Source organism: Equus asinus, chromosome 30 (assembly GCF_041296235.1).
Source record: "Equus asinus isolate D_3611 breed Donkey chromosome 30, EquAss-T2T_v2, whole genome shotgun sequence".
In the NCBI taxonomy this organism is placed as follows: Eukaryota; Metazoa; Chordata; class Mammalia; order Perissodactyla; family Equidae; genus Equus; species Equus asinus.
The window spans coordinates 22,667,249-22,738,736 of record NC_091819.1 but is presented as its reverse complement, the minus strand read 5'-3'; the positions used below and the strand labels follow the sequence as shown (position 1 = coordinate 22,738,736).

Here is a 71,488-nt window from a genome sequence, read left to right as displayed (position 1 = left end):
CCTGACACCAGGTAGGGTCTTCAGCGGGGCACTCCCAGCCCTCCTGTCTGTGGGCCCATCTCACTTGATGCGGGTCCTTGTAACTGTCTGCCTTCCCTGAGAGACTGTCAGAAGCTGGGTCTGACTTGTTCTCGGCTCCCCAACACCAGCTCAATGAGCACTTCATGAGGATAAACAGGTACTACAGGAGGTCGCGTGTCCCCTCTCTGGATCAAGCCTCCAGCATCAGGAAGGGTGCAGACTCTTGCATTTGTCTTCACTGAGTCCCTTATCAGTTGTGGGACCTTGGGCAAACCTCTTCACCAGTCTGAGCTTTGGTCTTCTCATCTGCAAATCGCACCTTCCAGGAGCAGAGGAGCTCACCCGCGAACGGCCTTCCCAGGCTGGATCGCCCAGGCCAGTGGAAGCCGCGGCTAAGGGGTGTGGTGCGCACCCTGCGTGGTGACGAACACGCGACAGGACACGGCCACCGAAGCACCTGGATCTCCCCGCATTGTTGGCGGCGCTGCGGGCTGTGAGGCGCAGGGACCATGGCGCTCCCTTCGGCGCTGCCCACGCGCCCTCCTGCTTGGCGGCGCCCGCACGGCCCGCCTGGCACGTCTCAGGCCCTGCTTTGCAAAGCGGTGTTTTCTCAGGTGTGCTCATCTGGGCTCCCACCTGGCCTGTGAGCTCCTGGTGGGCAGGGCCCAGGAGGATGCCGAGCTCCGGGCCAGCTCGGATGAGGGCTGCGCGGGCCGCGGTGGTACAGGAAGCCCCGTGCGCTCCTCAGGGCGCAGGGAGGGAGCACAGAGCCCACGCAAGGCGCGGGGACACGAGTCCATGCCGGAACAACTGTCTGGTTCGCCATCTCTTTCTGGAAGACTTGGGTTTTTTTTTTTTTTTTTTTTTTTGAGCCCCTTCAGGTTTCCGTCAGCTGATTTATCTCCAGAGGAACTGGAGGGCTGAGCAGAGGGCGGGGGCGGGGCGGGGCGGGGCGGGTGGGGGCCACTGACAGCTTCTCCCAGAGCCTCAGTTTTGCCAGCAGGGAAATGGGGGAAGTGGTACCTGCCCCTACCTTCTTCCTGGGGGTTCTTTGATAGTTGACACTTTTCACGGCACTTTAAAAGGCTCAGATGAAAGGCCTTGATGGCATGAAAGGGTCTGGGGGCCATATTAAGTTTCTCCGCAGTTTTTGAAGCCTTCGGAGGAGCTGCTGGAGGAAGTGGTCAGCTGACAGGTACTTGTGAAGCCGCCCAGAGGGTGGTGCTGGTGGAGAATTAGCATGCCCACCAGTCACACGTCCGGCGTGAGGGCGGCAGGGGAGCTGGGGGCCTCCTCAGGGATGAAAATCTGTCATTTCCCTGAGGAGGGGGGCTTGGGGAAACTGAGCCCAAGGGATGGAGGCCAGAGAGGCAATGCTTGGGGCAAAGCCTTCTCCTCTGGGCCTGTTTCCTGATGCCTAGAAGTGGAGGAGCGGCTGGAATCTCCCTGGGAGATTTTCAAAACCCTCACTCCAGGCTGCACCTCAAATGGAGTCAACCTGAGCCCCTGGGGATGGGACCCTGGCATCAGAAGTTTTTAAAGGTCCCTGGTGATTCTAATGTGCAGCCTAGTTTGAGGACCGGAAGAGAGCACTTCTAGAATTCTGTGATTCGCTAATCATCACCCGATTTCCCACCTCATGAGGAGTCCCTGGGGGCTTAGATAGGAAATTCGGAAATTTAACCCATGTATCGGAGTCTTTTGGAGCACCCTCTGTGTGCAGAACTGAGTTATTCATTTATTTCCAAGCATTTCTCAATTGTACACTAGCAGGCGGAATATGGCAGGACTGAAATCCATATAAAATCTTTTTAGTACTCTTTTCAGTAGGTTTTATTCTCCTCCTTGACCTTTTTTTTTTTTTAACACAGTTGCAAGTAGATATTCCCATCAGACTATTTTGAGTTTGCGATCTGCGTTTCTCCTGACCGTCTGGTGGAAACCTCAATGAGCAGTGAGATTTGATCTGAAAGCCAGCAGCCAGGAGAGAGGAGGCGCTAGGAGCATCCACAGGCTCTCGAATCATTGGAAGGAGCAGGGAAAGCCTGATGTCGGGCTCCTCTCCCCGTCTCTGCCCCGGAGACGCCACATCAGCACTCTTCATCCCTGCCCAGGAGAGACTTGGAGGGGCGCTGGTTTCAGAATCTCACCAAGTCCCCTGATGGGGCCCTGGACCTGTAGTGCCTGAGGGTGACAAGGATTCTTTGCTTGACCAAACTTTCCTCAGCCTCCTGAATCTTCTCCTAGACGTCTGTGCACTTCCCTGCAAAGTCTAGTTTCAGCAAGAACGCCGCTAAGTCAGTTTAACAAGACGCCTCCATCCTCCATATCTGACCCTTCTCAGTATCTGATCAGGTTCCTCCTCCTCCAACCCCCCTCCCCACCAGGTGATGTCTGGTCTGCCTGGCCTGTCTTCAGCAAGAATCCTGTTAGGTTGGTTTAGCCAGAATATCCCTGACTCCGGAGGTAATTTTAATGTAATTTTAGTATTTACCTCTTAATTTTCCACCCACTGGCCCCCACCCTACTCCTTGGCTAGAAATCCCAACTTCCCCATCCTGTATTTGGAATTGAGACCAAGCTTGGTCCCTCCCTTCAAAATCCTGTCATGCTGGTCCCTCTGTCTGTCGAGGTGGCCCTGAATACAGTCTGCCTTAGCATCTTTAACAAGCGTCAGGAATAATTTTCTTTAACACAGAGGCCACTTCAGAGAGGAGATGACCTCGGGGTTCCGACACTTCCCACACCGTGTGGGAGCCTCCTGTCAGAGAGCGGCGCTCAGGCCGCCTGCCCAAGACAGGTAAGGGGGACGGAGAAAGAGCGAGCGCCGTGCTTGGAGGGGCAGGCACGGAGGTGGCCAGATGCCTAGTGGGTTTTTCATTTGTGCCAGTCCTCTGGCATCTGGCCCCTCACTGTTCCTCCCACCGCCAGTGGTGGGCCCTCAGTGATGCCCTTGTTGTCCAGCACATCATACAGGGACGCCTGGCAGACAGGAAGGGCCCTCAGCTGCCCAGGCAGCAACCCTCGCTTCCACCTCTCTGTTGGGAGGTGCAGCCATGTTTTCATCTGACTGCTAATAAAAACCCTTGGGACTCAATACATGGGGCTTTTACTGCAAAATCTTTTCATGGACTCTAACCAATAGTGTAGGCCCATGTTACAAACCTTCTTGGGAGACTTAGCTCTCACAGGCATCTACTTAGAAACCCACGGTGACACGGTCCAGTCCAGTCGAGCCGTCTTCAGCCCTGTTGACAGGAGGAGGGAGCGTCTGTGCTGGGCCAGACACTGATCTGGATGCTCTGCTCGTATTACCCAATTAATTCTCCAATTATCCACTCTTCACGTGCCTTTCCTCCCATTTTACAGCTGGGGAAACTGAGGCTCTGAGAACATAGCCGACCAGCCCAAGATCCCACAGCTTGTGTGTGGTGGGGATGGGTGTGCCCGCACCTCCACAGCCCACGCAGTTCCTGCGCTGCGGGCTCCTGGCTCTCCACGGGACAGGGAAAGCGCATGGCACCTCCGAAGTGTTTCCCTGCCCCCTTTCCACCATCTAGAGGCTTCCGGGAATCAAGCTGTTCCCTCCACACGAGCCCCAAGGGCACTGGGTCTTGAGATGACAACCCTGTCCTCAGACAATTAATTTGGGGACAAAACAGACATCCCCTGGCTCTGCTGGAGCCTGGCGTCTGGTCACTGTGCCCTTTCGCAGTGCCCTTGCCCCAGAGGTTTAGGATTTCTGAGCCCCCGAGGTCCCTCAGTGAGCCTTAGACACTCTCTCTGGCCCCAGCCTCCTCCGTGACACCGATCTCATGGCGGACATCCTGGCCGCCCGAGCTGACTCATTCACAGGTGTTCCTGGAGAACCTACCACCAGTCCAGCACTGGCCTGGGTACGGGGAACACTGCACTGAACCAAACAGCCAAAATCCTGGCCACCGTGGGGCTCACATTCTGATTGAGAGGAGACAGACAATAAACAAAATAAGTGATTGATTAGACAGGAATTTAGTGTGGTATAGTTAGGGAGTTTGTTAAGAGAGGTATAAAGAAAAAGTAGAAAAGGAGGATATAGGATGGGGTGGAGATGACACTCTTAAATAGGATGGTCAGGGAGGCCTCTGGGAGAAGGTGGTGTTGAAACAAATACTGGAAGGTAATGGCTGTGGGTACCTAGGAGGCAAAAGCTCATGCAAAAGTCCTGGGGTTGGTTGGGGTGTGCCTGGCAGGTTGCAGGAACAGCAAGTCCAGTGGGTGAGGTGGGGAAAAGAAGTAGGAAAACAGGTCAGGGAGGTAATGGGCCCAGATTGGGTAGGACCTTGTGGACCCTGTAATGACTGGCTTTTACTGCGAGATGGGAGCCCCAGATGGCTTTGCCTGGAGAAGGGACTCTGTAACGACAGCTGACACTAACTGAGTTCTTCCTCTGTGCTGAGTTCTGCATTCAATGCTTTCTGTCCTTCATCTCAATTAACCCTCCCCGAGGCCCTATGGGTAAGTACAATTATTGTCACCATTTATCGTGTTTATTTTAGGGAGGTGAAATTCACATAACATAAAATTAGCCATTTCGAAGTGTATAATACAGTGGCATTTGGTACATTCGCAGTGTTGTGTAACCATCTCCTCTATCTAGTTCCAAACAATGTCGTCACCCCCAAAGGACACCCCCTGCCCTTGAAGCAGTTACTCTCCTCTCCCCTCCGCCAGCTTCTAGCAACCACGAATCTACTTTCTTTCTCAAGGCGTTTGCCTATTCTGGGAATTTCATAAAAAGGGAATCATCCAATATGGGGCCTTTTGTGCCTGGCTTCCTTCACTTGGTGCAGAACTTTCGAGGTTGCTCTAATGTTGCGGCACGTATCAGTACTTCATTCCTTTTTTATGGCTGGATAATATCCCATTGCATGGATGTCACCGCTTCTTTTACAGATGAGGAAACTGAGGCTTTGACCATGGGACCAAATAACTTGCTCAAGAGCCCCTTACCCAAGCTGCTTAGTGTCGGAGGCTGGACTCGAACCCAGGTCCGCCTGGCACAGCCTAACCTCGTCACCATGACAACACTCCATGACTCCCTTCTCTCAACTCTGGCGCATTTGAAATCGCCCAGCATAGCAACACATGGTCTCCTGTCATTCTTGGTCTGTGTTTGCAGACGTTCGGCTTCCTGAGGATGGGACCACACGTCCACCCTCCGCTCAGTACATGCTGGACACAGAGAGGTGTTCGGGAACCGCGTGCTGGTTGGCAACTTGGCGCCTCTGCAGTGGATTTGGTTATAACCCAGCACCAGCAGAGGACCGGTTGGGTGAAGTTTGGTACCTTCATAAGATAGGATATTGTGCAACCATTGAACATTGTGTTGTGAAATAATCTTTATTGTCACGAGAAAATGACGTATTGCAGAGGGGGAAAAGCAAGCTACACAACAAGACGATTTGGAAAATATACCGTTTTCTACAAATAAAAATCTATACACACATATATATTCACAGAAAAGCTTCTGGAGGGGCATCTTTCAAAATATTAACTCTGCTTATTTTTAGATAATGAGATTATAGGTTGTACTCACTTATTAAATTGGAGTGGAAATACTCCAACAAACATTATTTTAAAAATCTGTCAGTCAGATGGGTTCACTCCCCAAAGAAGGTACCTCAAAGGCTACTTGTTGCCCGAACGCCCAATTCTCAGCAAGGCACAGGAGGAGACCCCCCCCACCCCCGGCCCACAGTTTTCCAGGCTCTTCCCAAAGCGGGAATCTGTCTTTCTCTGACAGAAAGCCCGGATGCTGGGGCGTGATGGGGGGAGGGCCTGATCCCCGAGGGAGGGCTGGCGGGTCTGCTGAGCTGGGGGACTTGGGTCAAAGATGGGTTCTTCCACCAGCTGACGGGGACTTGGGCCAACCCTTACCGCTTCAGCTTCCTCACCGCTATGGTGTGGGCACTGGACTCCTGGGTGCCTTTCAGTTCCGTGACTCAAGCCCTTCTCCAGCCGGCACAGGAGAAGGGACCATCGCTCAGCAGGGCAGCCTGCTGGAACGTGGCGCTGCCTGCTCCATGGGCCGAGAGTGTGTGTGTCCCGCCGCCCCACACCCCACCGCCAAGGTTCCAGAGGGCCCCTGCTCCCCGGTTAAATAAACGGGGGGACATTGGTTCAAAGGAAATCTAGACCCAACAAAAAGCATGTGTAGCTCTAAATGTGCTATCGTGGAAAGAAGTCCCCCAAGGTATTGTGAAATGAGAAAAGCTAATTGCCAAACAAGATGTATACTGTGAGCACATTTGTATGTTTTTAAAAAGGCTCCAGGGACTGGCCGTGGCTGAGTGGTTAAGTTTGAGCTCCGCTTCGGCGGGCCAGGGTTTCGCTGGTTCGGATCCTGGGCGCGGACATGGCACCGCTCGTCAGGCCACGCTGAGGCGGCATCCCACATGCCACAACTAGAAGGAGCCACAACTAAAATATACAACTATGTACTGGGGGCATTTGGGAAGAAAAAAAAGAAAAAGAAAAAGAAGATTGGCAACAGTTCTTAGGCCAGGTGCCAATCTTTAAAAAAAAAAAAAGGCTCTATACGGTAGGTACATGTATATATTTGGGTATGCAGAGAACAAATTCAGGGAAAGACACAAGAGAAACTCACACCTCTGGTCAGTGGGAGCTTCAGGATGAAGGAGGGGAATTTTACTTTTCACCTTATAACCTTCAGTGCTGTGTGAATATTTCTTAACAGCAGATATGTTATTTTGTGATTAATTAAAAACTAAATATATTAGAAAGAAGTTAATAAAGAATATACCATATATTGAAATCTATTACTTATAATTAATATTAGTAAGGCTTAATAAATAAAATTCACAAGGAATAACAATAATAAGAAGAAAATATTGGGGGCTGGCCTGGTGGTGTAGTGGTTAAGTTCACATGCTCCAACTTGGTGGCCTGGGGTTCACGGGTTCAGATCCCAGACACAGACTGACACACCACTCATCAAGCCATGCTGTGGCAGCGTCCCACATACAAAATAGAGGAAGATGGGCACAGATGTTAGCTCAGGGCCAATCTTCCCCACCAAAAATATATATATATATTGTCTGGTCCCCTTGTCTGGCTTTTGACTATCAGTATGTTCTCTGGGGCTCTTACCCTCTCCCACACTCTGACACAAGAGCTGCGGTGGCCCTGCTGCCCAGGCAGCTTTAAAAATGTCGTTGTTGTTTGTAGATAAATAGATGCAGCCTGGCACCCAGCCCTGTGGTGGGGGGGAGGCAGAGCTGGCGCACCCTTCGTGCTTGTTTTAAGGTTCTCCATAAAGGAGGTTTTGTTTGATTGTCACCTTCATGTCTGCCTCAGCCAGAATCCCGCTGTCTGACACCTGGAAAGTCAACACCCTGGTCCCGCTCTGGGGCTTGCACACCACATTTTTCCCAGGTGTCAGGCCCTCCTGCTGTTTGCAGATATGCGGTGTGACTGGGCTGCTTCTGGAACTTCAGAGTTACTGCCTCTGAAGCCTCACCTGGGAGTCTCTGCATCCCTGGCCAAGAGACTGGATTCAAATTTTGTCCTTGCCAGGCCAACCCCAGGCAGAGGGAGGGGAAGGAGGTGGAGAGTTTGCCACTCAAATAGCAACCTCTGCTGGGCCAGGAGAGCGAGCCATTATGAAACAATGCTAATACCGTTAGTAGAACCTGTGTTCATAGTGGCTCTCTGGGTGGCAGAATCCTGCATGATTCTTTTTCTTTATGTTATTCTATGTCGATGAAATTTTCTACAACAAACATACTTTTATAGGAAAAAAAAAAAGCAACCTAGAGATGATCTTAACTAGTTTTACAGCACGGTCTAGGAAGGTTGTGTTGCATGAATGTGTGCGTGCTGGAGCTGGAAGGAACCATGGCTGGTTGCAGGACCAGTGGGTGACCGAGTCATCCCAGAGGTCAGGTCTCTCCACTTCAGTTCTATGTTCCTTTGAGAGCAGCCCTCAAATATACCCAAGCAGGGGAGCATCGAGACTTTGTGGGACCCGAAGCTGATTCAGTTATGGGGGAGAAAGGGCATTCTTTAAAATAGAAAATTAGGTACAAAAATGAATGTTTATTTAGAATGAGAAAAGAAACCACAATGAATCACAAATGTTAATGCTAACTAGCATGACAAAATTCAAATAGCTTAGTAATAATAACAATGATTATTATTATTATTTGACTTCCTGACACATCTCTATACTTATTTTTCTTCCTACAATTTTTTGGCTGCATATTTCCTGGTCTCCATATGATAATAGCTTCATCATTTAATTTTTTACTGAAAGAATGGAAAGATAATTCAGTCTCTCCTTAGCGTGGCTGATTAAACTTCGGTTTTTGTATCATCATTTAGAAAAGTTTCATCATCCGCGCTGTTTTGGTTCGGGCAGCCATGCCCAGAGCTCCAGTCTTTGCCCTGGCTCTGCATGTCCCAAGCGAGGCCACAGCGGCTGCCCCTCTCCGCCCCTCAGTCGCTCTTTCTGTGGCCGCCAAGCCGAATCTGGCAGCTCCGGCAGCTCCGGGTGTAGAGAAATAAGCCTATCTGGGGCAGCACTACCGCCTCCGGCCAGCAGGTGGGGCTGAGGGGCCCTGAAGCTTAAGGGTCAGTCGCTGAGCATCTTTTCCACAGATCCTTGCAATCAGGGAGCTCCTTTCCTAAACTTTTCACTTCTTACTGTAGGTTGAGGACATTATTGGACAATAATTATCAGTATTATTATTATATCAATATTAGTATTTGCAAGACGAGTGGAAGACTGTGCCCCACATTGCTAATGTTGGTTAGATCTCAGTAATAGGATCATGGGAGACTTGTTTTTTCAAATACAAATTTCTATGTCTTTGATTTCTTTTGTTAGAATAATTTTAACTCTTTTTCTTTTTGAGGAAGATTAGCCCAGAGCTAACTGCTGCCAATCCTCCTCTTTTTGCTGAGGAAGACTGGTCCTGAGCTAACATCCATGCCCATCTTCCTCTACTTTATATGTGGGACACCTACCACAGCATGGCATGCCAAACGGTGCCATGTTCGCACCCGGGATGCAAACCGGCGGACCCTGGGCCGCCAAAGTGGAACGTGCCCGCTTAACCACTGTGACATCGGGCCAGCCCCTAACTTTTGAATCTGAAAAAATACACATAATTTCATAGTGGCTGTTAAAGAGTGTTTGGACACGAAGGCCAGAGAGGAATGGTGACAGCAGCTGTATGAATCGTACCTTAGCTGTTCACGGTATTTGATGGTTTCTAAAGCACTTTCTCAGATATAACTTAATTTAGGCCTATCAACATCTTGTGAAGGAACCAGGGCAGAAACAATTTCTACTTTTACACATAAAGAGACAACGGTCCAGAAAGTGGGCCTAAGGTCACGGCAGTTTCACAGTCCCTTCCCTCACCCACACCTGCTGGCTATTGGCTCTGTCGCACATCTCTTTGGAATCCGTCTCTTCCTTGTCATCGCTCTGTGCTGCTCCTCTTCAGGGTCTCATCATCTTCGCCTGGGCTGTAACAGCAGCTTCCATTCTGAGTTCCCTACTGCCAGCCTCCCCTCCAGATTCTCCTTCCACCCTGCCCGAGTTACTCATGACCTTCCCTTGTGTAAAATCCTCCAGTGGCTCCCACTACCTTCAGGACAATCTCTGGTCTAGGCTTCTAGGCCCTGCACTTCCGTGCCCTGCCTGCCTCTTCGGGCTCATCTCCCATCACTCCTCCCCTTCCAGTTCCTGCTAGACCAAGGCTAACTAAACATGCCGGGTTCTCTTAACCCTCAGGGCTTTTGCAAATGGTATTCTCTCTGCCTAGAATGTCGTTTCCATGTTATTTAAACCTAAAGATGCACAGTGATCAATCAGGATGATCTCCTCTCTGAAGTCATCCCCAAGCCTTCCAGGCAGTATGCTGTTCTCTTTCTTCTATATCAGGGGGTCACGAACACAGATGCCTACTGTGGCCAGGCAGGTAGCAATATAAATAGATGGAGTTGGTGTAAAAGGAGAAATAGCACCAAATACAGGCCTGTGATAAATAGCAACAACAGTGTCTGTCACAGTGGGCCGGGGGTAGGGGGATTGTCGCCAACCTGAGAGCCCACGTCCCTCCTCAAGCAGGCAGCCTCTACACAGCTCCAGCTCGTTGCTGTCTAGCACCAAGGCCAGGCCAAGTGTCACCAAATTTCTTAATTTTTTAAGGTAAGCCAGAAATCTGGATTTTTACATTAAAATTCCAGATTTTAAGATGCTAGCAACCAATTCAAATTTCCAGCACTGTAAGGGGCCAACTCTTACAAGCCAAGTCAGAGACATCAGTGGGCAGGCTTTATCCAGTGAGCCGCAGTGCGCAATCTCCCTTCTACATTTTGATGGAACGTGGTGCATAATGGTGGCCCAAATTTATTAAAAGCTCACTATGCACCAGGCAGATCCTTTTCTAAGTGCTTTACGTGTATTCACATATCCAGTCTTTTCAGCAGCCTAAGAGGTGGATGCTATTATTATCTCCTTTTTACAAAGGAGGAGACAGAAGTTAAGCAAGCTGCTCAAGGTCACAGAGTCGGTAAGTGCATTCCAGGACTGGTGGCCCGGCCCTAACGTAGTGCTCCTTGCATGGTCTTACCTATGGGACCACAAGTCCTTCGTTTAGACACCACAGCCACTCACCTTGGTATTTCCTGCAGTGTCTGGCGTACGAGGCACTTCTTACATGCACAGTGAGCTGCCTTGATATTGCATGTAATAGATGTCATTACACTTTCATTCATTCACTCAGTGAAACATTCTGAGTGTCCACCACAGTTCCCGTCGGGTGTTAGGGACTCTGGGAGTCCAGGGACACGGCCTTCGCCCTCCAGGTGCTCGCAGTTAAGGTGCAGAAAATAACTATCGCTACTAAAGTGTACTGCATTGCTACATATGACCAACGGCAAAACATTGAGTACGGATTATTCATTCACCAGATAAAGCAGGAAACGGACAACTGAACGAAATCTCTGTCTGGTGATCTAACAATATTTCACAGAGAAGATGAAGATATGTGGAGAGAACAAAGGGGAAGGTTGATATTAGGGAAAGCGTTTGGGAAATGGTAATACTCATCTGGCCAATGACTGAACAGAATGGAGCATGCCTGAGTGCACACAGAAAGTTGGTTCGTTGAAAAGTACCCTCTTTTGTCTAAGAACAGACGGGGAGAATATTTGAAAGGTTTCAGAAAACACACCATTTTGCTAACTCTGTGTGTGCACTCACACATAAAAGACAGGAGTATGGAAATGCAGGTCGTTTCTCTGACCTGTTTACAGAAGTCAGATTCTATTGTGACGAGCATGTTCTAACAAATGTCTATCAAAGTCTCGGGGCGGGAGGGATTACAGAAGGGGTGATGGATATGTTTGTAATCCTGATTGTGGTGATGGTTTTACAAGTATATGAGAATGTCAAAACTCATCAAATTGTAAATATTGAATATTTTCAGTTTATTGGACATCAGTTATATCTCAATAGAGCTGTGAAAAAAGCTTCTTGGTTTTCAAAATGTGGTCTGCAGACAGCAGCAGCGGCCAGAAGCTTATTAGAAATGCAGGCTCTCAGGCCTCTCGTGAGTCAGAATCTGCAGTTTAACGAGACCCTCAGGTGACGCTCATGCCCGTTACAGTTTGACCTCTTATTACGGTGAACGTCTGGAACTCATTTCCCACAACAAGTTGTTAAAGGGAAGTTACATTCCCCAATCTTCTTTAGGTCACTAAAAGCAGCTCCCTGTAGGACATTCCTTGATGGCTCTATTAGAAAGAGGTTTAGGGGCCCGCCCTGTGGCCGAGGGCTTAAGTTCGTGCGCTCTGCTTCAGCGGCCCAGGATTTTGCCGGTTCGGATCTTGGGCACAGACATGGCACTACTCATCAGGCCATGCTGAGGCAGCATCCCACACAGAAGAACTAGAATGACCTACAACTAGGATATACAACAATGTGCTGGGGCTTTGAAGAGAAAAAATAAGAAAGAAATAGGTTTAAATGTTTGATCTAGAGGATGGGCAGGTTTTTCAAGAATATTCAATATGTTAAATTCCAAAACGATAAAAAAAGTCAGTAATGATTAGTTTATCATATTTACCTACCCATCTTCTTAAGTGTATTCTATAGGTTTTAATATTTATACTGTTTGATGAATAAGTAAAAAAGTAAAAGGATATATTGGAGTATAGGAGGAAGCCATTTGGTTTAAAACTAATTTGGCCTGGCCTTGTTTTTCTAGAAAGGGCTGATGTGGCCTACTGAGCATGCCTTGTACATCCGCTTTGAACAATTACGACGTCGCAAAGTCAAGAAAGATGCCCTTAAAGATAGGGATGTTGCCTCCCCCATATCAGCGTTTCTTTAAGGATAAGCGTTTCTTCCCAGAAACTCAGGATTAGTTACTGACCTGCTGACCACTGACCTGCTGTGCTAGGAAAACATCCTGAGACTGTAGTAAAAGAGATATTCCCGTCACATGTGATGCATGCTCTTTGTTCTAAGACGGCACATAACCGCTCTGTACACCCTACTTCTTCAGAGAGCTTCCTTCCTTGGTGGGAAGGTTCTTGTGGGCTACAGTCCTCACTCTGGCTCATATAATAAACTCACCCCAGTTTTGATTTATAGGTTGATTATGGATTATTTGTGTTGACACTGTTTAAAAATTTTTTTTCTGATTACAAAAGAAATGCTGTTTGTAGAAAACTTGGAAAACAGAATTTATAATTCCATGAAATAGAGTTATATTTACGCATCTCATTACCACCCTCAAAGGTTATTGAATACCAAAGGCACACTGAGCTAGACCCAATAACGTAATATATATATCATGTCTGGGAGGTTAGGTCTTGTAATACGCATATTTCTTAAGTAATTAAAGCTAAATCTAAAGATCCAGGCTAAGTGGAAAAACCACTGCACCTGGACTAGTAGAATTAGTTGTGAATCCCCTACAACTAGAAGCGGGTTTGCCATAAGTGAATGAAGCTTAAGCTTCAGGCCCCTCGCTTACACAGGCCCCTTCCAAGACGCTTGGAGGAGTCCTAGCAGTACATTCACCGGGTCAAATGTTTCTGTAAACGTTTCTAAAGTAAGATATTTAAGACCACCGTCTCTCTGCATTCTGACTTCCTTCCATCGCTCCTCCTTCATGCTAGGAGGTATAGGTATGGACGTGGGTCTTCCTGGGATCTGGCTAATGGGACAACGATTGAATAAGGAATACATTTAGTTTGGCTTTAGTGACATGCATTTATAGGGTTTGCAGTCACTTCCGCATATTGTTAAATGAATGCTCACTGTGGGTGTAGGAACGGCTTTCTGGAACACACCTACGGCCCATTATGCCAACTCAGCCAGCACCATGTCCCAAAGGTGTAGGGCCACAGGGCAAAGGAGCTCTGTGATGCCTGGCACAGGAAATACATGGGTAGTGGAGGAGAAAAAAGATTGGAAAGAAAAGGAGAAACTAGGGTGTAGAAAATCCTTCCAACCATCAGAAGTAAAATACTGTAAGTGGAGGGATCCATTCTTTCAATGCCTAATCCAAAATGCCTGACCTAGGATGGAGGTTGTCGCTCGTCAGGAATCTACTAAGTAATGTCATACACAATTATAAATGCATCATACTTATTTTTGTGTTTATGTGAATCATGCAAAAGGGGATATATTAGAATTCCTGTGTTTATGGGACACAAACTTTTAGTTGTACTACAGTGAGTCTGTGTGTATGTGAAGTCACATGTTTTGTTCATCTTAATGGATTAGATTGTGCCTTAATGTAGCCAGCAAATCTCGTCCTGAAGAACGCTGGGGATCCAGTAAAAACCAGACACAAAATTGCCATTCCAGTAGCCAAACAGCCCTGAAATAGTATAGCTCATATGAGAAAAACTTTATACAGGTTTTCCCAAACTTGACAATAATCTTAAAAAAGTACACACCAATATTAGTAATAAGTTGTGAAGCCGAAACTCATAAACACACATAAAAAATTTTTGATCATCATGCCAAAAAAAGGCTGATCTATTTTCTTTATAGAAAATATTACAAAAATTATCATAGGAAAAGGCGATCAAAAGTATGCAGCCAAAAAATGTGGGGAAAATGATCATAAATGGTGCCCATACAGTCTGGAAACACAGGTGAATATATACAATGTCATTAAGGGCATTTTCAATCTTAAAGAAAATAAAATAATTATGTTTCTGGACTTTGGACATCCTGGAGAAGTGTGTCAGGCAGTTAACAAAAATTTTATGGTTATGTGTGTGATATTTGTGGGTTAACTTTTCCAAATGTCATTTGTGACTTCTTTCTCATTCTAGATATTCACTCTCCTACCTTGCTGCTCATAATGTTTCGTACTTTTTTCTTAATGAGGGCCCCACAAACTGTACGAGCTTCATTCAGTTCCCGCAAAACGAGGATCTGCCCGTTGATCTCAGAGAAGCCACTGAATTTCTCTGCAGCCTCAGTTCCCTCTTAAGAAAAAAAAAGGCATTTGCCCTGTATTTGCTGAGTTACTGTGAAAACCAAACAACTGTGATGGGCAATAGAGTCCTGCCAACTACACGACTCTACGAAAGGGAGGGTCTCCGACTGGGGGTGGGGGAACCTGTCCTGTCACCCTCCCTGCAGACCACCCGCGGTGCTCGCCCGACCCCGCCCCGCCGGACAGAGCGGAGCGGCGACGACTGCGGGGACGGCGGGGGCGCGGACCCGCCCACCCGAAAGAACTCGGGCTGGAGGGGAATGGAGTGGGGGTGGGGCAGGGCGCTGGGGACCCTGGGGGAGGGGGAGGCGGGGCGGGTGGTCCCGGAGGGGCGGGGCCCCCGGCCTCAGCAGCTCTCCAGGAGCCTTAGACCCTCCTCCGCGGCGGAAGTTCCGGTGTCGGGACGCGGAGGTCAGAGGTCAGCAGGAAGTCGATACGTGGCCGCCGCCAGTCCCCGCCGAGGAGGCGCAGCAGGGGGAGATGGCGGCGGTGCTGAACGCAGAGCGCCTGGAGGTCTCCGTCGACGGCCTCACGCTCAGCCCGGACCCGGAGGAGCGGCCCGGCGCGGAGGGCGCCCCGCTGCTGCCGCCGCCGCTGCCGCCGCCTTCGCCTCCCGGGGCGGGCCGGGGCCCGGGCGCCGCCGGGGAGCAGCCGGAGCTCGGGGAGGCGGCGGCCGGGGGCGCGGCGGAGGAGGCGCGGCGGCTGGAGCAGCGCTGGGGCTTCGGCCTGGAGGAGCTGTACGGCCTGGCGCTGCGCTTCTTCAAAGGTGAGCCGCGCCGCCCGCCCCGCCGCCTCGGGCCGGGGCCTCGGGGGGACCGGACCCGCCTCGCCCGCACCCACCCGTGTAGGGACGCGGCGACCGGAGCACAGCGCCGTCCTTGGGGGCACCCGAAGTTGTCACTACCCGCTTGGCCTGGGTCACACCCCTGCAGGGCCTGGAGCCTCCGAGTCCCGCCTCCCCGAGGTGACCAGGGCGTTGTACCTGATTCAGCTTCTCTGTTTCCAGGAGCCGGGGTGGGAGAAGGAGCCCTCTCCCTCCCGGAGTGTCACGTTTTGGGATTGGGTTCCCCCCCCCCCCCCGTCATATTCCTTTTCCTGTTTCCTGTGCCTTGGCACATCAGACCCCAACGATTTTAACCGTCTTCCATCGTGGAAGAAATCTTTCCATCGCTTGCCTACAAACCCTTTCCGGTCATTCTGGGGAGCCATAAACTCGAATAGGACCTCATCCACCGGGCAGTATTGATTGGCAGAGACGAGGACATAAAGTCTTAAGCTAATACATTCCCTCTGACTTGTCAAACAGGAAGGAGAAGGGATGTCCACTATGTTCTAGCAACTTCTAGATGGTTATATTCTTACCCTATGAGCAACGTGCAAGACTGAATTCTCAGAGTAAGGCCTAAAAGAACCCTCTGTGCTTCTGGCAGAATTAATCGTAAAATGTCTCTTCGAGCAAGATTGTGGCGTGTGGGTTTTATATTGAGTGATTCATTTAGTCAGATGGTGGTGATACCGGTCACATGATCTTGTCAGTGGGAAAGACTGATAAGCCCGTTGGTTTGATTCTTAGAGCTATTTAGATCTCGTGGGGTGGTTGGGCAAGGAGAGAGACTTCGGAAAAGGAAAGTTTAAAAGTGGTTGCTAGGTTCCGTGTACATTCCAGAACAGCATATTTATGACACTTCTCCCAGAGGGAGTACCTTTTGGAGTACATATTTTACTAGCTGAAGTTGAGCAGTGCACTGTAGTGACACATGCAAAAGCTACTTGTTTTCTTTCAAAATAACTTTAATTATGCAAACTAATGAAAGTCTTGACTTTTAAAAATTTCCAGAACATTGGATTATTCCACGTTCATTGCATTTTTTATGAAAAAGTTAACCCTTGAGATATTCATCATCATTGTACAGTGAGTTCAGCACTCTGTGCACTAGCTAGCTTGGGGAGTTGGTCATGGCTAATGGGTTTTGGATCAGTTGACCCTTAGGTCACTGGCTTGAATTTAGAGTTTCCTTGGTGACAATATAGGACGACTGATGTAAAAATCTGGTGGTTTCTGTACAAGTCATGTAACTACGTTGTACCTTAAGTTTTTATTCTGGGAACTTAATTTTCCAGTGTTCAATAAGATTAAAGTATATCATAGCAGAAGAACGTATTAGAATAGAAAAGAACCAACTTCTAATCCTAGCTTTTGCCACATGACTAACAAAAAAAAATGGGTAGTTTCATCTTCTGAGCCTGTCTTATTTGAAAATAGTAGTAATATCTTCTTTGAAAGAGTAAAACACTGTGTAATATTCAGTATACTTAGCATTGCTTTGGGAGTCAGAAAGCCCTGGATTCTGTTTACTGTGTAAACTCTTAGACAATTAACTTTTCTCTCCCAAATTCAGTTTCCATATAGACACATATGGAGCCAGATCAGGTGAAACTTGTCTCTTATTTAAGATTTAGTGGTCTAAATCTAACATTATTTTGACATGTAGTAGGACTCTTAGGGGAACCTGTCATTTGGGGGGCTAGTTATCAGTCACCTTAGAGAAAAAAGCTACATTGATAGGCATGGTTCGCTCACTTTCTAAGTTCTGCTCTCAAAGCGCTATCCACATACTTAAAATGAGAAATAGCATGTAGCAATTAAAGGCTGCCTTTCTGCATGGATCGTTTCATAGTTAGCAATGAAGAGGCTGCCGGCATATGAGATGCCTAATTGGGCAGAACGAAAAAAGGAAGGGTCTAAAAGCAGTCAGAAGAATTACGGAAAGTGGGATGAGTCAAGTGTTGCTGCCTTTGTTTTTGTTTTTTTTTTCCTGCTTTATCTCCCCAACCCCCCCCCCCCCCCCCATACACAGTTGTATATCTTAGTTGCAGGTCCTTCTAGTTGTGGGATGTGGGACGCCGCTTCAACGTGGCCTGACGAGCGGTGCTATGTCCGCGCCCAGGATCCGAACCCTGGGCTGCCGCAGCGGAGCGCGCAAACTTAACCACTCGGCCATGGAGCCGGCCCCCGCTGCCTTTGTTTTAATGTGAGTTTTTTCAGGGTAATACTTGACATTTTTGTCAGTCCTGCATGGACTTCTAATAGATCAGTGTTTTGTGGTTTTTGCACTAACTAGTATCTCACAAGAATTAGAAATAATACTACATTTTATCTTCTGCTGTAGAATAAATAAGAATCTTGAAAACGTGGATATCTTTTCCATTGAAAATAACTTGGATTGGCAGTCAGGAACCTTGTTTCTCATTGCGTCCCTGGGACGTGGTCATGGGCCAGTGACTGAACCCATTATGTCAACTACCTACCCTCTTAAATTTATGAAGGTAAAAGTAAAATAATCGATGAAGATATGGGTAAATGTAAGTTAGCGTTTGACCATCTAAACCCAGACGTTGAATCCTTGTTATGGATCAAGTTTTATATCAGGTTACCACTGCAAGTGAGTAGTACATTCCCTTTTGCTAGTAAGGAACTTGGAGTCCAAAAGAGGAGTTAAAGACCCATGACAAATGCAGTACAATGTGGAGGATCCAGGGAGCAGATGCCGTTCCAGAGAGGCAGGAGTGCCAAGAACCATAAAGGGCAAGGCCCGTGTGTCTGGGAAATGGCAAATGGGGAGTGAGTAGTTTGATGGAGGGAGCTAGAAAGGTAAGTTGGTGTGAGATCAGTGGAAGGACTTGAATGCCATTGTAAACAGCCTTTTTGTCAGTAGACAGTGAGGGACCATTGAAGGTTTTTAAAGGGAGGGTCGAAGTTACCCAATTCTAGATTAGCAAGATTAAGCTGGTCTTCTTACCTCTTTGGGTAAGGACTAAACTGGTTGGCTTTATTGTGGCCTTTATACCTCTTGGATAGAGTTAACCTGGGGAATTGTATTTTGGTTTTTAGAGTTCTTGAGGGTGACTTTTTCCGTCTCCTATACCTGATTACCTCATTACATTAAGGTGGTGGATGGTTGCTTTCACTTAAAATTCCAGAGTAATAATCGCCACCAGTTATTGAACAGATGTTCACTAAATGTCAGGACTATTTTGAGAGCTGTACATTCACACTATTTTGTTTAATCCTCCACAAGCCCTCCAGAGAGGGTGCTATCCTGGTTTCTTGGTTGAAGGACTTGCCTAAGGCCGCTCAGTTATTATTAGTAAGAGGTAGGGTTGGTTCTCTGTCTGATTCCAAAGACAGTTCTTCCCACTACAGGAGATGAAAAGCAAATCAGAACCCTGCTGATAGCATTCTGAGGAAAATACTCAAAACTACCTACCGTGTTGCCTTATCACAATTTGGAACTTCTTTAATATATTTGCTTGAAAATATTAAGGGATAATAGAAAGACTCATATTATTTTTCTACATTTGATTACTTTATTAAGAGTCTCTTCAGATATCTGGAAAAGTGAGAGAGAACCATCTACTCTGAGTTCCTGCATAACATTGCTGTCAGGTTTGAAATTTTGGATGTAATGGGGGAAAAGTTGCCTTCAAAGGAATTAATAAGTATGCCCATCAAAAATACGGATATGCTAAATCCCATTGCTACTGCTGCAATATTAGACCTTTTGGGAGGCCTGTGTTTAGCTAATAATTTTTTTTTACTCTTGTAAATTGAAAATGGACATATTAATTCATTAAGTATTGAAAAATGGTGATAATCTAATTGTCTTTCCTTCACTGGAACAGTTGTCTTCTTATACTATTTGGTTTGGGGTACAAGTTCACATAGGGAAAAAAAGATCAATGTGTCTTGCCCTTTATGTATTAGTTTTCAAAATAATGAATTGTTTCCCTAGCAGCCTCAAAAGGTGATAATTTTTTTAAATGTCATTATGTACTCATATTTTTAAACATACTTGATTAAAAAATTTTTTTTTTTTTTTTAGCTATTACTATTATTGATGTACCATCTCATCACATTGGCTCCTAACTTTCTTTGACATGACTTCCATAGCTTCCTTGCTGCCTGGTGTGATGAGATATTCCAGGTTCACCTTATACAGTTTCTGCCTCGGCCAGAATCATCATTTCTCTGAGACATGGTTCCTTTTGGTGGGAAATGGCATTTGAAGAGCCATAATCTAGGTGGTAGAAGTAGGTGCTCATTGCTGCTGGATTGGTCATTATTTCTAGGTCTTTGCGGTAGACAGATCTAGGGTGTGTACGTGTGAGGGGGTTATTTTTGAGGGAGTGATATGTAAAAGGAAGCTGTGGTTGAATTTGGGGGAACTTAAATCTTGGACTCAGTTTCTTTATGGAATTGTTAATCATTTCCACTAGTGTTGATGTTGATTACACTCAATTATATTACTGATAACAGAGACGTATGTATGGACATGCTGAAATGGTTCCATCTCCTTTTGTTTTGTTTCTTTTTTTTTGAGGAAGATTAATCCTGAGCTAACTGCTGTCAATCCTCCTCTTTTTGCTGAGGAAGCCTGGCCCTGAGCTAGCATCCGTGCCCATCTTCCTCTACTTTATATATGGGACACCTCCCACAGCATGGTGTGCCAAGCGGTGCCATGTCTGCACCCGGGATCCGAACCGGCAAACCCTGGGCCACCTCTCGGGCCGCCGAGAATCAGAACGTGAGAACTTAACCACTGCGCCACCGGGCCAGCCCCCTCCTTTTGTTCTCTTTAAACATATGCATCTGCAAGAACTTTTATAAATAGCCCTATTAATGTTTTAAAATACTGTACAGCTGTAATTTATTCTTTGGTAACATACATAATTAGTGTGTGCCTTGTGGACTTAAGTGGTCTAGCCTCAGATAATTTCAAGTTTAATTGTTACTATTAAACATCTGTTACATTTTGAGTTTATTTTTCCTTTATTGTCTTTACCTTTAGACATAAGTGTCTAATAATATAGAAGGACGGGGGGCCCGCCCCGTGGCACAGCAGTTAAGTTTGTATGTTCCGCTTCTCGGCGGCCCGGGTTTCACCAATTCGGATCCCAGGTGCAGACAAGGCACCACTTGGCATGCCATGCTGTGGTAGCCATCCCACATATAAAACAGGAAAATGGGCACCGATGTTAGCTCAGGGCCAGTCTTCCTCAGCAAAAAGAGGAGGATTGGCAGCAGTTAGCTCAGAGCTAATCTTCCTCACAAAAAAAATAAGTAATATAGGAGGACATATAGACCTAAGAGACCGTTGTAAGAAAGAAAATTATAGCCACTAAGAATAGGAATACCTCTCAAACATTTGATTTTTTTATTTGCTGGTTCATAGTTTTGAGCTGAACTAAAATTTTCCTTTGAAGATTGGATTCAAGGATATGTATATATATTATAAATATATGTATACACATATGTAAATAATGTGTGATGTGTATATGTATATATCTATATGTATATGTTTTAATGTAAGTGAAGTTGGGTACCTGAGGGTTTCTGTAAGTATTCAGTAAGATTACCTTTTGGCCTTGTTCCCAACACACATGAAAAAAAAGTTAACCTTGTCAATTTGCTATTTTCTTGTTTAACCTGAGGGGTGACTAAAGGGTCACAAGGATTTATGAGCTTGTTTTAGAGAAGAAAGAGAATGCCTTCAAGGAAGTTATGCTCACCAGATAACCAGCCCCCAGCTGCCTAGATGCTCAGAAGTCAAATTGCCCAAGGGCTTCTCTGGATTACCCCTTGTTTCTCTGAAACTCCTTCTGCGAGCCCCTTAGCTCTACAAGACCAGCTGCTGTGACCCCTGACACCCCCCGCCCCCCCCCCCCCCACTGTTTTCTTCTCTTGTTAAGGCTATTTGAGAGAACCTGTCCTCATTTGGGCCAGTGATAGACTTGCTGCCCATCAGGCACATGAAACTTGAGATAAAGAGGTTCAGTATCAATTTTGGCTTGCCAGCCAGGAGTCTTATGCCCGTGGCTGGATGGGCCTGGTGGGGGTTCCAGCAGTTGGCAGTCTCCAGCAGCTGCCCAGGGGTCTTTGCCTAGGGGACTCCCTCTGCCGCTCCCTGCTTCCCACCAGTGTCAGCCCTCCAGGTGCAGTGCTCACTTGGAGTGGAGGAGTGCGTTGGACCTCCCACTAATTTCTGTTTTGCATTTGCTGGGAGTTGGGTTTTGTCCTTGCGTGGATGCGTTTGTCTTGCATGTGAGTATTTTCCCTTTTGCACTTGCTGAGTGAGTCGCCATGACATGCGCAGTCATGAATTCTCTGTGTCTCCATTTGCACTTTGTGTGATTGGAAAGGAGGGCCCCTTGTTTGAGATCTAGGGGATTGTTGGACTTCACCTTTCGTTTTTGTCCTGCAGGGAGTCAGATTCTGTCTTTGGATGCATTTGTCTTGTGTGTGAGTCAGCTGTGGGGAACACTAATTTGATCCCCACCTGTAGCCCCCTGGGCTACATTCTCCAGAATTGGGCAACTTTTAGCTATAAGCCCATGAAAAGGGGAAAAAATGATATTCTTTTTTCTTTTTTTTAATATCTTGTTTTTTTAAGTTTTTATTTTATTGAAGTCATAATAGTTTATAACATTGTGAAATTTCACTTGTACATTATTATTTGTCAGTCACCATATATATGTGCCCCTTCACCCCTTATACCCACCCTACAACCCCCTTCCCCTCTGGTAAGCACTAATCTGTTCTCTTTGTCCATGTGTTTGTTTAGGGGAAAAAGATGATATTCTTTTGTAACACCACATGGCCACAGTATTCTTTAGACTCTGTATAGAAAATGGCCAGACAGTGGATCCTTAAATTGGAAGAACTTCTAAATTGGAAAAGTTTTTAGAGAGCTCTATCATAATTGTTTTATTGATACATATGAAATGACCAACTATAGGTTTCTTCACCCTTGTCTTCTTATTACAGAGAAACCAAAACATATTTGGGTCTATTAGTAAACATGTCTTGTGTTTTATTAAAAAGATTGTACTATGAAGTAGCATGTTTCTAGAAATTATAAAAAGTACTTATCAATTTGCCAAGCCACAGAATGCTTATATAAAAGTTTGTAACTGTTTACTTCTTAGTTTTCACCAGAAATTAAGGTTTCTAAGGGTTAAGAATTCTAATTAATATATGTGATTGAAGCCGCTAAAATTAATAGGAGAAACATCTTTGTATTCAAGGAAAGTGAGGTGTATGTTTTCAGTAAAGAAGGTATAAGAAATAAAGATATTTTTGTTTGTTAAAGTTAAGAAGGTTTTTGGGAGAAAGAGTGAGCAAAGGATTTTGTACATGGTCCAGTTGGCTAAGATTAAAATGAATTCAATTAAGTGAATTAATTTTAATATCAAAAGTAAGCTGGTGCAAAATCAGAATTTGTTTCTCTCTCTCTCTCTCTTTTTTTCTCTATCTCTCTCGTTTTTTTGGTGAGGAACATTGGCCCTGAGCTAACATCTCTCACCAGTCTTTCTCTATTTTGTATATGGGATACCACCACAGTATGGCTTGATGAGTGGTGTGTAGGTCTGCTTCTGGCATCCAAACCCGTGAACCCCGGGCTGCTGAAGTGGTGTGCAGGAACTTAACCACTAAGGCACCAGGCTGGCCCTTTTCCCCCCCCCTTAAAAGGATAGTTTTCATAAACTTTGTCTGCTCTTGATAAAGAGATTATGAAAGATTTTTGTGATTATAATTTTTATGACTTTTTGTTTGAAATGTTGCTGGTTTTTTTAAATGTCTTGTTTTTCCAGATTTAAGGAAACCTTTTTCTCTTTTCTCTTAAGCTAACTATGACTTATAGCAATTTGGTAAATTATACCTTTGGAAGCAGAATTTATATCTTTTTCTCCCCACCTGGTCCCCCTAGAATTTTGAAAATCATAGTGAATAATTATTATTTTACATGGCAATATAGTTATTTGCATAAGTTCAGTAAGACTCTATTTGCCTTGTAACAGGACACAGTTGGAAACATTGGTTATATTACCAAAGCTGTGACTGGAATGTCGTATTTGAGAGAAACATGCATAGGCTCAGATATGACCAAACAGCTTTTGAGGAGCAAAGGTTGACTTTATGGAGTAAAGCCACTTGAAAACATTGGCCTGGTACCTTGCCTGCAGGGTTCTGAGCAATCTTATCAGGTGAGTAAAGAAGGTCCCTTCCCTGGCAGGAGCAAAGAACTTCTGGATATTTTGGGGAGCCTCAAGAGAAGAGAGGAATTCACCCAAATCTATAGGTATTGCAGGCAGAGTCCTATGACAAGCCCTTGACTTGGCCTGACCTGGCCTTGAGAGGCCTTGAACTTTAAAGTTCAATCTGAGATTCCTTATAAAATGTTCCAGCAAAGCAGATTTAAAAGAGGTTATATGATCAATCGCTATTCTTGCTGTACTTATGTAAATAATTGGGTCAAACCAACCAATTAGTCTTAATTTGGCTATCCTTGGTAAAAATGAGGGTGATGCATTTTTTTTTTTTTTTTTTTTTTTAGCATTTAAAAAGTTACTTATTGAGGTCACATTGGTTTATAACATTGTGTAATTTCAGGTCTATGTTCTTATATGTCAGTTTCTGTGTATACTGCATTGTTCACTACCAATAATCTGGTTTTTATCCATAGCTATATGTATGTGCCCCTTTATTCCTTTCACCCTGCCCCGCTCTGGTAACCACTAATCTCGTCTCTTTATCTATGTGTTTATCTTCCACATACGAGTGAAATCATACAGAGTTTGTCTTTCTGTGGCTTATTTCGCTTAACGTAATACTCCTAATGAGAGTGATTTTATTTTATTTTATTTTATTTTATTTTATTTTTGGAAAACTGGCTAATATGCTTCCTTGTTGACTTTGACCCCCAAGCCTGGAAGAACAATTGGATTATTAAAATTTTTCAGATGTTGGCATAGGCAAGTAATCTTTCTAGAGGTGAGATATGTCATCCCAAGCCTTATTCAGTGCATGACCATGAGGACACCTTGATAATTTCTGTTCATGATGTCTGGATTGGTTTTCAGGAATGTTCTCTTGGATTCCCCAAGGGATTAGACCTATTTTTCAGGGACTATTAAAATTTGGATTGTCCATACCTTTTATCTTTCTGGCCTGATATTCCATGATAAAGTGTGCTTTTAGATATTGTACTACAACTGTTGAATGAGGTGCAGAAATTCTAATGCAAAATATAACCTGGTACCCAAGAATATTTTCAGTCTCATGTTGAAAAATTTCATTCCGCAGTTTCCCCATCTTTGCCCCCTTTCAGAAGGAAGTAGCCGGAACTGATTGATGCCCCACCTCCTACAAGAATGAGGAAGGGATAAAAGACATTGGGGATTGAGGCCGGGTACTTGAGGGTTACTGTAAATATTCAATAATATTACCTTTCAACTTTGTTGTCCGTGGACATAGTTGGAAAGAAGTTAGTCTTGTCAATTTGCTGTTTTCTTGTTTAACCTGAGGGGTGACTCAAGGGTCACAAGGATGTATGAGCTTGTTTTACAGAAGAAAGAGAATGCCTTCAAGGAAGTTAAGATCACCAGATAACCAGCCCCTAGTTGCCACTGGTGCCCAGAAGTCAGCTTGCCCAGGGGCTTATCTGGAGTGAAAGAAACACCATTCCCCTTGTTTCTTGGAAACTCCTCCTGCCAAGCCCCTTAGCTCTGTAAAGACCCCCTGCTTTCTTCTTTTGTAAGGTGGATTTGAGAGAACCCATCCTCCCACCTTCACATTTTGGTCAATTTGAATTTTCTCCAAGCACCGATGTCTCAGTAATTGGCTTGCTGTGCATCAGGGACGAACTTGAGATTAAGAGGTTCGGTATCATAAGTGCTTTGCCTGAGGCCTCCCTTTTATTTACCACATGCAGAGAAAAGTACACAAATCCTCAGTGTATAGCTCGATGAATTTTCACATAGTGAACACCCTGGCAACCAACACCCAGGAGGAGATAATGTGTACTTTTATCAGTTAACTAAAATGAGAGCTACCTTGGCTCAGTATTTAGGGAGTTGAGCTCTGGAGTCAACACTGCCTGGAGTACTTTTTCCTAGTTCTGCCACTCAGTTATTTAAAGTCTATGCCTTCCTTTTACTCAAAGGGTTGCTGTAAGAATTATAAGAAATTATGTATATAAACTCCTTGCAGAATACCTGGCAATTGGTGTTCTGTGGCTGCTTATGTTGTTGAGGAGGAGAAGTTTCCAAGAATATATCATGGGATATGTTGAATTAATGGGGGGAGAATGTCAACTTTTACTGAGCACTTAATACATGCCAGGCAGTTTCCGTAATGTTTTATATTTCTTGCCTCAGAAACACTGCAATGTATTATACTGTCTAATAAGTAGTATAAGAACTATCATTTGGATTTTTTCTCAGTCCAACATGGGAGAGATATAGTTTTAATTTTAATGTTTCTAAAAGATGGATTTTATTCAAAGTATATTCTCTGTGAGGCAACAGTGTGATAGGGCCATGAAAGACAACAGATTTGATATTAGGCTGCTGTGGTGGAAATATGGTATCTAGGATGAAGGTAGGGAGAGATGGCCCTGCCCTCTTCTGCACAGATCGGACAACACTGGATAGATAGTGGTTTTAGTTTGAGGCATCATCCTTTAGGGTTAAAGACAAAGTGGAGCTCATTCAGAAGAGAGCAATTTGCATAACATGGGGAGTCACATCCCTGCCCTCATCACCATAGTAGGTGCCCCTTGGTCGGCGTCTGCTCTGTCCAGTCCCTGTACCGAGACTTTGGAACACACTATTTCCAACCCTCACGAGAGCCCTAAGGAGTAGTTAGCTCCATTTTCTTGAGAACAGAACTGATGCTCAGAAAATATATAACATTGCCCATGTTACGTATTTAGTAAATAGCAGAGCTGGGGTTTGAAAGTAGGTCTTTGGGAGGTAGGAGTGAGTAAGCCGGGGATGTTTAGCCTAGAGAATAGAGAACTCAGGGCAAACATGATGGGTATTTTGAGTTTTTTTGAGGTCTGATCTGTTAGATATGTTTTAATTAAAGCTGAGGACTAGAAATAGACTCTCTGGACAGAAATGAGAGAGATCAACTCAATAAAGAACTAAAAATCAGTTATCCAGAGATGGAATTGACTGCTTTGGGACAGTGTGTTCCCATCACCAAGAAGTATTCATGCATAGGTTAGAATTGCTAGGTGGGGGGCCGGCCTGTTGGCACAGTGGTTAAGTGCACACGTTCCTCTTCGGCGGCCTGGGGTTCGCCAGTTCAGATCCCGGGTGCGGACATGGCACCGCTTGGCAAGCCGTGCTGTGGTAGGTGTCCCACATATAAAGTAGAGGAAGATGGGCATGGATGTTATCTCAGGGCCAGTCTTCCTCAGCAAAAAGAGGAGGATTGGTAGCAGATGTTACCTCAGGGCTAATCTTCCTCAAAAAAAAAAAAATTAGAATTGCTACGTGGATATGCTTTGATTCCTTTATCATAATCTTTTGTGTGTCTGCTACAGGTTTTTCCTCTGTGGTTACCATGAGGCTTCTGTAAAATATTTTATAGTTTTACTAGTTTAAGGTGATAACTTCCATAGCATACAGAAACTATTCTTTTACTTCCTCCCTCACATTTTGGGTTCTTGATGTTGCCATTTACATCTTTCTTATTTGTGTATCCAATAACAAATTATTGTAGGCCAAGTGGCTATGTAGAGGGGATTTGAGCTTTGGTTGTACATTTCAGTCACCTGTCTTTAATATCCTTTCCAACCCACAGATCTTATGGCTTTCATTTCATCAACTAAAGGCTGGAAGACATCGAAATAATTTGTTCCATCCCTCTAACTTTATCTCCAGAGAGAAGAGAAATATATGATTTCTCTGCAAGTTTGTTCTAGCAATTGAGATGTGAGACTAATTACCTTTTGTGTAACTAATTTAAGGTGGAAGGGACTTAATCTTTCAGAGCTTTGGGCTTGGTAACTGTGATTATAAAGATGTTATCAATTATTTATGCTGTCTTATTAGAACTGTAAAGTTAAATACTTATGAATTTAATAACATAATCTAGAAGCCATTTCTCTTTTTAGTTGCTTAGGAAAATGTGCTTTGTGTATACTAGTTTCTTATTTCCTGTTAGTTTTCTATTAGTTTCCCTATTTCTCCTGTAACAAATTTAATGGCTTAAAACAACACAGACTGTCTTATAGTTCTGGAGGTCAGAAGTTCAAAATAGGTCTCACTGGGCTAAAGTCACGGTGTCAGCAGAGCTGCCTTCCTTCTGGAGGCTCTAGGGAAGAACCTGTTGCCTTGCCTTTTCCAGCTTCTAGAGGCCACCTGCGTGCTTTAGCTCGTGTCTGTTTTTTCCCATCTCCAAGCCCCTCTCCTCTGAGGCAGCCACTTTCCACTATTTTAACTATTTCTTCTGGCATTTATCTCCATTTTCCTGCTGCTGCTTTAACTTTTTTTTTTTTGAGGACAATTAGCCCTGAGCTAACATCTGCGGCCAATCCTCTTTTAGCTGAGGAAGATTGGCCCTGAGCTGACATCTGTGCCCATCTTTTCTACTTTACATGTGAGATTCCTGCCATAGCATGGCTTGACAAGCGGTGTGTAGGTCCACACCTAGGACCCGAACCGGGGAACCCTGGGCCGCTGAAGCAGAGCGTGCAAACTTTAACTACCGTGCCACCAGGCCAGCCCCTGCTTTAACTTTTAAAGAAAAATTCTAACTTACATACATGTTTTTTTCTTCCTCCTTCCCTCTTCCTAAACTCCTAATTTTATGATACCACGTTTCGTGATTAAATCCCTGGTGGTGGTTTAGATTTGTTTTCGTAACCGAGAGAGATCGCGTACTTTGATTATATTTTGGTTCTTCTGCAAGCTCTTTGAAGGAGATGATTACTATTTGTTTTATTTGTCCTCAGGTAAACTTTTTTTTAAAGACATCTCTCCTCGATGTCCTTAAGTTCTTGATCCAGTGTTCTTTTTCTGTCTTCTGAGTCTCCTGCCCAGCTGTCCTCCTGGAATCACCTTCATCTCTCTATGGTGTTGAATCCCTTTTACTTCCTTTGTTGTTGTTGTTTGTTCTCTTACTTTGGAAATGCACCCCCCCCCCCCAGTAGCTTCTTGAGAAAAGAGTGCATGGGAAGTAAAAGTTTTGAGATCTTGCCTTTCCAAAAATGTGTCTGTTTTTACCGTTACATGTGATTGGGCATAAAAATCTATATTGCAAATAACTCTCCCCCCAGAATTTCAAGGTAGTGTTCCATTGTTTTCTCGCTTTCATTAATCATCCTCTTAAGTCTGTAGTTCTTTCTTTCTTGATCCTGTATATGATCTGTTTTTCTAGAAGTTTTTGTAGTTTTCTCTTTATCTCCAGTGTTCAGAAATTTCTCAGTTGTCTTTTTGTGTGTGTGGCTTGAGGAAGATTAGCCTGGAGCTAACATCTGTACCAGTCCTCATCTGTTATTTGTATATGGGACACCACCACAGCCTGGCTGGTGAGTGGAGTAGGTCCACACTCAGGATCTGAACCTCTGACCTCGGGCTGCTGAAGTGGAGCATGGAACTTTAACCACTCTGCCACAGGGCCAGGCCCTCAGTTGTTGCCTTTTTGTTTGTTTGTTTATTATTTCAGTGCTTGTGCTGAACATTTCATAGTCCTTTCAGTCTGTAAGCCTGTAATCTTTGTTTTTGGGAAATTTTCTTATATTATTTCTTTGATTTTCTCTCTTTTTGTTTTCACTCTGGTACTGTTAATATTCAGATATTGGATCTTCTGGACTGAACTTCTAATTCTCTTATCTTTTCCATCTTTGTCTTTTTGCTCTGTTTTCCACGAGATAGCCTCAAGTCTATTTTCCAGCCTATGAAAGATTATTTTGGTAATTCTGTTTTTGCGTTTTTAGTTTTCGAGAGTTTTTATTCTCTGAGTGGTCTTTCTTTCTAGTACTTTACTTTGCTGCATGGACACATTAGCTTGCATCTCTGAGGTTATTAAATAAAAATTTTTATTTTTAAAAAATTTTTTGGACTTTATTCCCATGTTGGCGGCTTTTTAAAATGTCTGGTGATCCTTGGGTGTTCATTCATGTTAAAGGATAGGCACTGAACAGCTTATTGTAACCTTGAGTAGAGCCTTTCTTGTAGGTTGCTCAGGCAGAGGTTTCAGAGGGGAACTCTCAGGTGTCAGTATCTTTCAGATATTTGTAGGTCTTTTCTTTGGGGCCAGTTTTTCACGAAAAATACTCCTGACTCCTGCCTGGAATGTATGAACCTAGTTGCCAGCATTCAGGAGCTAGGCAGGAGAAGGGAGGTGTGTGGGCGTAGTTTACCATTTACTAGGAACACTTTCATTTTCATTTCTCTGTTTTCAGTTCTGCAGTTCACGCCTAGCCTGGTGTCGTCCCATCCAGAGCCCCTGTGGTTGGTGTTCTCTAGTAAACATCTCCAGACCTCTGCTGAAGCTGGGGCACATCTGCTGCTTGGGGTTGCCAAACACAATGGGAAGGGAGGGTTACCTGCTTCTCAGATAGATTGGAAACCAAAGCTCCTGTGTTTATCTAGACTCTAGCTTTTGAAGACCCTGGGGCCTTCAATTTCTGAGCCTTTCCACGGTTCTCTAAGTTGGCTCCCTTATTCCTTTTAGTGAGGTTGCACTGAGGATCAGAGGTAGTTGTGTGTGCTCAGTCCACCATGTTTAACTGGAAGTTTATATGTTTTCTATCCTTTTCGTTATATTTGAATTTTTTTAAATAGCTGGAAATCATTTGGCTTTTGAGTTAACTTCTTCATCTACTCCAGGGTTAGCAAACTTTCCCTATACAGGACCAGATAGTAAGTATTTTAGGCTTTAAGGCCACATATGGTCTGTGTTCGTACTGTTTTTTTTGGTCTGTTTTTCTTTTTGTTGTTGTTTTACAACCCTTAAGATATATAAAAATCATTCTTAGTGTGCAGGTCTTATAAAAACAGCTGTGGGCAGGCTTGGTCTGGTTTGCCAATCCTTGCTTTAGTCTGTCTCTTTTAGGTAAAATAGATTTTTAATCTGACTTTGATTGGTCTTCCATTTGTAGAAAATGAACCTTTTTTATAATTGTTGCTGGACACATGTCAACAAGTGATCCCTTTCAGTCCATTCGATTGAGAAGGGCCAGCTTTGTAGTCATGCTTCTCTAGGTAGGAGACCTCATTCTTTTCTACTTCTCGTTGATGTGTTTCCACACTTGCACCAAAAAAATACTCTGCAGCTTTTTTCCAAGCATAATTTATGTTTCTTTCTTTGGTTGTCATACAAAACAAAATTCCAAAATTCACTTCGTAATAATTAACGCTATGAGTGCAGAAACCTAGGGTGATGCCTGTGTTCCTTTCTGGCGGGACTGAAATAGAACTGTCCTTTAGCAATAGGGTCCTGGTTAAAGATTTTTGAGTTTTAGCAAGGCTTTTTTTGTCTATGCAGTTAATAGTAGTTATAACTTCTTTCCTGCTAACTATGTTTGATGCCCATAGAATCAGAAATAATTTAGAAAGAAGTTATTCTCATCTAACTCAAAAAACTAAAAACAAACCCTCGTGATATAAGAACCTGAGCCACCTGAAGAGTAGAAGAGAAGTTACTTTTTTATAATACTAACAGTCTGCCTAACAACGAAGGTTGTGACGGGCTTTCATTTTGTGTGTTTTCTTTGAAGTGTAGAACGTCAACACGACGTGGGCTGTCCTGTCCTAAACGTGGTTGGGATTATTAGCACGTCCTCCTGGGTGTTGTCTGTTCCTCAGGGGAGATTGAGCTGTTAACCTCATCCCAAAAGCTGAAAGATAAGTTGCCTTCACTCTTTCAAAACGTTTGTTAGAAAAGAAAACAGCGTATGTGTGTTTGATATAAAAGTGCGTTATGCATATTGAAGAAAACTTGGGAAAATCAAAAATGAATAAAGAAAAAACTAATCTGTAATCCAGTCTTTCAGAAATAATTACTAGTATTAACATTTTGGTATGTTTCCTTTGTTTTGATTTTTTTTGAGACAAATTTGGTCCCCAGCTAGAGTAATGATTAATTTTTGAAGATTTACTAATAGGACTTAAAGTAAGGATTATAGAGCGATTCTTCAAACTAACGTGTGTAGAAGATTCTATGGAAGTGCTAGTACAGTTTGCGAGGGTGGAGGTACTGTTTCGCCATTCTCACAGAGATTGACGCGGACCGCCGGTTTCTTCTTTGGTGAGATTTGTTGGGTGTGGTGTTGGCGGTGAGTGCCTGTGGACAAGCCTGCTGCTGAGTGCTGGGGTTCATGGTGGTGGACAGATCTGTTTAACTGCGTGGCCAGAACTAACACTTAAGAAACATATTCTCCTTTTGAAAAATCCTTTACATTTTGGCAATATATTCGTAATCCCGTCAGGCATAAAAGGGCTGAGGTTTAAAATGACATCCCCAAATCCTGAAACTCACCCTGCCTATCGAGGAGTCACTTTTGAGGGCTAGGGGTTAGACTCACCCCGTGCTGAAGGAGAACAGCGTCCTTGTTGACTCGCTCTCTGCCCTTGTCCCCTGCAGCTCGTCTGCACTAAGGAGTGTTCGAAACAAACAGGCTCGTGGACCACCTGGTAAGAAATGGCCCCTCCCTCCACTGAAATAACTTGTAGACATAGTAGAAAGAAATTTTCATACCCACTAGTCCTCTTAGCTTCACTTCATCTCCTTGAAGCAAATAAGAATGTGTGTGTGTCTGTTTGAAAATGGCTCTATTAAGCAATTAATCAGAAAAGTGTTTGGTCTTCCAGTGGCCATCAGTTTTTTATCTTTGTTGACGTTTAGGTCAAAGCAACCACTTTCATAGAATTCAGACTTTCTTGAAAATAAACAAAGGAAAAAGCAAAATGAAATCCTGGGAGTCCTGACTGAGCAGAACAGGGACGTTTCCTTCTACTCAGCACTCCAGGGATGTTTCCTTCTACTCAGCACTCCGCCCGTTTCTCAGGCTCACCACCCCTTTCTCTGCGGCCGCCGGGATGTTTTCCTTTCGTGAGGCTGAAGATAAAATGACATGGTTAGGTTGGTGCCTTTTTGGTTTTAAAAAACAAAAACTTTCTAAATAATAATAATCTTTAACTAATAGGCCAGGATCAGAAGTTGAAGTTTTTCAAATCATCACAATTTGGTGAAGTGAGAAGAAAGTTTTTCTGGACTGTGTTTCTCTAATGATTACCTGTGACGTAATTAGCATAAGAAAACTTGTAGTGATTAATATGTGTAAAATTAAGGTAGATGGTGAAGGAAGGTTACAGGCACTTTCAAAGTGGGGAAAGATTTCTTGGTAACTAGTAACCAAAAAGTAGCTACTATTGATTTACATATTTTAACTACCTAACATTTTAGAATTCAGAGTTCTAGCTAGCTGACTTCGTAAGAAAAATCTTCACTGTAATTTTTTAAAAGAAAGATCTAAATGTGTAATCACTTGACCAAATTCTTAAAATTTTATTTTTCTATGTTCTCTTTGGGTCTTGGGTCACATGCGTCATAAACCTGTTCTTTGAAATGCCGTGTAGCCCTTGTAGTTGTTTGAATAGCTGTGTAATCCAGTCAGTGGGTTACTGTAATTTAAGCAGTGTGTTATTGTTGAATGGTTGGATTCCTTTTTTAATTTTAAATAATGCAGCAGTGAACAGTGTAACACTGTTTTTCTTGCTAAGATAATTTTTCAAGGTTGTATTTCAGAGAGATTTCATTGGGAATGGAATGAAATGAAGGAAAGAGCAGTTCTTTTAGGCTTGTTGGTTTTTACGTGAAAGATAACGTAAAGCTGTATTTTGGTTTTGTAAACTTGAATCCATTTTGCTTTATTTTAATTATATGCTATGTTGGAATTTAAGGCAACTATTGGCCCATCCGAAGGAGTTGGAACAATTCTACTTCGTTACCTTTTTGACCTAATTTTATTTTTTCCCTAGGTCAGAAGTAAAGTCTCTCTTTTCTTTATCTCGATATAATTTTGTTATAATTTATTTGCGCTATATGTAATATGTATACCTGAAATATGCATCTAGACACAATTATTTACTCCATTCCCAAGTTACAATTTTTCAGTTGAACTCAATAGTTTGTAAGCTCCATGAGAACAGTGAATCCCTAGCATCTAGCACAGTGATTTACAAACAGCGGCTCAATAAACATTTATAAAGTTGTAGGAATGAATATTAAGAGAAGATCTTAGGTGATGTCCATCGTTGATTAAAATAGCATTCTAAGAGATTTTAAAATGAAAATTGCCTTTTAGTTGGTAAATACAGAACTATGATACTACTGTTCTAAAAGCTTATTTAAAGGAAGTTGCTCTTGTTGCTGATTGCCTAGTGATACTGTTTGCTCAGTAGCAAAAACAGATGGCAGATTCACAACTTACTGAGTTTTGATTTTTATTAAACAAATAAGGTCAGTGCCACAGTTTTGTCTTGTCTTTTTTTTTTTGAAGTATGGTTTGTTTGTTTTGCTGGGAAAGATTCGCTTTGAGCTAACATCTGTTGCCAGTCTTCCTCTCTTTTTTTCCCTCCCCAAAGCCCCAGGACCTAGTTGTGGATTCTAGTGGTCCTTCTAGTTCTTCTGTGTAAGCCACTGCTGCAGCATGGCCACCGACAGACGAGTGGTGTGGTTCTGTGCCCGGGAACCGAACCTGGGCTGCCAAAGCGGAGCGCGCTGAACTTAACCACTAGGCCATTGGGCTGGCTCGGTTTTGTCTTTTTTTAATTTTTGTTTTTTCCAGGTATTACTTGAGTTTGTTGTTGTTGAAAAAATTTCGGATATATACAAGTATGTGTAAATGGGACACTCTTTGTCAGTCCTCGCCCACAGTTTTGCCAATCCCCAGAGGCAGGTCCTCTTAATGGTTCAGTTTGGTCTTCCACACATTTTCCTTCGAAAGATTAAAATGTTGCAAGTAAGGTTTAAATTCCCTTCTGTCTCCTCCTAATCCTAGCCCCCTCTCACTTTCTCCTTCTCATCTTCTCTCATTTCTTCTTCTAGGTCTTGTCCTTTGTATTTACATTTGTATAAATATAGCTGTAGAATATGTGGGTGTGTCTGCATGCTGTATTTCATCAATTCTAAGACTTAACTATTATCTTACATACTATTAAGAAAGAAAAACTGCCAATTACAACTGTAAAATATAGATGGTAAAACCCATCTCTGATTTTAGAGATGTTAAAGTGTGTGTTGGTGGGAGTGCTTAGAATCGATGAAATTTATTGTGCACTGTGATTGTATATAGTTTCCTGCAGCTTGCTTTTTTCACTTAACAATATTTCCTGTACTTGCTTCATTTATACCACGGTCTGAATATACCGCATTATTTAGCTGTTCCCTTATCAGTGAACTTTTAAATTGTTTATCGTAACAAGAAAACAGTGCTGTAATGAACATCTCTGTATCCGCCTCCTTCAATGTATTTGAGAGTGCTTATCAAGGGTAGATAATGAGAATTGGAGTTACTCGATCACAGGACAGGCACATGTATAATTTTGAAATATATTGCCAAATTGCCTTCTAAGATAACTGTAATAGTTTATACTTTCAGCGTTAGTGTGTGAGAGTGGGTACCTGGTTATCTATTCTTGGCAACTCTTGGTGTTATCTTTTTTTGACCTATCTGATGGCGGGGGCGGGCGTGGGGTGGCTCTTGGTATCTAATGGTTTCAATTTCCATTTCCTTGACTAGTGAGATTGACTATCTTGGGAAACTTATTGACAGCTTCTATTCTTTTTTCTCCTCTGAGTTTCCTGTTCATAACCTTTAACTCATATTCTTCTCTTATCATCAGAGATTTTATTTTGGTGACCACTATGTACGTGGATAAAATTTGTAGGCAATATATACTTTCTACTTCCTTTTTTTCTTTTTTGGAAATTTTGCAATCTCTTATTATCATTAGAATCAACTGATAAATAATGCTACTGTTTATTGAAGAAGCAGAACTATTCTCTGAGGATTTCCTATTTTACCAGCACCCAATTTCGTACTACTTTTGAACGTTGATCGTAAAGTCTTTGCAGGTCAAATGGGCTTCACTCTTAATTGCCCACTGGAAACCTGCCAGAGCCAAGCATAATATGAGGGAAGGAAAAGGACCTAACAGTTACTATTATTAATAATATCCTGTTAACCTCTGAAGGGGCAGTGGACTCCTCACTTTATCGATGAACGAACGGAGGGGCTAAATGGTCCTACAGCTGTGGGAGCGTCTGAGATGCGGTTTAAACCTATGCTGTTCCAGAGCCCCTTCCGCCACGTCATACTGCTGCCGTGGAATGGATATGTTTTGAATGTAGCTTTTCTAAATACATGTAATCTCTTATGCATGATCGTATTAAGAGTGACTGATATAAAATTATTTTTAAAAACTTTTAAAAAGTGATTGTTGAACATTTTTAATATGTATAAAAGATGTCCAGTGGTACACCTGTATGTGTGTGCCTGACTGTAGCTTGACAGATTGGTTTCTCTGTAGTAGTCTTAGAATAAACATTAGTACTTGGCTTCATTTTAAAAAATTAATTCAGCATAAAGGGTTTCTGTCTTAGGATCTGACTATTAAAATTTGGTGTTTAAAATTAAAATCTCACCATGATAGTGTTTGTGTCTGTCACAGGAAGTTTGGTAACATACCTTATAGCAAAACTTTAGCATATGATGCTGAAAATTATGTATTTTGCCAGTGCTGATTGTTTTCTTCATTTCTTTTTCTTGTAGAAAAAGATGGCAAAGCATTTCATCCAACTTACGAAGAAAAACTGAAGCTTGTGGCACTGCATAAGCAGGTTCTTCTGGGTCCATATAATCCAGACACTTGTCCTGAGGTTGGATTTTTTGACGTGTTGGGGAATGACAGGAGGTAAGTATTTTGTTGTATAATGCATATAATGAGAATAATATTGAAAAAGGGTATAAAGTAAATTGGTTAAGATGTAAAGAGCTGGTTCATTGGCTCAGAATAAGAACTGAAACATTTTTGCTTACAGCTTCTGGAAACTCCGGATGTTTATCTGTTTTTGGCTTGGAGATGTTTATGGCTAAATATTGTGGAAGAAGTTTACTCCTCTGATTATGAACATAAGGACAGCTTTATTTGATTCTTCCTAAGTAATATTAAAAGCAGCCATTTAAAATATATAGTAATTGATTCTCTTATTGGGACATATAGAGAGTTGTGAGAAAAGAGAATACATTGAGTAGTTTATTTAGTTAAGGCTAAAATATGATAGAAGGAAAGTAACACTCTGATACTCTTTTGCTAGTATGGAAATTATGGGCAGTGGAGTTCCATTCTAGTTTACAGTAGTGAGTTTGGATTGCGTGTGGCGTATCTAATTTAGGAAATCAATACATGCCGTTGAAACTGGACGTTTTGAGCCTTTTGTTTATAGTAGAATCATTCTTCATTTTAGTTATAATTGAGAATTGTTCATGTTTAGGATTAATCAAATTCTCATTCTGTTGAGAAGAGGAGGTAACTTTTCTTGTTATTCCTTACAGGAGAGAGTGGGCAGCCCTGGGAAACATGTCTAAAGAGGACGCCATGGTAGAGTTTGTCAAGCTCCTAAACAGGTGTTGCCATCTCTTCTCGACATATGTTGCATCCCACAAAATAGAGAAGGAAGAGCAAGAGAAAAAAAGGTGAAGTTTGAGGGCACGGAGTGCTCTGTCCTTATGCAGCCCAATGTACTGATGCTTTTGCTTTACGGGGTGTCTATTCTAGATCAGGTGTCCTACTGCCCTTGGATCCCCACTTCTTATGGCAGTTGCTCAAACTTCCTGATGTGAGCAGGTGTTTATATTATTAGTTTTGGGGGGACGGGGCTTGCTGCTTCCATCTGACTATACTTTTAAAAGGAACTACCCATCCAGCATGGCAGCATTCCTCTTGTGTTACTACCCTTAAGTTTTTGAGCAAGCACCATGAACTCAGCCGCCCCTCCTCCTTGCTCTCTGGTCTGACACACCCTTTGCTGCTGTCTCCCTTGAGTTTCTAGAATATTCATACTCCATGTCATGGTTACCAGCTGTGCTGCACATAGGCCTTAAGTAGCCATTTCGTATTGGCTCTGTCTTCCAGGTGGCTTCTTACTGATTTCCAGGGGTTGGAGGGGGAACAGCTGCTGAATGCGCTGTTCTCTTTGCGGGTTTCTCTGTCATGATTGTGAACTCAACAGAATTATAGTTAGCACCTTATCTTATTTATCGAGGAGGTTATATTTTCACTAACTGACTATCTAAAATTTCTAGGCAATGAGAATGATGCCATAAAACCAGTTTTTCCTCAGATTATGTTATACTTACTTTAGAAACAGTTGGTTCTCTGATTTCCCACCTTAACCTGGATTGGACATAACAGATTAGAAGAGAAAATAGCCTGATAGGGATAAGACAGAAACTACGAAAACTAGACACAAGAATTATAAAGTGTGGCAGTCAGGGGCCATTTAATATGAAGATAAACTTCTCCATCACTGTATTATGACATATATGATTTTTATGTTTGTGGTTATAACTCCTGAGTCATCGCGAGAGAGAGCACTAGATATAATTTATTCTGTTTAAGGGAATAAGAAATAGCTTAATACATTTTCGGAAGATATTTATGCAAAGGAAGTTTTGATTCTTATCAGAATGGAATGAGGTTCCTTTACTGGAGAATTGATTTATGTACTACAGTCCACATGTAGTGATGTTGAACCAATGAGGTGTAGCTATAAAGTCTTTGGAAGTATGTAAACATTGCTTTCTAAGTTCTTTTTTTAATGATAAATTGAATATTTAAGTTACTGCTAAACATTATAAGCTGCGTTTTTCCTTTCAAAAATATACTTCTGTCATGAGGTGAAGCCCATATAGAATCCTTCCAAAGCATTTAAAGACTAGACTTCCTCTATCCTGAAGCCTGAGCTCTGGCTTGTGGAACATTTTGGCCTGTGTACCAGCTGAGACACATTACAAGTAGGTCATGTTATTGCTATATTTTGAGCCTTGACTGTGGCTCGGGTGTGTTGTTAATCACTTATAGGAGTTTGGAGAGGAAAATAGGGTAACCCAGACAGTTCTCACGGTAGGACCAAGAGATGGTGTCTTCTTTGAGAATCCTCAGCAGCTTGTCTTTCATCCTGTCTTCAGCCTCCCTGTACTCCACAGCACTCTTAGACCCGTGTGCATCCATTCCTAGTGCAAGAGTCCGTTCTCCGTTGTGCTTGAGGGGGGAGCTAGGTGAGGTCTGCACCTAGCTTTACAACTGTTGTTTTCTTTTTTAAATTAAAAAACTTTAAATTTATTTATTTATTTTGAGGGGGGTGGAGATTAGCCCTGAGCTAACATCTGCAGCCAATCCTTCTCTTTTTGCTGAGGAAGACTAGCCCTGAGCTAACATCCGTGCCCATCTTCCTCTACTTTATATGTGGGACGCCTGCCACAGCATGGCTTGCCAAGTGGTGCCTAGGCCCACACCTGGGATCCGAACCAGTGAACCCCGGGCTGCCAAAGCAGAACGTGTGAACTTAACTGCTGCACCACCAGGCTGGCCCCTAAATTTTTTTAAATTTCAGAAATAATATACAAATATATGCAATATAAATGATTTTCCATTTGTGACAGTTCATGAAGCACAAACTGAAGACCTTCCTTCCCACCTTTCTTTTTAATACCACTCTTCTCTCTATAGCTAACAAATGACAAGTTTAAGGTATGTCTTTCCAGACCTTTTTCTGTGTATTTACCTGGATTTTTCATTAAACAAATATAGTAAATGTCTTTACATCTTTGGCCATGTAGTTCTGTCCTTTGTTTGTGCCTGTTTGGCATTTCAGGGTGAATTATTCATTTCTGTATGCATTCGTTGAGTGCTTGTTCTTTCCAGCACTGTGCTAAATCCTGAGGATGTAGCGGTGTGAGACAGGCAGTGTCTGCCCTTACACAGCATGCATTTTAATGATTGACGGATATATTGGTAAATTTATCACACGAATTTAATTGCAACTACAGCGAGTAGTGTGAAGGAAGAGCTTGTGCTGTGAGTATATATAGAGGGGAATCTTCAGGGTATGGGTATATTACAGTGATTTAAGTAGTAGTATCTTACTGACAGACATCTTTTTCTGTTGCTGTGCAGCAGTATTTCTTGCTGTGATCCTGTATACTGTGAGATTGACTCCATATGATAAATTTGTACTAGTGGAGTGTATGCTTTGCAAATTTTAATAATATTACCACATTGTTCTCTAAAAAGGTTGTGTTGATTTTCACTGGAAAATAAAGTCTTAAGTTGTTTTTAGACGGGATTCCTTGTCTGAGGTTCATTGTCTGTCCTCAACGGTGTAGGAAGGAGGAGGAGGAGCGAAGGCGGCGTGAAGAGGAAGAAAGAGAACGTGTGCAAAAGGAGGAAGAGAAACGCAGAAGAGAAGAAGAAGAAAGGCTTCGGCGGGAGGAGGAGGAGAGGAGGCGGATAGAGGAAGAGAGGCTTCGGTTAGAGCAGCAAAAGTAAGCTTGTTTTCTGGCTTAGATTAAGCAGGAGAAGTGGACTGCCACACTGTTGTCATCGACCTTTCAGCATTGTGTGCCTTACAGTCATTCTGTGGTTTGTATGACTGGGAGGTAGCCCGATGTTAGCTGCTTGCCGTTTGTACCAATGATGTGTTAGCAAAGAGGGCCTCATCTTAAGCATCATTTGGTTGCAAAAAGGGGACTGTATTGGAAGGATTTGGGATTCGTTCCCAGAACTCATGACTAGAACAGGAGCTAAGGTTTCTCGCTTTCTCTCTGTCTCTGGGTTCACATGATTTCTTGTCTTTGCTTCTCAGCTTTTGTCTCTGTTTCATTCTTCCTGTTCTCTGCAAGTTGTCACACTCTGCTTTGGCATGTGCAAGGCTGTCCCAGCCTGCGTTTATGTGGTCTTTGTTTCCATGCATCTGACAGAGACTGGCTGGGATCTCAGAGACCCAGTTACAGATCCCCAGGACAGAGAAGCTAGTTGATCCAGCCTGTCAGATATCTATTCCTAGTCCCCTAGTACGGAACTTGGGAGCTGAAGCCATTTCTTATTCAGTAAGGGCGATGAGAGCACCTGTCTCAGAAGGGACTGGTTCTTCAAGAGGGAGCCAAGGGCCCAAGGAGGAAGGGATTACCAGCCATAAAACACTGTGAGAAGAAGGCCTGGGGTCCAAGAGGTGGCACAGCATATAGATTAAACCAGAGAACAACAGAGTCCATTGATTTTTCTTGATTATTTGTTCCTCAAAAGCTTCAAACTGACCCAGAGCCTCATTCTTCTCTGGAGAGAGACTATGAGGGGTGGGGAGGGGGAGAGGCATGCCCTAGGTGGACCCAGTGTCCTGTTTTATTCAGCAGTTTGTGAGATTTTGCTTTGTTATTTATCTGTTTATCTATTAATAGATGGCTTTGAGGTCTTTGTTAAGGTGGTCACATAACTGAGTTAAGAAGCATGTGGTTCCTCTGAAAAAAGGTAAAAGAGAATTGTAATAGTTTACAGAAATTAGTATCTCTAAACCTAGTGTGCCCAGATATTATTTTCAGTGTTCTCTTTAAGACAGACTTTAAATGAAATGCTAAGGATCCTCACATTTTCACTGGTTTTATTTATACTTACACAGGGCCACCTGTAACATCTTTTAGCTATTCTTCTGCCTCTTACTGCTTTTCATGTATTTAGGTAGAGAAGCCATGGCCACCACTGAAATATCTCATCTTGCCATCGATGACAACCCGTCCTCTTAGAGCATCATGGTTAGAGACATAGGCTGGAGCCAAAGAGCCTAGCCTTGAAGCCTGGCTCTGGCATCTACTAGCAGTGTAATCATGGTCAAGTTACTGAGCACCCTCACTCCCTCCTCCCTGGAACCCTGCCTCAGAGCATGGTGTGAGGACCGAGTGGCTTAGTATGTGGAAGTGCTGTGAACACTCATGGCTCATAGTACAGGTGCAATAAATGCTAGCAGTGACGATGGTGGTGGTGGTGATGATGATGACAACGACAAAGACAATGACATGCTTATTCTTCCTCTCCATCCCAGATCTTCCTTGAAAAACCCAAGTGAAAAATTAGAGGCCAAGTTTATTTTCTTAAGTCTTTCTTTTGGGCCTGGGACACATGCTGATTGATATATATTACTAGCTTAGTCAGTTTTAAGAGTTATACATTATAAATGACAAGGACATTTTATTTTGTCGTGAACGATCTCCTGTAGTCAGACTAGTATATATTTTTTAATGTTTCTAGGCAGCAGATAATGGCAGCCTTAAACTCCCAGACTGCCGTGCAGTTCCAGCAGTACGCAGCCCAGCAGTATCCAGGGAACTACGAGCAGCAGCAGATTCTCATCCGCCAGTTGCAGGAGCAGCACTATCAGCAGTATATGCAGCAGTTGTATCAAGTCCAGCTTGCACAGCAACAGGTACGATAGACAAGCCCAGAATTCAGCCTCAGAGAGGGTTTTTAGTTTCGTTGGAACTCAAGTTCTTTAACAGTTGCTAATGAATTTTGCATTAGTTAGCTCCTGAGGTATAAAGTAACTTTTAGCTGACCTTCCTTGGGGGGGGAGACTTTAGAGTTTCACGGGGCAGTTATGAAAGACAGTATATGATAGTGAAGCAATAAATGATGGGGCCACCGTCCTATTGTCGTAAGGGTGTTTGGGAGTTGCATGAACCGAGTGTCATTCTCGTGAGTCTGACGTAGACTCTGATAGTGGTCCTGGAACCGTGAGGACTCACTGGCGTTAGCTCAAGGATGTCCTTCAGGCAGTGCACTGTCACAGGCCCGGATAGCTTCCAGTAGGAGCACCCTGTCCCCTGAGGCTGTCAGTTGGTTCTGCAGAGCTGGGTGGGTCTATCTTGATGTTTGTGCTAAGTACAGCAGCTAGACAGTGCTCATCCACAACACAGTGGTAGTCCTCCATCTCCCTACCCCCACACTTTGCTTCCACACAGGAGTAGGTGGTTTAGGGGGGGAAAACAAGGGTTTGAGTTGGGGGCGGGGGCAGATAACCCTTGGATTCTGTGCTGGCTTTGGCGCTCTTGTTTAAGCTCAGACAAGTTACCTGCTACTCTGATTGTTCTGCCTTTTCTCCCAATCAGTAAGAATGGGATATAAAATCCTGGTACCTGTTTTGTTAACCTCACAGGACTACCAGAGGAGTACCATGAGAAAATAGTTACTCTCTAGGAGTGTTTGGTACATATGGAAAATAACCAACTTTACTTTCTTTCTTTTTTTTTTTTGGTGAGTAAGATTAGCCCTGAGCTAACATCTCTTGCTAATCTTCCTCTTTTTTTGCTTGAGGAAGATTAGACCTGAGCTAACATCTGTGCCAGTCCTCCTCTACTTTGTATGTGGGTCACAGCCACAGCATGGCTGATGAATGGTGTAGGTCTGTGCCTGGGATCTGAACCTGTAAATGCGGGCCGCTGAAGCAGAGCATGCTGGCCTTAACCACTGTGCCACGTGGCTGGCCCCTTACATTCATTTTTTACATCTTGCACAGGTCTAAAATGCCTCCTTGATCTTAACCTAGCTAAGTTTTACTTATTTAATTTTCACTTATAAAGCAGTTACCACCTGTCAAAAAATCTGAGTGAAGAAAAGTGTTACGTTAGTGTTGCTCAACATTTCTTGTTAGATGAAGTAATGCTTTGTTGTTTTGCCAAGCTCTTTAAAGTCCTTGAAAATTATTCTTACCTAAACTACGTTTTCGCCTGAGTCTTTACCATTAGTGAACAGTTAAAAAGCAGTGCAGGTTTTGTGCAATCCATGAGAGGAGGAAAAGGATGTCAAACAAGAGTTCCTTCAAGATAACAAGCGGTATTTTTGAGGAATTTCTTTTCTGTCCTCTAAAGCCTGTTTCTACTTTAGCGTATCACTCCCCTTTTCCTGCTTCTTTGATAGGCTTGGAGATAATTTTTCAGTGGGATAGCTCACACACACACTGTCCTGTTTGTAGACTGCTCTCACTTAATGAGAACACAGTCAATAGGGCAAAACCAAGAATATTTGAAACAGAGCTAGAAAGCTGTAATTTAGATTATAGCGATCAAATTTGGTTTATCAAATTGATCAGTTGTCTCTGGGAAGAGAAAAGGAAAGGGACTGAGGAAGAAACACAGGGAACTTCAGCCCCAGAAAGTATTAATTTTTATATAAATACTGAGCAAAATGACAAAATGCGAACACTTGTTAATTTGGGTCTATAGTTACGGGGTGTTTGTTACATTGTTGCTGTATCTTTCTGTGCTTTTAAAACTTAAAAGTATAGAAGAGGATTATGAAAATAATTTCAGTCTATTACATACAATAGATGTATATTCATGGACAGTGGATCCCGGGGAAGGAGTTGTTTATTCTGCTAGAGAGTTTCAAGAAAGGCTTACTGGACGGAGGGGCTGTGCGCTGGACCTGCTGATCATCAACAGAAATGCTTCTTTTGCTTTCCTTCATGTAGTGAATGTTCTGAGTGTGCTGGCTTGTTTTTGTTCTATGCACTTTTTCTGGAAGCTGGTACTTTCTAGAAAACGAATTCGGAAATTATTGAGAATCTAGGCCTTGGAAGAAGGTATTTTAAAATCTTAAGTGTTACTAGCCTGCGCTAGCTGCAGAGAGGTATTGCCATTTGTTTAAGTAAGTGGTTTGTAAATGATATGTCAAATGAAATGTTTATACAGATATGCCAAAATACGTCACTGTTCCTAAACCATGAGATTATAACAGCTTTTTCCTCTAAATTTTCTCTTTCTTTTTTACTATTGTAAACATATGCTTACTTATAAATTAGTGTTTTAGTTTAAAAAGTTACTTAGATGCTCATCAGCAGTAAAATGGATAAGTAAATTTTGTATTTTCACAATGGAATATCCTATAACAATGCAAACAAACTAAATACAATTACTTGTGACCCTGGAGATGAACCTCACAAAAATAATGTTGTGAAAGAAGCCAGACACAGAAAAGAGCATATGTTGTACGATTCCATTTATATAAACTTCAAAGACGGGCAAAGCAAATCTGTAGTCTCACAAGTCAGAATAGGTGTTACCCTTGGGGAGTTTATGGGAAGGGGCGCCAGGGAGGGTCCTGAGATGCAGAGAGTCTGGATCTGGGTGTTGGTTACATGTATGTTTGATTTATGAAAAATGATCAAGCTGTGCATTTATGATTTAGATACTTCTCTGTATGTAATAATTCAATTTAAAGTTCCCCCAAAAGTTACTTAAGTAATACTTAGGTATTTCTACTAGTAATAACTATCCATCTTAATGTAAGAGAAGAACGTCCCAAAATAGTTGTCCTTTGGGTTTAAGGTGTATTTACTCTCCAATTTTGACTCAGAAGACATTTTTATTTCATATTTATGAATATACATATTTTAATCATAATTATGTAAACAGTGACGAATTTTCATTGAGAAAGTGTTTTGACCTCAAACTCCATTTTATAAGCCTATTTAATTCATTTTACAACGTGATTAATAGTTTTCAATTTAATTGTGATAAGAATTTTTTGTATATAGTTTACAGTGAAGATTTAATTTATTGATTTTTTTGGTCCATATTAGAATAATTGTATTTTATTTGTTGGTTACTTTGGGGGCCCACATCAGATTTTTACCAATTACAGCTTCTGCCTTTGTGAATTTTCTTCTGTGACCATTTATTTCTACCAGGTTTAATTTTCCTAATTCAAATTTTTTGTATCTGAATTGTATCAAGAAGATTTTCTTCTTTCAATATTAAGAATAAATGTTACAATGTTCAGTTTTTGCCCTTAATTTTATTTTGGGTTGATTATTTCTACCTACTTTAATTTTTCCTAGTTTTTCTGGTGATCCTCAAGTCACAGAAATGTGATCCTCAGTTGTAGATTTTTGGACATGTTGATTTTTTTTTATCATTTTCAGCTGTTGGTTTGATATTGTACTAAAATTCATTATAGATAGGATAAAAACTGATAAAGTTTATTAGTAATTTCTTGAAGGAGAGTGCTGTGGTAGGGCAAAAACTGGGGGTCAGAATGCATTCCAAGGCGAATGTCCCATTTGTTAGCCTTCCTGGTCAGCGTATCTTCACTTTGTCTCGACTTGTAGGCAGCATTGCAGAAGCAACAGGAAGTAGCAGTAGCTGGGGCTTCTTTGCCTGCATCATCAAAAGTGAATGCAGCTGCACCGAGTGATATGCTGTCAGTTAATGGACAGGCCAAAACCCACACTGACAACTCTGAAAAAGAACTTGAACCAGAAGCTGCAGAAGAAGCCCTGGAGAATGGACCAAAAGGTACAGTTTGGCGTATGTGTTCGTCCACCCAGATGTCATAATTTAGACTTCGTGAAAAGCACAAGTCAGGAAGACAGGGTAACTAGATTTTGATAGTAGTTACATATTTGTGAGAATTGAATGCTTTTTCACTCATTTTAGTCTGAATCTCATGCTTCTGGTGACCCTTCCAATAGTATAGAAGAGCAAATCAGATATCCTGTGGACACTTTGGGTTGTCTTATTATATATATTGGTTCTCTAGTGCTGTGTGACAAATAACACCCAAATTTAGCAGCTTAAAATAATAGTAAACATTTATTATCTCACACGGTTTCTGTGGGTCAGGAATTCAGGAGCAGCTTAGCTGAGTGCCGGTGGTTCTGGTCTCTCATGAGGTTGCAGTCAAGCTAGTGTCTGGGACTGTAATCATGTGATGGCTTGCCTGGGACTAGAGGCTGTGCTTCCAGAATGGTTCCCTCATACGGCTGGCAAGTTGGCGCCGGCGCTTGGCAGGAGGCCTCAGTTCTTGTGCTGGAAAGTCTCTCCTTAGAGCTGCTTCAGTGTCCTCAGCACAGTGGCTGGCTTCCTCCAGAGCACGTGATCCAAAAGAGAACAAGGCAGAAGTGGCCGTGTCTTGTGCCCTTCCTTGGGAAGTAGCACATCAGCACTTCTGCTGCATCCTATTGGTCACACACACCAACCCTGATACGTTTTGGGTGGTGACCTCAGTGCATGAATACCCAGAGGTGGATTACTGGGGGCCATCTTGGAGGCTGGCTGCCATATTACAATGTATTTTTTGAGACTAAAGTACCGTTTTACCTATGAGATAACTTGGGATTTTCAAAGGTCTGCTCTCTTTTCATGGGCAGCTCATTCATTCAACAATTGGTTGAAGATTTTCTGAGTGCTAGGGGTACAGTGGTGAGACAAAGTAACATACATAAAATATAAACTGTAGCCGTGGTAAGTACTGTGATGGAGTGAGAGGTATATTTTAGTTTGAGAGCATGTAATATGAGGCCTGTGACCTAGTCAGAGAAGTCACTGGAGGCTTTCCTGGGGAAGGGACAATTGAGCTGAGAGATCTGAAGCAAGAATAGGAGTTAACTGAGTAGGAAGAGAAGAGCATTTCAGTGACAGTGACCAGGGACAGTGGTAAGGTTCATAAGGAAGCTGGTTTCAGAAATCGTCCTTGCCTTTTTAGAACAAGTAATACAAAAGAGCTTCAGGAAAGACTTTGAAATCCCTTGGTTTACAGCTCTCCTCCTTTTTTTTCCTTTTTCCTGTTATAAGAGTTTACCAGTATTTTCTAATGAATCTTCTGTCAAAGGCTCTGTTTTCCCTCAAAGGGAAGACCCGTTGAGTAGTCCAGCACACCTGGATACTGCTTGGTAACAAGCCCGTACCCCTTTTGACTCAGTGCCCAGCGGTTCTAGTCCTGTCCCAGTGTCTCTGTTTCTTTGAGCTCCTAGAATAGACCCTAGAACTTTGGAATATTCAGAGGTCAAGACTTTTTTTCAAGAGAGAGACTGAAGTCAAGGCCCAGCTTTCTTTGTCCACATCCAAAAGTGAGTTTATTCCGAAGTCCACATCTCTCTTGTTTGTTAGAACGATTCTCTGGCTCCAGGTAGGGAGTTTCCAGGGTCATTCTTAAATCCCCATATGTAAATAGGGCGTTGGGAAAAATCACTTCTAAGATTGTGGATTGCTCTGTCACCTGAAGTGGTGTGACGCCCTCTGCATACCTGTGACACTGTGAAATGTAGTAACTTAGGGGAGACTGAATGGGGAGGCTCTTACACTCCTGAGTCGCTGGTCCGAGGTGGACCGTACTGCACTTGGTGCCTAAGTACAGCTGGGCAGGTGGTCCTCTGCTCATGTTGCTGCCTGCAGGCGAAGGCTCATCCTCTGTAGCTTTTGTAATTCCTGTTGCCTTTAGAATCTCTTCCAGTAATAGCAGCTCCATCCATGTGGACACGACCCCAGATCAAAGACTTTAAAGAGAAGATTCGGCAGGATGCGGATTCCGTGATTACGGTGGGCCGAGGAGAAGTGGTCACTGTTCGAGTACCCACCCATGAAGAAGGATCGTATCTCTTTTGGGAATTTGCTACAGACAATTATGACATTGGGTTTGGGGTATATTTTGAATGGACAGACTCTCCAAACACTGCTGTCAGCGTGCATGTCAGTGAGTCCAGCGATGACGACGAGGACGAGGAAGGTAGAACCATGGGTCTGTATTCGGTAGCTGCTGGGTTGTATGCTGGCAAAAGTGGCAGTGGTTCAGATGTCAGCCAGCCTTATGCTTGCTGATTAACACTTCCTGGACGGGGGTCAGTCTCTTCATTAGTGGGACCTTGGGCTGAAAAGGTTGTGAGAGAAGCCAGCCTCCTGTAGGGGACTGGGGCCAGACATGAATCTTTTTTTGAATGATAATGAGGTCTGTTTGGCTATTTATTTTACTGCTTTCTGAATATTATTTTACTTCCAGCCTTGTGTGTTGAAAAGCTAAATGCAGAAGGTCATTTTGAAAATTTTTAAAGGAGCAAGCAAGAAATTCTGCCAACTCTGGAATTTATTTAAATTTATATTTCTGATATTGGCTTTTTACTAAGATTTTTTGATGTAAATACAGAAACTCACCAGAACATCCTACCTAAAAAACTTTAAATCATTCTTTCCTATTTTACTTGAGTGTAGTTTTTTCTTTTCTCTAAGTAGACAAACTTGAGTGTTTCCAAGGACAGCCTGAAGTACATTGGTCTAAGAAGTGTGTTATCGAATGTATTGCTTATTGATTGAGAAGATAGACTCTTTAATTTTGTTATCCAGAAAAGTTAGAACTCAGGACTTTTGTACACTCTTCGTAAGCACTTAAATATTCGTTGGCTTGATTGAGAGTGGTGTGGCGGGAGCCTCGACTGCGAGGCTGGGGCGGCACCTTCTCAGTTCTTGGCCATCCCTCTCCTTTCCGGTGACGTGCAGGCAGACCGCGTGTTCTTGAAGAGGGCTGGGAACGTTTCCCGGAGCAATGCTGGAGTGAGTTTCAGGAGGTGGTGGTGGAGGTGCGTGGAGGGAGGCTCACGCTCACGCGGCTTTTGAGGTACACAGGTGAATCGCATTGCCACACCGTGCCGCAGTGTGCGCCCTCTGGGCTGCAGTGATATGGAGACACACACACTTGTCTTACATGGCATTTTGTTTTCAGCAATCTTTATTTCTGAGTTCCGCTAGCAAAGTAATGTGTTGCCCAAGGATACTACTGACTAAACGAGAAAGAAAAGAACCACCAGGAGGTGAGAGAGAGACTGAGCAGGCTGCAGGGTGGGTGCCGCTGCCATCGTCTCAGGTGCCCACCGCAACATCGGGACCAGGGACTGAGCCCTGTGCTGGCCCTTCTGATGTACAGGGACTCGTTAAAAATCAGACTGTTTGCAGATGTCTGGGAAGGAAAGTTTTTGTGTGTGTGTGCAAATTATTGTACTTACAAAGAGCTTTGTGAATAATGTGGAAGAATTCTGTGTTCAGAAATAGGTTGAGGTAATATATTTCTCCTACTTGGCTGCCACAGAGCTTCTAAAAGGAGGGTACCTCCTAGTTGAGCCCTCCACCGATTATCGTTTGGGGGTTATTGATGTTGGGAAGAGCACTGGTAACAATGGCCGGGGTCTAGTCCCTCTAGAGCTGGGAACCTTGATGTCCTTGACCTTTGCTCTAATAGATGATATCCTCAAATGGAAAGTGGCATTACCTGTCCTTGTGCCGTTCCTAATCATAAAATGATTTACAAGTAAAACGAATCCGTTAAAACCTCTGTATCAACAGTAAGAACAGTGAGGATTTATTGCTCCCGAGAATTGTGTGCTCAGAGTGAGCATATCTTTCTCCCGCCTGAAGATGTGGCTCACAGACTGCATTTGTCCATGTGCCTCATGCCTCCTTCGGAGGGCTGCTGCTGTGCCGCCATGTCTGTCCTCGTTGTGCGGTTTATGGGGGGAGTCCTTTCTAGCTCAGTTGAAGGGGGAGGAGGAGTCCAGGTTTTTTGTTGGTTTGTTGCTTTGGTTTATCTTAGTTCTTGAAAGATAGAGGAGTTTGTTTTCTTGGAAGAAGCGTGGGTGGTAACCCATCCTACTGCCCTCATTCTCCACTTTCTTTATTGTTTCCAGGTCCCAAGTCTGCTTAAAGTGATGTAAGATGCATTGTTCATCCATCCCAGTAACTTTTAGCTTTACAAATTTTGTACAAAATTTACATCTTCACTTTGTGGACCAATAATCGGTTTCATGGATATCGTTATAGGCAATAGTATACATTTTAAATGGCTCTGTATTTCTCATTTGTAAATGAAGGACATTTAATTTTAAGTATTGCTATGACAAAGCAAATCTGATTTGGGCCTATTTATAAGAGTGTCATCTGCTTTTTTAAAAAATAGACTTTTTTTTTTTTTTAAAGATTGGCGCCTGTGCTAACATCTGTTGCCAATTTTTTTTTTACCCCCTTCTTCTCCCCAAAGCGCCCCAGTACATAGTTGTATATTCTAGTTGTGAGTGCCTCTGGTTGTGCTATGTGGGACGCCCCTCAGCATGGCCTGATGAGCGGTACTGTGTCCATGCCCGGGATCCAAACCAGCGAAACCCGGGCCACCGAAGTGGAGAGCACGAACTTAACCACTTGGCCAAGGGGCCGGCCCCTACAAATAAACTTTTTGTTTTAGAATAGTTTTAGATTTACAGAAAAGTTTCAAAGATAGTGCAGAGTTCCCATATACTCTGCATCCAGTTTCCCCTATGGTTAACATCTTATATTGTACTATGGTGCATTCATCAAACTAGTGAAACAATAGTGATACATTATTAACTGAAGTTCATATTTATTCAAATTTCCTTAGTTTTTACCTGATGTTAGTGGATCCCATCCGGGATGCCACGTTATAGTTAGTTGTCATATCTCCTTGAGCTCCTCTAGGCTGTGAGAGTTTCTCAGACTTTCCTTGTTTAAGTTCCTAGTGGTGGCCATTGACAGTCGTCATGCTTTTAACTCCTGTTGCCGAAATTCACTCTGCCATGTTATAAACCTGAAAGTCGTCGTCTTTTCTGTGCTGAATATTCTCTTGACCTGTTTTTCTTGGGGCTGTTTATATTTAATATGTGAAACAGACTTTGAAGCTGGTTCATAATTTTCTCTTTCCTGCAGGTTTATATAGGTATTTTTTTCCTAACCTTGTATCAGTACAGTTCAGAAAACTGTTAACCAGGGCAAACCTAGAATCAGAACTCATTTTTTGCCTCTGGGATCATCCCTGAGCAACACAGGCCTAGTGAAAATAATTGAGTTTTCACTGTCTCTAAATGCCTACCTCTCTACTGTGGTTTTTCTTGTTTTACTCTTTATATTTAAGACATAAAGAAATTAATAGTCCACATAAGCTCCCTTTCCAGAAACTTCCTAAAGCAGAGTGGACTTACATATTGTTGAAAAGGAGGATCAGAGCAACATTTTCCTTGGTCTTTTTTTTTTTTTTAAGGAAGTTTAGCCGTGAGCTAACATGTGCCGCCACTCCTCCTCTTTTGCCTGAGGAAGACTGGCCCTGAGCCAGCATCCATGCCCATCTCCCTCTGCTTTATATGTGGGATGCCTGCCACAGCATGGCTTGCCAAGTGGTGCCATGTGCACACCCAGGATCTGAATCGGCGAACCCCGAGCTGCCGAAGCAGAATGTGGGAACTTAACCGCTACACCACCGGGCTGGTCCCTTCCTTGGTCTTACTCAGATGAGTGAGATTCCTTCTGTTGGGAGGAATTAGGAATTGAATGGATGTGGAAGGGGAGAAGTGGGGCTTAGAAATAGCAGCAGTGGTCAGAGTACAGAGAGAGAGAGGATACTGACTGCTACCACCACCAGATGTTTACCACTGGGCTCCCAGGGCCCAGACAGTGCTTGGCGCGTGGCAGTTGCTCAGATATAGGAGTAAATGAATGAGGGAGTGAACCAGTATATGCTCGCATGCACATGAGTTGTAGAACGGATTGAGAGAATTCTCCTGAGCAATTTCTCAAAGAAAGGATAGGGTTTAAATGCTTGATGCAAACAGGGTTTTTTTGGATCTCTGCACTGACTTGTCTTTATTCTCTCTCATAGAAAACATCAGTTCTGAAGAGAAAGCCAAAAAAAATGCCAACAAGCCTCTGCTGGATGAGATTGTGCCTGTGTACCGACGGGACTGTCATGAAGAAGTGTATGCCGGCAGCCACCAATATCCAGGGAGAGGAGTCTATCTCCTCAAGTTTGACAACTCCTATTCTTTGTGGAGGTCAAAATCAGTCTACTACAGAGTCTATTATACTAGATAAAGATGTTGTTACAGAGTCTGGAGTCTAGGGTTGGGCAGACAATGGCATTTAATTTGGAATTTCTTTTGACTTTGTAGAGCGTTGCAGTCAGTGTTTACCCTGTTGATTTTGGTCTGATGGTTTGTGAACTCTTGCTGGGAATCAGGATTTCCTTGAGACTCTTAGGAGTTAATGCTTTGGGGTTAACGGGATTCCTCAGACTCAGCTGGCCCTTGGGTGCTGACCAGCAGAGTCACTAGTGGATGCTGCCGTTACACGAGCTGTGTGTTAAATCTTTAAAGTCTCCGAAATAAAACCTCCCAACGTTGACCCCACCTGGCTGATGGCTAGTCCGTTGCTGCCTGCTCCACATGTCTTATGAGAGCCCGTAGTTACCCTGCCCTCTCATTGGAAATCCTTTTGTTAATAGTCTACATGAGGTGCAGCTGACTTTGACTGAAGGTTGTCATTTTTAAAACTTAAAAACTTAAGACCTCACAGATGATAATAGAAAATGAAATTGCCTCAATTTGATCTTGTTCTGAATGACCCAGATTGTTTTTGCTTTGGGCATGGCTGTTTAGTTCAGTTATATTACAGAGAATTATTTTTGAGATAATCTTAAGATAGAATGTTCCAACCTGATTGATAATTTGAGGTATCAAGATAAATAGAACCTCAGACATCTATGTAAGCAAGCCTTCACAAACTCTCAGTCCTTTTTCTTCATCTGACATTCATACTACCGTAGCAAAGCAAAATTAGTTCATTTTTGTCTTGATTTTGCTTTTTAGAGCTTCTCAAATCGAAACTGTTTTCTACACAAGCATATAGCTAACTATATTTTGTAAACTCAAATTGGCACCTACTGAATTAAAATGTTTGAAATCATTTAAATATAATTCAGTGTGTGGGGAATAACATTGCACTAATATGGAAATCACTGCCAGAGAGAGTCCGTTTTTTTTTTTAATTTGTTGCTACTTAGGCACAAACCCTACATGATTCCAGTTTGGAATTACTTATTAGAGAGAATTGGAAATGCATATGTCCATGCTTAAATTTTTTATAGCTTTAATCTGTATTATATCTTTATTGATGGGAAGAGGTACATCTTTGTTTTCCTAAAAACAAATATGGATTAATTGCCTCAAATTTGTATAAGTGATTGACTAGTGTAGAGATTCTTGTTTTCAGAAGGGAGGGCGGTATAGATAGAAAGGGACAAAGATGGCAGTATACACGTGATGTTATTATATGTTGTTACTGAAATACTTAGATTTTTAAAATTTCAAATAATAAATCACTCCTTGTCGGAGGGTTTCCATCGATTAGCTGCAGTATATCCAGTTCACTACATAAGGGGCTGTTTATTTTTTTTGTGTGTTGTATTTCTGTTTTTTTAACCTGTTTTGTTTACCTGACGTTAGATGGTAAATCTAACTCTGTTCTCTTTTGCTTGTTCAGAAACTGGATTATTTTCTCCTAAGCAGTGCTTAATTTGTGTTTTCTAATTTTGATTCAGTAGTCCCAGCTCATAGGTGTCTACACTGTTACATCCAGAACATTTGTCAGGCTGTCCATCAACTCTCATGTATATATGGTCTAGAAACCACGGGGTTAGGCACTTCCTGGCTTTTTTTTAAATGAGAAAATATTGTATTTAAAATGTAAAATAAACTTTTAAAAAGCAGGCACTAATATATATTTCTTCCAGCCTTTGATTACAGATTTGTCCTTGCACATGTTAAGATGAATTATCTTCTAAAAATATAATTGTTCTTGGGAGCAGTGTATGTTACTTTACATAGCAGCAATTCCTGTCACGTGTTCATGTCGGAACGTTTTTGGTTTTAAACTTTTTTATTGCCTTTGGCTGTTGATTAGTACAGTACAAGTGCAATTTCAAAAAGATCCTGAAAATAATATATTTAATCAATTAAAATGTTGATCCGTAACTTGTTGACGTTTCATTGATATAGTTACTCTTTGAAGCACTAGTTCTGTATCTCATCATTTGGGTAGGACAAGAAGAAATGTTTTAAATGATCTTCTCTGTTTAAAAAGTTAAAACACAACAGCAGACTATTTCTGGCTGATTATTTAGTTTTGGTGTGAATTACCCTAGAGGGTTGAAATAGATTTAAAATGTTTCAGACTTCTTGGTGGAAAGGAAGGCACTGACCTTTCTTATTGAAAGTGACTTAGTATAGAATTATTTCCCCTGCACAACCGTATGCTTACCATGTTTGCAGTATATGGAGAGGGCCTACTTTACAAAGAGCTCCTGAGGTGTGGCCCCTGCAAAGCAGTGGTGAGGGGGGTGCCCAGTCAGTGTGAGGGGGAGTGCCAGAGATGGTTCTAAAAATGACACCCCTGAAATGCAGAGTGACGTGGACATTAAAGTTGTTTTTCCTTTTGAAATGTGGAGAGAGAGAGAATGAGGTGATCATCTTGGTTTTTTCTGTGTTGGGGTATCATGAAGCCAAACCAGAGAACAGTTAGGGAGAGCTGCCGACATGCGAGCACACGATGGAAACCAGGCTGCTGAGTCTGACTGTCTGTCGTACGGAAGAGGAGGAGCAAGCAGTTCAAAATGAGAAATGGGAGCCATTCGTTCCGTGGGACCCAGAGTAGAGCAGTCTACAGCCAAAGCCAGCTCTCCGTCTGTCCCCAGCTCCTTCTCAGTTCAGCACTTCCGTCGGCACCCTAAAATAGAAGCATGTGTATCTACCTGGGGCAGAGCAGATCTTAACGTCCATTCACTAACTTTTCAAAATGTGTGTTACTCAGTATTGCACTTTCATCTCTCATTATTTGCCTAGGATTTTTCAGCTTGCTTATTGAAAGTTTTTTAAGACCAGGTTGATTATTGTCCTTTTCACCACCCTTATTTTGAATTTATTACATCGTCATTGTTTCAGGTGTTTATTATTTTGCTTGATTTGTTCTGCAATGAAAGACGGAAGCGCTAGCTCCATTTTTATTAGTTGACGTGCCACTTATGGGTTGTGATTTGATTAGGGTACTTAATTCAGTACCAGGAAACTAAGAGGCTGACTTTTCCAGAATTGACATTGGCATTTGACTCAGGTAGTTAAACATGGGGTAAAAGTATAAAATAGCAGTTAACTTACCTGTTGTAGCTGTAACGAACGCTTGTGTGTGATTGCTCAGTTCGGCCAGACGACGACCTGGTGACTTGCAAGGCTGTATCTGAAAAGAGCAAGTACAAATTCGATAGTAAGTGCTGATTTTTTATTGACCTTTCCTTAATGGTATATCTATACAATTATAACAATTTTTGCCCTTTTCTGAGATAATGAATTTAAATGTCTCCAGTTGAAGGTGATATAACTTTTTTGGGGTGGGGTATGGTAAAATATGGAAAACATAAACATGTCTTTTTCATAAAGTCTACAATTTTGCAACTTTTAAAATTCCAGGTCGTGTTTGGAGAATTTTTCTTGTTAGTGAATCTGGGTCTCCTGTGTTCTTATCTGCTGTGTGTTTTTCCACAGAGTGGCTCTCTGGCCCTTTTTCTGTGATTGAACGTTTTAGGTTACTTCGATTTCTTATTGTGAATGGTTTTCCAGTGAACATCCTTTTATATGTCTTACTGCAAACCTGCGTGAGTTTTTCAAGAGTATATATACCAAAAAATGGAACTGCTGGATCATAAGTTCTGTGCATTTTTTATTTTAATGGACCCTGCCAGGTTGTCCTCCAGAGTGGCTAAACCAATTTCCCTGGTAGTATGAGAATACTGCTTTTTTTAAAGATTTTGTTTTTTTCCTTTTTCTCCCCAAAGCACCCCTGGTACATAGTTGTGTATTTTCAGTTGTGGGTCCTTCTAGTTGTGGCATGTGGGATGCCACCTCAGCATGGCCTGATGAGGGTGCCGTGTCTACCCCCAGGATCCGAACAGGCAAAACCCTGGGCCACCGAAGTGGAGTACGCAAACTTAACCACTCGGCCACGGGGCCAGCCCCAAAAGAATACTGCTTTTTTTCCGTCAACACTTGATAGTTATTATCAGTGTTGGTCAATCTGATGGGTGAAAAATAAAACTTCATTTTTAGGTGTGTTTCCCTGATAACTAGAAAGATGAAACACCCATTTTTATTGGTCACTTGTATTTCCTCTCCTCTAAGACTTGTTTATGTCCTTTACCCATTTTTCAGGTGGGTAATTTTTTATATTGATTATTAGCATTTAAAAATATAGTTTGTATACTAATCATACATTATATATAAGTGCTTTCTCCCATTTTGTTGCTAGTCTGTTAGTTTGGTTTAGTGTTTTGTGTGTGTATGTGTCTGTTTGGTCACAGATGTTATAAACTGTGTTGTCAGTTTTATACAGTTTTTTCCTTTATGGCTTTTACTTATATCCATATATATATATGAGTCTGATTCTGAACTCTGTTCCGTTTATCTATTTGACCTTTTATGTGCTAATATTACACTTAAATTGCTATAGTTTTAAAATATATTCTGATACAAGGCAAATCTCCCCTTTTTCTTGGCTTTCTTCCATATGAATTTAATCATTCGCTTGTCAGATTTCATGAAAAATCTTAATGGGATTTACATTGGAATATTGCATTGAATTTATAGATTAATTGGTGGAGATTTGGCCTACTGATTTTTAATGTGAGCTTAGATTGCCTTTTTAAAAGATTGATCATTCTTTGTTCTTAAATGGTATCTTTAGTAGACGAGATGGAAGATACAACCCTTAAGAGGTCTTTCCTGCCATTATTAGTTAGAATACTGGCTAATCTGGAACAACAGAGACTCAAAAATGAAATGGTTCAAATAAAACAGTTTGCTCTCCTGTATAGGCCAAAGGAGGTCATGAAGGGATTGACGGCCGCACGTTTCTTTAATTTTGTTGCTCCACCATCCTAAGGGTTGGTATTTGATTTTGTGTGCATAGTTAGAGGCAGGCTTGCCAGGATCGCATCACCGCTTAAAGCAGGATAAGGAGAGGGTTGGTCCATGCCCAGTTTTGAAGGGAAAAACCCTTGCTTCTGTTGGTTTTCCGTTAGCAAGTACTTAGCTGTGTGGCCTCCTCCGACTGCAGTGTCTCTAACTGGGCAGTCATCTGCCCAGCCAACACTCAGAGAGGGGCAAGGGTCTGTTATGGAGTGGAAGTGGATTCTGGGGACAGTTAGCAGACTGCATTTATCAGGTGACTTTTAAAATATCTAACTTTTCATTGATTTTTTTCTATTATAAAACCCTTCTGCAGTTCATTCATTTTAGAAAATTTAGACAGGATCTATAGGTGAAATGAATAAAACTAAAGTTATAAACCTACCACTGGGAGATCATAGTTATCATTTGGGAACTTTCCTTCTGTTTTTTTTCTAGTTTTCGATTATGATACAATCCTGGCATACTCATGGAGCGTAAATGAGTGCTCATGTGCCACCACGCACACTGGTCACATTAGCCCTTTTGCCTTATTTGCTTCAGCTCTTGTCTCCATGATGAAACGTTAATGATAGTTTGAGCCCTGTGTGCTTTCCCCTGATCACCATTCCTCTCCGTTCCTCCCAAAGACAGTCGTCATCCTGATTTTCATGTTTATCGTTCCATGTGGTCTTTATAACAATATATGTTGCCAGAAAAAGGAGATAGTATAGTTTTGCAGAATGCTTTGAATTTTATAGAAAATAATATCATTTGACACTTTTTCCTGATCTACAGTGATTTTAGTGGGTGGCTGCATATAGCTCTACTCTTAGAGTAATCCACCGTGTGGGTACCGTATATCTCCATGTGGTCACTGTCCTGCTGTTGGAATTCAGGGTTTTCCTCAGGTTTCCACTGTTGTAGACGTTCTTGCACATGTCTGCTTATGTAGAAGTGCAGGAGTTTCTCCAGTGTGTGTACCACAAAATAGACCTAAGCCAGAAGCCATGTAGATCTTCACCTGTTCTCGATAATGCAAAACTGCTCTGTAAGTGATGGTGCCAACTTCAACTCCCAGAAGCAACTTTACCAATTTGATGGGTGTAAAACAGAATTTCGTCTGTGGTTTAATTTGCATTTCCTTGATAACCAGTGAGAGTAAGCATCTTTCCGTGTTACTAGTCTTCTGTATTTTAAAATGTTCTTTGCATTTCAATGTTAAGTACACCTGAGATTTATTTTGGGCGTGAGGTAGGAGTTTGATGTTATGTTTCTATAGAAATAACTAAAATTATTCCAGTATCGTTCATAGACTAGTTATCCTTTGTATATTTTTATGTATGTATTTATGAGTCTGCTATATAGATACAAAGTGTATACACACACACACACGCTTTGTGTGTGTATATCTGTGGGCTTTTTATTCTGATATTATTTTTTTGTCTACTTTTGTACTAGAATCACACTCTTAATTACTTTAGCTTTAAAATAAGTCTTACTATCTGGGAGAGTGAAATGCCCTTCCCTTCCGCTTTATTTTTCAAGATTGTTTTGGATAGCTTTGGTACTTTGCTGTATGAATTTTACTTTTTTTTTCCTTTTAACTTTTTGAATATTAATACATTTACATGATTCAAAATTCAAAAGGCTTCTGTGAAAAAGAGTTTCCCACCCTGTCCCCAGCCACCCGAGGACTCAGCCTTTGCTCCTTAGAGGCAACCAGTATTACCGGTTTCATATATATCATTCATATCCAAGTAAATAGGTACATATTTATACATTCTCCCTTACCTAGTGTGTTCTACAACTTTTTTCGCTTAAAAATTTATTTTGGTAATCTTCCTATATCAATACATACATAAGAGCCTCATTCTTTTTCTGAATATATGGTATGTCATTTGGCCAGTTAACTTTTTTTCTCATTTATTTTTTTTGAGGAAGATTAGCCCTGAGCTAACATCTGCCGCCAATCCTCCTCTTTCTGCTGAGGAAGACTGGCCCTGAGCTAACATCCATGCCCATCTTCCTCTACTTTATATGTGGAATGCCTGCCATAGCATGGCTTGATAAGTGGTGTGTAGATCTGCAGCTGGGATCCAAACCGGCAAACCCCAGACCGCTAAAGTGGAAGGTGGAAGCTTAACCACTGTGCCACCAGGCCGGCCCCAAGATTTACCTCTGTTTGCTTCTAATAGTTTTATAGTTTGGGATCTTATTAAATTTAGGTCACTGATCCATTTGGAGTCCTTTTTTGTATATAGAGTGAGGTAGGGGTCCAGCTTCATTCCTTGGCATGTGGTTGTCCCAGCACCATTTGTTGGAGACAAAACCATTTTCCACTGAATGGTTTTGGAATCCTTGTTGAAAATCAGTTGGCCATAGATGTTTCTGTTTATTTTTGGCCTCTCAATCAATGAATTTTACAGCTTCACTAATAAAAGATATTTAGGTTGTTTCCAATCTTTTGCCATTAGAATTTTGCAGTAAATGATCATTTCATTTATACTATATCATTATAGTATCATTTATACTATGTCATTTTGCATATGTATCTCAGTGGAGTTTCCTTTGTTTTATAAGTAAATCTTTAAATCTTTCTTGTTGCTATTATAGATTATCTTTGTTTTTTAAATAATCAGGTTTATATTGAGGGTTATTGAGTTATAATTTTCATACAAATGTAGTCTTTTTAGTTACACCGCTAGATGTCATGATGCCAGAAATTGTTGCCTTGTCCTATTGGAGTCAGTCTCCTTTTCATGCCTCCTGGCGACCAGTGACCTGATTTCTGACCCTGTAGATTTGCCTTTGCCAGAGTGTCGTATAAGTAGTCATGTAGCATGGGGCTTTCCGTGTCTGGCTCCTTTCACTTAGCATAATGCTTTCGAGACTCATCTGGTGGTGGTGGTGTATCTGGTCCATTCACTACTGAGAAGTGCTCCATTGTATGGATGTACCACACTTTGTTTCTCCTTTCCCTTGGTGGTGATATTTGGGTTTTCCCACTTTTAGGTAGTTAGGCATAAAGCTGTTGTACTCATTCACTTGTAGGTATCTTTGTGGACGTGTGTTCTCATTTCTTGTGGGGTAATATCTAGGAGTGGGTTTGCTAAGTCATCTAGTAAGTATAGGTTTAATATTTTTAACAAACTGCCAAAGTTTTTCAAAGTAGCTGTGCCAGTTTTGCATTCCCACCAACACTATTTGAGAGTTCTGGTTGCTTCATATCCTCACCAGTACATTATAGGTCAGTTTTAAAATTTTAGCCACTTAATAGGAGGTACCTTATTGTGGTTTTAATTTCCAGTTCCCTAATGACTAAGATGTTGACCATCTGTTCATGGGCTTATTTGTCATCGATATTTGGTGAAATAGCAAATTCAAAGCTTCTGCCCTTTTTTGACTGGGCTCTTACTATTTAAACTATTTGTAAGAGTTCCTTATATTTCAGGATACAAGCCCTTAATCAGGAATATGTTTTGCAAATATTTTCTCCCATCTTTTGGCTTGTCCTTTCCTTTTTTTAATGGTGCCTCTTGATGAGCAGATATTTTAATTTAATGAAGTTCAATTTTCAGTTTTTGTTTTTGGTGAGGAAGATTGGCCCTGAGCTAACATCCATTACCAATCTTCCTCTTTTTCTTGAGGAAGATTTGCCCTCAGCTAACATCTGTGCTAATCTTCCTCTATTTTGTACATGGGATGCTGCCACAGCATGGCTTGATGAGCAGTGTGTAGGTCTATGCCCAGGTTCTGAACCCGCGAACCCCAGGCCACTGAAGCAGAGCATGTGAACTTAACCACTATGCCACCAGACCAGCCCCAATTATCAGCTTCTTTTTCCTTTTATGATTTATGGTTTTTGTGTTCTGAGAAACCTTGGCCTAACTCAACGTTTTCTGCTCTATTTCCTTCTAGAAGTTTTATAGTTTGTTTTACATTTTAGCTGTATGATCCATTTCAAGTTGATTTTGTATATAATGTGAGGTAACAAAGTTTTTCTGAGTTGTCCCCTTATTTTACCACCATTTATTAAAAAGATTGTCTTTCCAGGGCCAGCCCCATGGCCGAGTGGTTAAGTTCATGCGCTCTGCTTTAGTGGCCCAGGGTATTGCTGGTTCGAATCCTGGGCGTGGGTGTGGCACTGCTTGTCAGGCCACACTGAGGCGGCATCCCACATGCTACAACTAGAAGGACCCACAACTGAAATATACAACTATGTACTGGGGGGATTTGGGGAGAAAAAGCAGAAAAAAATAAGATGGGCAACAGTTGTTAGCTCAGGTGCCAATCTTAAAAAAAATAGACTGGCTTTCCTCTTGAATTACCTTGGCACCTTTGCCAAAAATTAGTTGACCATATATGTGGGATTGCATAATGCACAGATCAATTTGGGGAAAATTGATATCTTAATATTGGGTCTTCCAATTTGTGAATGTGGTATATATATCCATTTATTAAGTCTTTAATTTTCTCAGCCGTGTGTTATAGTTTACACTGTACAAGTTTTGTACATACTTCGGTAGATTTATTCTTACGTATTTCACATTTTTTTGATAACATTATAAATGGTACTTTTTTCCCTATAATTTCAATTTCCAATTTCTCACTTAACTTTTATATGGAACTTGTACTTGTGACCTTGCTAAACTTTTTTGGTTATGGTTACTTTTTTGTAGATTCTTTAAGACTTTTTGTGCAGAAGATCATGTCTTCTACAAAGAAGGTTTCAGTTCTTTATTTCCAGTCGGTATGCCTTTTATTTGTTTTTCTTTCCTAGTGCGCAGGGTGGGACTTCCAGTACAATGTTTAAAAGAAGTAGTAAGAGTGGACATCCTTTCTTGATTCCATCGTTTTTTTCCTGCTGAGGAAGGTTAGCCCTGAGCTGACGTCTGTGCCAGTCTTGCTCTATTTTGTATGTGGGTCACCGCCACAGCATGGCTGCTGACGAGTGGTGTAGGTCCACACGTGGGAACTGAACCCAGGCTGCCAAAGTGGAGCACACTGAGCTGAACCACTAGCCATGGGGCTGGCCCCTCTTTATTCTATCTTAAAGGGAAGACATTCAGTGTTTAACCATTAAGGATGACGATAGGTTTTTCTTTATCAGGTTGAGGAAGTTCCCTTCTATTCTTAGTTTGCTGAGAGTTTTTATTATTATATGTTGAATATGCCAAATGCTTCTTTTGCATCTATGGAAATGAGATCATGTGAGTTGACTGGCCTAGTGATATGTAGTGAATTATGTTGATTGCTTTTTGAATGTTTAACCAACTTTGCATTTCTAGGATAAACCCAACTTGGTAGTGATCCTTTCTGTATATTGCTGGATTCGATTTGCTAACACCTTGTTAAGGAGTTTTATGTCTGCGTTCATGAGGGATATTAATATGCAGGGTTTTTTTTCTGGTAGTATCTTTGTCTGGTTTTGGTATCAGAGTAATGAAGACCTCATAAAATGAATTGGGAAGTATACCTTCTCTATTTTCTGGAAGAGTATTGTAGGATTGTTACTATGTCTTCCTTAAATCTTGATAAAATTCTTCAGAGAAGCTATCTAGGCCTGGAATTTTCTCTTTTTTAACTGTGAACTCAGTTTCTTTGATAGATATCTAGGGCTGTTCAGGCTTTCTGTTTCTTCTTGAATGAGCTGTGGTAGTTTGTCCCTTTCGAGGAATTTGTCCATTTTATCAAGCTATCATGTATTAGCATAAATTTCTTCATATTTCGTATTGTTCACTTAGTGTCAGGGGCTCTGTAGTGTCTGTTGTCTCCTCCTTCATTCCCTTTGTTAGTTTGTACCTTCTCTTCCTTGATCTGATTGCCTAGACACTTAACAATTCATTGATCTTTTCAAGGAAGAAGCTTTTGGTTTCCTTGGGTTTTTTCTACTGTTTCTATATTTTAAATTTAATTGATTTGATCTCTTATTATTACTTCTTTCCTTTTGCTTGTTTTGGGTTTAATTTGGTTTTGTTTCTTTCCGCCTAAATTCTTAAGGTAGAAGCTTAGATTATTAATTGGAGATCTTTCTTTGCCTAATCTAATCATTGAAAGCTATAAATTTCCCTCTAAACACTGCTTTATCTGCACCCCATAAATTTGGTATGTTGGGTTTTTTTCATACTTAGTTTAAAATATTTTCTAATTTCCTTTGTGGTTTGTTTTTTGATGCGTGAGTTATTTAGAAGTGCATTGTTTCATTTCCAACTATTTAGAGATCGCCCGAGTGTTTTTTTATTGTTGATTTCTAATTTAATTCCGTATGGTCAAAGAACATATTGTGTATGATTTCAATCCTTTTGAATTTAGTGAGACTTGTGTTATGTCCCAGAATGATCTCCTCTCGTGGACGTTCTGCATTCACTTAAATAGGACGTGTAGTTTCCTGTTGTTGGGTGGAATGTTGTGTGACTGTCAAGCAGGTCAAGGTTTTGATAGTGGTGTTGGTCTTTTACAGCCTTACTGATTTTATATCTGCTTGTTCTGTCAGCTGCCAAGGAGGAGTGTTGAAGTCTTCGACTAAATTGTGGGTTTGTCGATTTCTTGTCTTTTGTGTGTGTGTCAGTTGTTGCTCCATGTAGTTTGAAGCTCTGTTATTGGGTGTCTATACATTTATGAGTATGTCTTGAGGGATTGACCCCTTTTTTATTATGTAGTGTATCTCTTCATCCCTAAGTTACATGCCTTGTTCCCAAGTCTGTTTCATCTGGTGTTAATGTTGCCCCTCCAGCTTTCTTTTGATTGACATTTACGGGGTATATCTTATTCCATCTTTTTTTCTTTTAACCTATCTATGTCTTACTGTTTAAAGAAGGTTTCTAGTTAATAGCATATAGTTGGATCTTTTTTAAAAATCCAATCTGATAGTCATTTGCTCTTAATTGGAGTGTTTAGATAATTTACATTTAATATAATTATTGATAGGGTTGGATCTAAAATCTGTAGTCTTGCTCTTTTCTCTTGTCTTATGTGTGCTTTGGATTATTTTTCCCTTCTTTTATTGCCTTCTTTTGGATTGAGTGTTTTGTTTTGTTTTTTGGTGAGGAAGATTCACTCTGAGCTAACATCTGTGCCGATCTTCCTTTATTTCATATGTGGGTCACCGCCACAGCATGGCTTGATGAGTGGTGTAGGTCTGCACCTGGGATCCTAACCTGCGAATCTGGGCTGCCGGAGCGGAGCACACAGGACTTAACCACTAATGCCACAGGGCCAGCCCCCTGGATTGAGTATTTCTTATGGTGCCATTTTCTCTCTCCCATATTGACTTATTCTTTTGTTTGTTTTGTTTGTTTGTTCAGTGTTTGTGCTGGAGTTTACAATATATGTCTTTAACATATCACAGTCTGCCTCCAAATATACCATTTTGTGTACTGTATAAGAACATCACAGCAGTATATACTTCATTTCCTTTCTAGTGGCTTTTCAATAGGTTTTTGCCTGGGCTGCAGAGGTTTGCTTCCTTTATCCAGCAGCTTAAGGTTTTTGCTTCATAAACCTTATGAAAAGAAGGGCTCCGGGGGAGCTGGTTCGTCTTCCTGCCTGTTCCTAAGAGCAGCCGATCACCCCTGCGTGGCTGTGCTGCCGGGGGCACTCAGCCTCCTGCCCTGGACCACTGGAGGCCCCACCTGGAAGGGCTTCCAAGTGAGCACGAGTGTCCTTGTCTGAGCCTCCGCTGTCTGAACTGATGCACTAGCCCACTCTTGGCCATTATGAAACTCGTTATGGTTTTAGCTCATTTCTTCTTCGCTGTCTCTGGCAGCATCCACCTTTTTCCTCCATGCTCAGCGTGGCACACTGTGCTCAGTGCATCTTCTCTCAGGGTGGGCTGGTTTGCCCGCTGGTGCTCAGTGTGCTTGATCACTTTGTGATAGCTCCCGAGTGGGCCCAAGGAAGGGTACAATTGGGAATATTATTTGGGTTCTTTTTTCCTCATTGTTAATGTATATTAAAATACCTTTTCTCATGGTTGTTGCTAATTGTTTTGCATACTGATCCTGTATCGAGGAGGCTTTTAGAGTAAGTTATTCCATCCTGAAAGGATTTCACCTTTCTTCTCTCCACCCTAGAACTGGACCTCCTGATACTGGCTTTGAGACATGGCAATTCTACCAATCTGGCGACAGGTGGATTTTTTAAATGTATTTTTATTGTAGTAAGATATACATAACATAAAATTTACCGCATTAACCATTTTTAAGTGTGCATTTCAGTGGCGTTAAATATATGCACGTGTTGTGCAGCCATCTCCAGTATCCATCTCCAGAACTTTGTCATCCCAAACTGGAACTCTGTCCCCATTGAACAATAACTTCCCACATCCCTCCCCCAGCCCCCGGTCGTCACCATTCTCCTTTCTGTCTCTCTGAATCTCCACTCCAGGTGCCTCATATGAGTGGCATCATACAGTGTTTGTCTTTTTTGTTTCTGGCTTATTTCAGTTAGCATAATGTCTTCCAGGTTCCTCCACATTACAGCCTGTATCAGAATCTCATTCCTTTTTAAGGCTGAATAACATTCCTTTGTATGTGTCTACCCCATCTTGTTCATCTCTTCATCCATTCATGGACACTGGGTGGTTTGTACCTCTTGGCTATTGTGAATAATGCTGCCATGAACATGAGTGTGCAGACCCCACTTTTCATCTTTTGGATATATACTCAGCAATGGGATATGGATCAGATGGTAGTTCTATTTTTAACTTTTTTTTTTTTTTTTAAGATTTTATTTTTCCTTTTTTTCTCCCCAAAGCCCCCTGGTACATAGTTGTATATTTTTAGTTGTGGGTTCTTCAACCTGTGCCATGTGGGACCACCACATCAGCGTGGCCTGACGAGCAGTGCCATGTCCGCACTCAGGATCTGAACCGGCAAGACCCTGGGCCACTGAAGTGGAGTGCACGAACTTAACCACTTGGCCATGGGGCCAGCCCCTATTATTAACTTTTTGAGGAATTGCCATATTATTTTCCACAGTGGCTGTGCCATTTGACATTCCCACTAGCAATGCACAAGAGTTCCAGTTTCTCTCGAGACTTGTTTTTAATGTTTGTCTATGAAACAGCCATCCTAATGGTTGTGAAGTGGTGTCATATTTTTTTGGATTTGCATTTCCCTAATAATTAGTGATATTGAGCATCTTTTCTTGTGCGTATATCTTCTTTGGAGAAATGTCTATTCAAGTCTTTTGCCCATTTTTTAATTTGGTTGTTTTGTTATTGTTGAATTGTAGTTCTTTATATATTCTGGATATCAGTCCCTTAACTGATAGATGATTTGCAAATATTTTCTCTCATTCTGTGCGTTAGACACATTAATTTTTTTTATTGAGTTATTGATAGATTACAATCTTGTGAAATTTCAATTGTACATTAATGTTTGTCAGTCATGTTGTAGGTGCACCACTTCACCCTTTGTGCCCACCCCCCACCCCACCTTTCCCCTGGTATCCACTAAACTGTTCTTAGTCCATAATTTTAAATTCCTCTTATGAGTGGAGTCATACACAGATTATCTTTCTCTCGCTGGCTTATTTCACTTAACATAATTCTCTCAAGGTCCATCCATGGTATTGCAAATGGAATGATTTTGTTCTATTTTGCAGCTGAGTAGTATTCCATTGTATATATGTACCACATCTTCTTTATCCAATCATCTGTTGATGGGCACTTAGGTTGCTTCCACGTCTTGGCTATTGTAAACAGTGCTGCAGTGAACATTGGGGTACATAGGACTTTTGGGATTGCTGACTTCAAGCTCTTTGGATAAATACCCAGTAGTGGGATGGCTGGATCGTATGGTAGTTCTATTTTTAATTTTTTGAGGAATCTCCATACTGTTTTCCATAGTGGCTGCACCAGTTTGCATTCCCACCAGCAGTGTATGAGGGTTCCTTTTTCTCCGCAACCTCTCCAACATTTGTTGCTATTAGTTTTAGATACTTTTGTCATTCTAACGGGTGTAAGGTGATGTCTTAGTGTAGTTTTGATTTGCATTCCCCTGATGATCAGCGATGATGAGCATCTTTTCATGTGCCTATTGGCCATCAGTATATCTTCTTTGGAGAAATGTCTGTTCATGTCTCCAGCCCATTTTTTGATTGGGTTGTTTGATGTTTTGTGGTTGAGTTGTGAGAGTTCTTTATATATTATGGATATTAAGCCTTTGTCAGATATATGACTTGCAAATATTTTTTCCCAGTTAGTGGGTTGTTATTTTGTTTCAATCCTGTTTTCATTTGCCTTGAAGAAGCTCTTTAATCTGATGAAGTCCCATTTGTTTATTCTTTCTATTGTTTCCCTTTTTGAGAAGGCATGGTGTCCGAAAAGATCCTTTTAATACTGATGTCAAAGAGTGTACTGCCTACGTTTTCTTCCAGAAGTCTTATGGTTTCCGGTCTCACCTTTAGGTCTTTAATCCATTTTGAGTTTATTTTGGTGAATGGTGAAAAAGAATGGTCAATTTTCATTCTTTTACATGTGGCTTTCCAGTTTTCCCAGCACCATTTGTTGAAAAGACTTTCTTTTCTCCGTTGTATGTCCTCAGCTCCTTAGTCAAAGATAAGCTGTCCATAGATGTGTGGTTTTATTTCTGGGCTTTCAATTCTGTTCCATTGATCTGTGCACCTGTTTTTGTACCAGTACCATGCTGTTTTGATTACTGTAGCTTTGTAGTATGTTTTGAAGTCAGGGATTGTGATGCCTCCCGTTTTGTTCTTTTTTCTCAGGATTGCTTTAGAAATTCGGGGTCTTTTGTTGCCCCATATGAATTTTAGGATTCTTTGTTCTAATTCTGTAAAGAATGTCATTGGGATTCTGATTGGGATGGCGTTGAATCTGTAGATTGCTTTAGGTAGAACGGACATTTTAACTATGTTTATTCTTCCAATCCATGTACATGGAATGTCTTTCCATCTCCTTATGTCGTCATCCAGTTCTCTCAGAAAGGCCTTGTAATTTTCATTATATAGGTCCTTCACTTCCTTAGTTAAATTTACCCCAAGGTATTTTATTCTTTTTGTTGCAATTGTGAATGGTATTGTATTCTTGAGTTCTTTTTCTGTTGGTTCATTACTGGAGTATAGAAATGCTACTGATTTATGCAAATTGATTTTATACCATGCAACTTTGCTGTAGTTGTTGATTACTTCTAAGAGTTTTCCAGTGGATTCTTTGGGGTTTTCTACATGTCGTCTGCAAACAGCGAGAGTTTCACTTCTTCCCTCCCTATTTGGATTCCTTTTATTCCTTTTTCTTGCCTGATTGCTCTGGCCAAAACCTCCAGTACTATGTTAAATAAGAGTGGTGATAGAGGGCATCCTTGTCTCGTTCCTGTTTTCAGGGGGATGGCGTTCAGTTTTTGCCCATTGAGTATGATGTTGGCTATGGGTTTGTCGTATATGGCCTTTATTATGTTGAGGTAGTTTCCTTCTATGCCCATTTTGTTCAGAGTTTTTATCATAAATGGCTGTTGGATCTTGTCAAATGCCTTCTCTGCATCTATTGAGATGATCATGTGGTTTTTATTCCTCAGTTTGTTGATGTGGTGTATCACGTTGATTGATTTGCGGATGTTGAACCATCCCTGTAGACAATTTTTTGAAGGCTGTTGCTTTTTTACCCAGTAGCGTGAGCAGGATTGTTGAACCTTTTAATGAACAGGTGCAGAGGGGGCTAGAGGATAGAGAGTGGACGGTGCTGTCCGCATCCATCCTGGATCCTGGGGCAAGAGGATAGAGAGTGAACGGTGCCGTCTGCACCCATCCCCTGGGTTTCAGGGTTATATTGAGAACGAGCTTCAGAGTCCAGGGTCTGGAGGACAAAGATCTGTCACAGCCAGTTGGGGATTGTCCTTTGAGGTGTGCATTCAGTAAGCATCATCTTCGTCTTCTCAAAAGACCTTTACTTGACTTTTTGGGGGCTTCTCTCTGCCTTGTTTTCAGGTCCTTTTCTGAGCAGTCTGTGAGGAGACTGAGGGGTTTTGGACTGCATTGTCCCCCACAGTGACTGTCAGGGACTCCTCAGTTCAGCCTTTTCTAGATAAGGCAGCCAGCAGTAGCCCGAAACCTCAATTCCTTGTCTTTGAGGGAGATGCCTGTCCCCAGAAACCTTTCAAGGCGAGCTGGCTGGGAGAGGGGGACAGGATCTCCTGGAACACATTCATTTTGCTCTTTAGTATACGTAAATCCCTTTAAAAATGCTGTGGCAAACACTGTTTTTGTGTCGCTGTGTGTTTAATATCCTCTGAATACTGTTTCTGTCTAAAGGACCGTTCTCCCTCGACTGCCTTGAGTCTTGGGGAAGTCTGTATATTATACAGCAAAGCACTGAGTGCACAGACAGACGGCCAATCCTGGGGGGTTACATAAAATGAAAGTGAAGGTTTTTCTTTCTTCTGGCCCCAAAATGGGTGTCCCAGAGAGTCTCTGGAATACTCTCTGGTTTCACGTACTAACTGCTGGTGTCTGAACAGGCTGCTTCCCTCTTTTCTCAGTTTCCCTGTCTTCCTGGGATAGTGTGTGTGTGTGTGTCCCCACTCTGCAGGTAGAGCACACACTGCCACCAACTGTAAGGTTGACGAGACAACTTCTCTGGGCTGCGCTTGGATTTCTTACCTGTGAAATGGGAGGATTGGACCAGATGAGCTGATCTCTGACAAGTTTTGTGAGAGTTTCTTCCCTCCTGGGCAGTTCTTTTGTGCTCAGAACAGACATCATTCCTTCTGGTACCCCCACTACACTGGTCTCCATCCTGGTCAGAAACAGCCCCAAATTCTGCAGACAGAATTAAACAGAAAGGAAGAATGAGTGGCTAAAGCAGCTCCCCCACAGGAGGGGAGCAGCCCCACTCCCAGTAGCACCTGCTGGCACCGTCCACTGTCAGGGCGAGGGCAACAGGGCTGGGGGCAGTCACTTCGCCAGGCTGAGCCCGAGGCTGTGCCCAGGGTCGCTGCCTGCCTGCAGCTATCTAGTTCCACTCCCTTTTGACCGTAAGTTTGAGAAAACAAGGAAACGCCGCACCGCCCCAAAAACCCCGAGCCATTTGCAGCAGAAGCAAAGCTGGATTGGGGGCTACCCGTCATCTTAGATGGAAACCTTTCCCTGAATTCTCTGGTCTCCAGTCCTGTGGGGCCTTGGTCCGTGCACCTCCGTGGGACTGTGCTATTTTACCTGTAGGTGGAGGCTATGACCCTTTTCATTTGTTGCCCAGTTCTCGTTGGCTTTTATGGAACAGTTTTCTTCTGTGATCCATGTGTCTCGTTGAAACTGGCTCTCGGGGAGCCACGCTACTAACAAAGTGGGGACGGGACTGCTGCCTCCAGAAAAGGAGGGTCTGCGGGATGAGGAGGAACACAATCACTGAGTCTGCACACTTGGGCTGTCGTGCTGCTGCAGAGGTCTCCCTCCTCCCTCCCGAGGGGCTGCTCCAGGTCCTGTGGCCCCAGGCTTCTGGGTCCTTCTGCAGCCTTGCCCGCCCTCCCTTCTGCAGCCTTGCCCGCCCTCGCTCCCCTCCAACTGCCATCAGGCCCAATTCGAACAAGCGAGAGGCCCTTATCTCCGCCCTGCGTCCTGCTCCCCTCCGCTGGCCTTGCTTCCCCCAATGCCCTCCCATCCCTTGTCTCAGAGTCCCCCCGCGCCATTTAGGGCCTCTTCCTGGCCTGGCCGCCTGCACCCTTCAGATGTGAGCGTGCTCAAGTTTCATCTCAAAAAGGAGAGAGCTCACGTCCCGCGAGCCCGGCCTCCATTAGCTTTTGCCCCATCTTTCCATTACACATGCCAGCTGCTTAGGAAAAGGTCCTAGGCTTGTCTCTACTGTCCCAACACTACGCTGGCTTCTGTCCCACTGAAGGTCACCAGCAGTCTCTGTGGTTAAAGCCATCAACACCTTTGCGTCCTGGGCTGCCTTGTGCTATTGGACCCTGTTTACTAGTTCCTTCTTGAGATTCTCTGCTCCGCTGGCCTCCAGCATCCTCTCCTGGTCTCCTGCTGCACCTCTGGGCGCCCCTCCCCTCTCCATCTGTCTCCTAAAGGCCAGGGTTCCCAGTTCCTCTCTCACCCTGCGCCAGGGGAGGCACCCACCCTGGCGTCCGGCTTCTTCTTGTAACCTAGGACTCGGGGCTCCCTGTCAGGTTTAATGAGGTCACGTGTATAAAACGCCTTTGGCAACCAGGAAGCAGTAAACGGCAGCGTTAGCAGTTGAGAGCATGGGCTGGAGGGAGGCTCCCAACTTGGTCTGTGGACGCCATGGATAGGCTGCAGTGACGCGGGGCCTTTTCAGCTTTCACCCTATTCTCAGAGGACTCTCTAACCGAAGTTAGTGCTCGCTGCTCTGTGCTCCGCGTGACCTCTCCCCTCCTCCAGCTCCCCTCAGCTCCTGTCTTCACCGCCAGCTCAGCTCCAACCAGAGTCGGGTGGGTGGCTCTCTAAAAGGAGTGTCATTTCCCCAGAGCAGGGAGTGGAGGGGACTTTGGCACTGGCA

The 71,488-nt window shown here is 42.5% G+C and overlaps 1 protein-coding gene across 3 annotated transcripts; it reads left to right on the top strand.

The window, feature by feature from the left end:
- Window positions 1–14,973: 14,973 nt before the first annotated feature.
- On the top strand, window positions 14,974–54,045 carry ACBD3 (acyl-CoA binding domain containing 3). Of its 3 annotated transcripts, XM_070501420.1 has the most exons (9): window positions 31,215–32,051; window positions 32,263–32,499; window positions 36,194–36,335; window positions 36,977–37,117; window positions 39,809–39,967; window positions 41,724–41,898; window positions 45,580–45,766; window positions 47,691–47,987; window positions 51,897–54,045. In XM_070501420.1, exons 2-9 carry the CDS (start codon window positions 32,457–32,459, stop codon window positions 52,106–52,108), a joined length of 1,356 nt encoding a protein of 451 aa, XP_070357521.1. In that variant the 5' UTR covers window positions 31,215–32,051; window positions 32,263–32,456; the 3' UTR covers window positions 52,109–54,045. The 3 variants fall into 3 exon arrangements, with proteins under 3 accessions (XP_044618691.1, XP_044618692.1, XP_070357521.1); XM_044762756.2 differs by lacking the exons at window positions 31,215–32,051; window positions 32,263–32,499 and adding an exon at window positions 14,974–15,327; XM_044762757.2 differs by lacking the exons at window positions 31,215–32,051; window positions 32,263–32,499 and adding an exon at window positions 14,977–15,327 and having other exon boundaries at window positions 47,691–47,975.
- Window positions 54,046–71,488: the final 17,443 nt, after the last annotated feature.

What these genes read in the sequence shown, in the direction of transcription:
- ACBD3 (XM_044762756.2), top strand. Translation starts at nt 15,042, where the DNA reads ATGGCGGCGGTGCTGAACGCAGAGCGCCTGGAGGTCTCCGTCGACGGC. An exon ending in GGCGCTGCGCTTCTTCAAAG is followed by an intron (nt 15,328 to 36,193) that starts GTGAGCCGCGCC and finishes TTTTTCTTGTAG; the next exon opens with AAAAAGATGGCAAAGCATTT. An exon ending in CTTCGGTTAGAGCAGCAAAA is followed by an intron (nt 39,968 to 41,723) that starts GTAAGCTTGTTT and finishes TAATGTTTCTAG; the next exon opens with GCAGCAGATAATGGCAGCCT.